Raw genomic sequence first — 71,383 nt, forward strand, 5'->3', positions numbered from 1 at the left:
AAAAAAAACCAAATAATTCATTGTGGTAATCCATTTTACATTAAAAAAATCTATATGAGTCTTTTCCAAAAGAGATTAGGATGCTCACTATTGAATCTTCTGATAGAAAATTACCTTATAGGTTTAAAATTTCAAGATAATAATGATTTTCCATGTAGTAGCAAACTCCACTTTTTTTCAAAGTTATCCATTAGCTTTAAAAAGCTCTCTCACTTTGCTAAAAGAATTAATCTTCTCTCTCTAACATTTACGAAATGATTTCACAGCTTGCATTAAAACAAATAAAAAAGAGTTGTCTACGCCATGAATAATCTATTTACTTACAAAGACAATAAATCTTGAGGGAATATTGTAGGAAATAAAATAAATTTAAAAACTGAATCTCAATAAAGAAGTCATGCTTATATCAAATTAAAGAAATGTAAAACTAAATCGGAAGCGTACCTGAATTCATAGTAGAAGAAAACTGCACATCATGCGGTAAATTTTTAAAATTATCTCGTAATCTTTTGGAGTTTTCTCACTCTCTCTATATCTAGTATGAGATGTCAGAATAGAAAACTTTACGTATGATTTGGTGGTTATAACCGCATATTTATAGGCACACATATCTATCAACTTTTTTTATTTTTAATTTGACCCATTAAAAATTTAAGAATTATAAATTTGGTCTCTACACATAAAAAATTCACACTTTACTTTGATGTATTAAACGTCAATATACATTTAACCATATCATATCAATTTTAACCAGGTTTAATTAATTTGATAATTTTTTATGCACAATAATTTACACATATAAGATTACATAATAAATTAGAACTCAACAAATATATGAAGAGATTTAACCTTAAGAACTCGTAAGTTAGTAATCTAGCACATCCACTATGTTAACTGTAATGGCCCTAAAAATTTAAAAAAGAAATATATATAAATAATATAAGTGCAGAAGCGAAATAAAAGGTTCTGGTTAATATTCTTTATACAATAACTTAAACGTACTAACAATACCGAAAATAAGTCCTCTAAAGGAAAATACTGAAAATGAAAGACTATAAGAGAAACTAATAAACATCTAGGTAACTACTCGTCGTCTTCTTGTAGATCAGGCTCGGGAACCGAGTCCTCCTAATTTGAAATGGATAAGTAAGGAGTGAACTACACTAATCTAGTAAAGATATCACACTATGTCACTGTTACAGAAGTAAATGTTAGGAGAAAACCAAAAACAACCAATGGAGCACAAGTTTCAAATAAATTTATTTATCAATAATCAAACCATTTACCGTCCACTTACCTTAGTGGAATTTATAAAAACGACCTAGGGAAATAATAACATCATAAATATAATGAATTCATACATAATCTGTATCATAGTACATGTCAGACTTTTATATTTCAATGATCAAACAACAGTTACCCCCTCTTTCATCAACCTATTAGTATCCATGGGGATCCATAAGGGTCTCCGCTACACGTGAACAATTCCCTTAACAAACTTAATTTCCAGGGTCGTCCCCATACCCCGTCCGGTATGGGCGCTAAACAATAAACCTCAATACCTCGTCCGGTATGAGGGTGATGCGGGCCGTCCTCATACCCCGTCCAGTATGAGTACCAAAATATTTAAAGTCTCCATACCCCGTCCGGTATGAGACAATGTTCCCGGTAGGGTTCTATGGACCCGGTCCGTCCACCATCTCCCAGGATATCTAATGAGGCTGTCAACTTATACATTTATTAATTCACACACTTTTTTTTATTTTTTTTTAGTTTTTTGTTTCTCACATAAACATGAATACTTTAAACAAGTAACGAGCATCTAACAAGGTAAGCATATCATCGAATTCACAAAATCAAACCATAATAAGGTAAACAGTGATTCATGCATTCAAAATCATAGAATAAATAAATCAGATACCATACTGCATTTAGACTGTAAAATAAATCAAACAGGAACTGACAGAGAAATATGTCCAGTTCGGCCTCCATTAGCAACTGTAATAATTATGTATATCTATTTAATTCATACAAACACAGTTTTATCATTTATTAGACTTTAATCCCGTGATAAGAAATAAGGTGAGGGGTCCTTACCTGATTCGAAGTCGAAACCAGGATTTTCACTGCGCTTACGGGCAGTCCCTAGATTCTCTGAATTTTTTTCTAGGAACTGAAACGCACTTACAGTACCTGCACATGTACCCAAATAACTCAAAATCAGACCCAGGGCCTACTCGGCCAATTTTGGAATTCCAGCACGGCGGCGATCCGCCTTGGGTTGGTTGTTTTCGGCTGAATTCAGCCAAACTTGCATTGTTTCTTGTGATAAAACACCCCTAGGGCCTTCGGTGGGCCGAAAAAATACCGAAAACCGAAACTTATCGGCGGCGGAGCTCTCTGGTGCGGCGGCTCCTCCGACTCGAGTCGCGATTTGGTGTTTTTCTCCAATCAACCTGTAGAGGAAGGAACGGTGATCACAATTGTATAAAAATTACATCGAACGGGAATTGGGAAGGGCCTCATCGGAGGCAAAAATTGAGAAAACCCACGGCGGCGCCGTTGGACTTCGGCAGTATTTTTCGGCCAATTGACCGGTGTTTTGGCTCCGATTTAGCCACAGGTGGGTTTAGAATCGAAATCTGAGCCAATGGGAGAATTTTTACCTCGTTTGGCGACCTAAAAGTGCTTCGGTGCAGCGGTGGGTGGTGACGGTCGATTCTCCGAAGGCTGGGCTGTCTTCTCCGGCGAGGGCTCTGGCAGCTAGGGTTAGGGTTTGGGTGTGGATAAGATTATTTATAACCTTCCGTTTTTAATATGAGCCGTCCATCGCGATTTAATCTGGGTCATCCGATCCTGATTAAATAGAAAATGAATCTGAACCGTTCATCGCGATGAAATCTAGGCCGTCCGTGCGCGATTCAATCTGGACCGTCTGTACGCGTGCAATCTGGGCCGTCCGTACGCGCTTTTGATCTAGGTCGTCCGTGCATGCGGGAACGGATCTCAGCCATTCAATCGCGCGCACGCGGATCGCCCACGTGGCTCCCTTCCGCGTGGCCTCCCATGTCAGCGTCTCTGCCACGCGGCATCTCATGGTTAGCCGAGGCAGCTGACCGGGATGCTGACGTGGCATAAGTTTTTTAAATTGCGTTTTGACCCCCGATTTTTTATTTTCTTTTCAAAAAATCCCCATAACCTAAATTTTTACCTCTTTTTCTCAAAATTATTTTCAATTAAATTTCAAAAATAATTTTATCCCTTTTTATTATTATTATTATTATTTCTATTTAATGAAATTAAACTAAATTAAAATCATGTATTATTACATAATAAATTATTATATTCCTCTAAAAATTACAAAAAAAATTAAAATACAATAAAATAATATTAATAAAAATAATAATGATTTGGGGTGTTACATTAACAACTTGCCCTAAAAGTCACTAACAGTCTATGTTAACAACATGGTTGAATTGCTGACCAAAACTGAGAAGTGTATAAATGTTGGATGAGTAAACTCAACTTAGGAAAAGAAGGAAAACAAAAAAGAGAAACACAAGTTGGAGGAAGGAAAAATATTTTAATAACATGAAAAAGTGAATAATAAAACCAGAGGAGAGAAGGGATTGAGTTTTGTTGTGGCCCCGTTGCTGGGTCGAGGGATTGATGCCCTGAATATCGTTGTTGGCATTGGAATAGATCGTTAAATTGTATATAAATACTAGCCCAATTATTGAGACGAGGGGTTGATGCCCCAAGTATTGTTGTCGTAATTTTATTTTCTTCTTCCAGATGTGTAAATTGATATGCAGGAAACAATGAGTATTTAAGCTTCCTGTTGCATATATATTGTAATTGTATGGAAGTAGTGGGGGTGTATGTGGTTGAATGCAGTGTGTGATTTGAGTTTTAGGTTAGTTGTTAAAAAGGCCCATAAAAAGGGGATTAGAAATGGAGAAGAAATAAAAAGAAAAAAAAATGGATCAAATAGAGTGGAATTGAGGAAAAATTGAGTAGAAACAGAGGGGAGTTTGGGAAGGGTACTGGGCAGAGGTTCTTTGAAGAAATGGTGAAATTATTGCAGGTTGGGAGTTTATGACAGAATGTAGTAGAGTTAAGTGTAGACAGTAGGCAGAGAGAGAGGGAAGGGGAAAATGGTAGGTTGGATAACGCCCAATACCGAAAATTTAGTTGTAAATATTTCTATTCACTTTGGTGTGCATTTCAAATTTTACTTATTTAACTTTATAACATGATATATTACAGAACAGGTGAAATAAAAGTAAGATCTAGACATACAAGAAATGTGCCTCCGACTCAGGGGCAAGCAGAAACATACCGTATTGTAATGTCGTTGTCTTAGAGCTTAAGATGACGTTGTATCGTTGGTGTTATATATGTATATCTCTCCCAAGAATTAGAGTTAAAACACTCTCAATTAATTACATTCGGTAATGTAGTATAGTGTGTTTTCTAAATGGTATAGATGAGAATTTAGATATATGTATACATATATATGTATATATATGAGTTTTATGTGGATTGGAATTTGTACAGATGGATGTCTTGAGACTTGATGATCTATACATTAAACAGGAAATGAATAAGCTTTATAGGTTGATTGATATGACAACTAGCTTAGAAGCTGGGGTTGTTATAGGTTTTGTTAACGCATCTGCCAGCTAATCGACATATGAAACATGAGAGACGCGAAGGCTGTCATTTTGTACTAGTTCCCGAACAAAGTGATAGTCTAGAGCAAGATGTTTCATGCAAGAATGTAAAACTGGGTTGGCACATAAGTATGTTGCACCAGTGTTGTCACAATAAAGAGTTGGTGGAGAGCTGATCGAGATGCCAAGTTCATCGAGAAGAGAGCATATCCACTGAAGTTCGGCAACAACAGAAGCAATTGTTCTATACTTAACTTTGGTGGATGAGCGGGCAACGAAACGTGCTTCTTGGAACTCCAGGAAATAGGGTTAGGGCTAAGGAAGACAACATAAGCCCCTATAAAAATGCGATCACCAGGATCACCCTTCCCAATATGCGTCACAAAAGGCTTGAAGGGATAGGGAACATGTTGTTGTAGTTGAATGTCATATGATCTTGTACCATTGAGATACCGAAGGAAACGTTTAACTACGCCCCAGTGTTAAGTTGTGGGGGCATGCATGAACTGAGATAGCTTGTTAATAGGGAAGGGCAATATTAGGGCGACTTAAAAAAAGTATTGCAAGTTATCTATGGTATGGCGGTAAAGCGTCGCATCAACAGGTGGAGAGCCATCAGTAAGCTGCAGTGACGAGGAGGTGACTAGTGGCGTGGGACTAGGCTTGGAATGTTCCATATTGTGTTTAGCAAGAATATCCAGGAGATATGTTTGCTAAGTGAAGCAGAGGCCCCCTACACAAAAATCAACCTCAATCCCAAGGAAATAGGATAAAGTACCTAGATCTTTAATAGAAAAACAAGACCCCAACTGATCAACAAATTTTTGAACAACCACATTATCATTGCCTGTAAGGATTAGATCATCTACATACATAAGAAGATACACAACAATTTCCTCATTACGATAAATGAAGAGTAAGGTATCCAGCTTGGAGTTAAGAAAGCCAACCTGAAGAAGAAAGCATCGCAGTTCATTGTACCAAGCCAGAAGAGCTTATTTAAGACCATAGATTGCTTTATTGAGTTTGCACACATAGTTGGCATGTTGAAAATCAATGAACCCTAGCAGTTGGGACATATAGACATCTTCATCCAACTGACCTTGAAGAAAAGCATTATTAACATCCAACTAATGAAGAAACCGACCATGGAGGACAGCTAAGGAAAAAAGGACACGAATGGTGGTAGGTTTTGCCACGTGGCTAAAAGTGTTATGGTAATCAAGTCTAGGGCATTGATGAAAGCCCTTCGCTACAAGTCTGGCCTTGTAGCGATCTATTATACCATTAGGTTTTCTTTTGAAACGAAATACCCACTTAGAGCCAATTATATTATGAGATTCATTAGGAGAAACTAAGTCTCAAGTACGATTACGAGGAAACGCATCAAACTCTTTGGACATTGTAGCATTCCAACGAGGGTGTTTAAGAGCTTGAGTGTGAAACTGGGGTTCAAAGTCATCCAGGGAGGTAGTGACATGAAGGCTGTACTTTTGATTTGGTATGAAGATGTCCTTCTTGGATCTAGTGACCATTGGGTGAATGGAGGTGGAAGGGTGTTGAGCAGGTGGATCACTACAAGAGATATTGCATTGGGTATCAGTAATTGATGAACAACCGAACGGTTGTCTAGTAGAATGGATGTTTGGTTGGGGTAGAGGAGACTCGAAAAAGTCGTGGTTAGTGGTGTGGATTCGCATACTTGGTGAGGTAGGTATCATGGGACTTGGTGGGGGAGGTATTGGCAAGAGATGACCAACACAGAGGCCTTCCTAGCCACTTCAGGTGGTACCATTTCCAGTGAGTTACTATTTGAGCCAATACCACCACTAGCTGAGGAAGAAGATTGAAATGGGAACTCAGACTCAGCAAATGCAACATGACGTAAAACATAGATCTTTTTAGATGAGCGATCATAACATAAGAAAGCACTTTGAGTAAATGAGTAGTTGAAAAATACACACGAATAAAAGTGAGACTCTAACTTGTGAGATGTATAAGGACGTAACCAGGGATAACAAAGGCAACCGAATACACGAAGTTTTGAGAAATTTGGAGGAGTTTAAAAGAGACATTCAAAGGATGATCTCATTGAGAGGTTTCGTTTAGGCATACGATTGATGAGATATACAAGTGTTACGAAGGCAAAGGGCCAAAATTGGGGGGGGGGGAGTGTAACATTAAGCCGATTTCAACAATGTGATCGTGTCAGCATTCTAAGAAACCATTATGCTCAGTTGTGTGAGGTGGGGTTTTTAGGTGGGAAATACCATGAGTTCGAAGAAAAGCTTTGAGAGCTAGATATTCCCCACCATTATCGGTGTAGAGTGTGATGATAGGTTGGGCAAAACATTTGAAGCATTTGAACACAAAAATGATATCATATTTATATTTAAGTAGGTAGAACCAGATATACTTGGAGTAATGACAAACAAAAATTGTATAATATTTATAGCCATCACATGATACAACTGAAAAGGTCCATACATATGAGAACACTAAGTCAATAAAGGAATGGGATGTAAGGGATGAATCATGAAAATGTAATATTTATGACTTTTATTGCATAGACAAGCATTACAATGAAAGGTAGTTGATTGACTAGTAGAAAAAGACAGATAAGGACGATGATAAATGACGCATAACTCTATTAGACGAATGACCTAAATGATTATGCCATAGAAAAAGGGATTCATGAGACATAGAAAAAGCTAGTGGTGATTCCGACACACCCAAAGATGATGACCAACTGTAAATGCCGCCCTTAAGTGGTCCTTGATGGAGGATGGCCCTTGTACGAGGGTCCTGCACCTAAAATTGTGTTGGAGTAAAAACAACAATAACATTGTTAGTTATACATAACTGAGAAACAGATAATAAATTTTTGTTCATTGAAAGTACACATAGGGCATAAAATTTTTTTAAGGTAAATGAGTGATAGGGAGGGGAGAGGGAGCTCGTGTGGGTAATTTTCAAACTTGTACCGTTGCCAATTACAACATCATCCGTTCTCTCATATGGAGAGTGCAGTGAGAAATTGACAAGATCTGTTGTCACATGATGGGTGACACCGGAGTCAAAAATCCATTTGGATAATGTCAGGGAAGAGGTGGCAGTGTTGGCTTGAGGAGAAGCATAGCCTAGTTTATTTTGCCTCCAAGGTGCTATGGAATTAGTCCAGGGAACATGTTTGAAGGCAAGGCACCGTTTAGAAGAATGGTTTTATTAGTCACATAGCTAGCAGCGCCTAAGATATGGACGAGAACCCTGATGATTAGGTGAATGTTGTGATCGTGGGGGCCATGCCCCGGAGGAGCAAAGAGAGTCAGATTATGGCAAACCCGTGGGACCATTATGCATTATATGAGATGATGTAGATTTTCCACCTGCATGAGCAGTGGCTGAGAAGGTTATTTAGGTTCCTTTTACAACAGCAAGGTGTGTTTCACGGTTGAGAAGTTTTTCGTACAATTTTTTAAAGGAGATTGATCTCTCTTGGGTGTGAATAGCATTAGCAAGTTCTTTATAATACTCATCAAGTCCATTGAGAATTTTTATGGTGAGATCCTCAATATCAATAGGAGCATTCATCATTGCAAGTTCATCAGCCTCGGTCTTGATGTTTTGTATAAGTTCGGTGATCGTTTGAAAGCATTTGACTGGGCAACTGAGTTGAGTTTTTGATTGGGTTATACGGCTACGGGTTGGTTTGCAATATGTGCGAGCAATGGTCAACCAAACATCTTGAGACATCTGAGCGATTGCAATAAATGGAATCAAGGTTAGAGACAATGAGCCGATGATAATGTTCAAAATGAGTTGATCTTGCCGGATCCATGTATGATGTGTGGGGTTGACAATGGCGACACCATTAATTGTGATGGTTTTCTCGGGGCATGATTTTGTTCTATCAACAAACCCAAATAGGTCATAACTGATAAGAAGAGTTGAGAACTGGAGGCACCATTACAGACAATTGGACGTAATAAGCTTAAATGGCACTTGCGCAACAACATTGAAGGAGATGATAGGATGCTGACTAGCTAGAGCGTCAGTGGCGGTGATTGGTTGAACCAGAATGGGAGCGTTTGTGGATGGAATGGAGGAGGAAACATGCACTGGGGAGGATTATGAGACCATGATGGCAGCAACACTAAGCCGACAGTGGATAAAAAGGAGAAAGAAGAAAAAAAATTACTTCTTTCTAGTGTGGGCGTGAGCTAGCGGCTCTAATACCATAACATGAATTAGTTTATGATGTTTATTGCTTGAATGAGTACAGAGATATATACACCATGAATTCACCAATAAGGAATGCATATAATTGAGGAAGTAGAATATTCAAATTAACTACGGTTTAATTTAAGAGATATTGATAATATTATCACAAAATATTAAGATGCTGCAAGATATAAGGCAATGTGTATCTGTTATGACACATGGTTGCATTTTTTACCAAAACTGAGAAGTACATAAATATTAAATACGTAAAATGAAATCAGGAAAAAAAAGGATAACAAATGAAAAAAAAAAACAAATTTGGAGGAACGGAGAATATTCTAATAAAAAAATCTTTTATATAAAGGTTAATAATAGAAGGTACAGAAGGTTGCACCATTTATAAACTTTGTCAAAACACAATATAATACAAATAAATGAATTACTAAGAGAGATAAAAACAAAGATTGGTGGTTCCAAAAAGATTATGCCTCAAAAAAAGAATGTTTCAAGCTTAAAAATGGGATCAGAATTTTAAGTGAGAATGGTTAGTAATATTATTCCAAAAAAGAAAAGAAAACACACAAAAAAAGAAAATAATCACTAAATGCACCACCATCTCAAAACAAGAGTAATTTATGATATCATAAATACAAATGTCAAAAAATATTCAAAAGGTAGACTACTCAGAAAAGAACATTGCTAAAGGGAATAAAGCGATAAATGATGAAGAAATAATCTATTTCTCATCAATAGACGTATGGTAACCACCTCCACTCAACACTTCCCCACGATGATGCACGAACCATCGTAGATAACGACAATTCAATCAAAAGCATCATCTAAGAGGTTTCGATTAGATGGACATTCTTACAGAATGATTATACACTACCCTTTAATATGATTTAACGAAACACAATAAGTAAACAGTTCCATATCCTTAACATTTACAATTGGGAACTATTCAAGGTGAGCCATGGTGCCACTTGAGGTTCTCGTAGTAAGAATTAGTTTGACCTATAATATTATTCTAGAATGATTATTATCTTGTATACTCTAAGCACAATTATTTCTATCTCTTATGAAATTTAATATCTCATCAAGTATATAAAAAGTTAAAAGAGATCAAAAGGTAGCCAAAATATATTGTTAAATCACCCTAATAATAAAAGCTAACCCTTTAAATCCACTCAAAAAAAGGACAAAAAAAGACGAGAATTTGTTAAACCGTCTATATGAATTATTTCATCAAATAATATTTATATAAAATGACAGTTAGTAAAATGTGAACAAATTCTTTAAAATAATAAAAAAAAAATTAACTCGATATAATTGCTTGAAATACTTCCAAAATAAGATAAATTTATCAAGATATGATCCGGTATAAACTATCAATTAATGCTTCAAATCCATCAAACAAAAGTGAAAAAACTCTGTCCTAGGTAGTCAAGAGGACTTAGAAGAAAAGGTAGAGAAATTTTCTTACAATTTAACTTGTCATGGCTAATTCTTACTTTTGTGGGGGAAAAAAAAAATGTTTTTTGTTGCCTGTAATTGATTTTCTAAACCTGATTTTTTTTTTTTTAAAAAAAAATTTTGAACAAGCCCAAGATCTATTAGGTGATTTAGTGTTCCATTTATTACGTCATGCACAACCGAACTTTTCTTTTCTTTCTTTATAGGTTTAAATATCAAATAATTATTTTGAGAATATAACAAAAATGTTACAAATTCATAAATTTTGTTCAAGAACAGCTTTGTAATGAGGAGAATATAACGAATATTCGGATTGCGCCGTGTAAACACCCTAGAGCTAGGGTTTTAACCCAGCCGACTCGCGCAAGTCGACACAACCGTTTGAACTATCGCAGAGACTGAGTGAGTGCCGACATGGAGAAATCAGTGGCGACTCTCGATAGAGGAGCAACATGCTCTTCGTGGAACTACTGTGGCCAACGCCTAGCCTCTGGCACCGTGGATGGAGACGTTGCTGTATTCGACACTCGGGACCCGGCCGCTTCTTCTTCCTTGACATGCATCTCAAAATTCAAGGTTCATTTTGATTTTTGTTTTTCTCTTTTGCTGCCTTTTCATTGATGTGCGAGGAACTTCAAAACTTCACTCAATTTGAATTGTATCTGGTCAAATTTGGATTATTTGTTCTCTCTGTCTAGAAATTGGAGATGTACTAGTGTTTACCTTTCTAAGCAATTTTTCCTTTGATTTTCGGATTTCTTTTTTAATCTTCGTTATTGAGTTATTGTTATTCAGGTAAATGAGGCCGCCATCTTGAAGATTGTTTGGGTGCCTCCAGAATATGGTGATGCCGTTGCCTGCATTTCTACGGATGGGAGTTTGTCCTTGTGGGAGGAGGTTGTAGAAGGTATTCATTTTGGTTTATGTGTTTCTGGTATTATAGAATCTGAAAATATTTTTGTAACTGCAGAATGTTGGATAGGATTTCATCATTAAATCTGATTACTTTTTCAGCTGTTTTGGTTGATAAACCCATTTATTTCACAGAAAAATCAAGGATCTGATTGTTATTATTGTTATCATCTTTTGATCGTAGATGCACAATCCCTTCAATGGAAGCTGCGGAACAGCTTCAAGAGCAATTCATCCCAAGTGCTTGATGTTCAATTTGGAGTATCAACTTTGGGTTCAAGGATGGTAAGAATTTGTTCCCTATCTGGTTATCTTCATTGCTATATGGTTGCTGAAACTATGGATTCATTTCTTTTCTTAGAAAAATGAAATCGCATGTGATGCTTGCAGGTAGTATATGCTAATTTCTCTTTTGTTGTTTGGTTTTGGATAATCTTTAGTTGCTTTCTCTCATTAATTTTTTGGTCTATCACTTCATAATAACTTACAATGGTTATAGTTTCTATTTTTATGACAGAACTAGCACATGTGCCTAATTTACTGCTTTACAGGTTGTTGCATGTTCAGATGGGCGTGTAAAAGTCTATGATCTTCTTGACCCCTTGGATTTGAGAAATTGGCAACTTCAGGTGACATACATATTGGAGACCTTATCTGCACCTATAGTTTTTTTCTTTTTTCTTTTTTTTTGCATTTTTTTAATCTTGAAGTGTGGATTCCATTTTATTTAGAATAATTTACGATTTTTCCCATGCAAAGAGTTCATTGTTAGGCTAAATTTTCTACTTTTCTTTGCATAAGTGGTTTGTTGTTTTTTTTTCGGTGTGTGCATGTGCCCATGTCTTTCCTATTTATATATTTATACTTTTTCTTATTCTTCCATTTTTCTATATTGGGCAGGCTGAATTTCACAATGTTATTGATTCTGTATCTACCTTTGGGAAGGCTTCATGTTTATCTGCATCTGTTTCTTGGAATCCAAAAAGGGGTGAAAGTCAGGAATCTAGTTTTGTTTTGGGCTTCAACTCAAACAAACCGCAGCTAAATTCTTCAAAGGTGTGATGGAATTTTTAAAGGAATCATGCTTAGATTTTTTATGCTAGGAACCAAAATATGAGTGTTGGCTCCTTTTTCTGAGGAAAGCCCTTTTTTATTTTTCTACTTTATTAAAAAGATATTTGCGTAGATAAAAAACTCATTAACTTTAGTTAATAATGTGACTCTGTACTAGCAAATTCAGTTCTTTTCAAATGCTAGGTTTGTGCATATCTGTTTATGGAAATAAGGAATTTGTTCTGACCCCCTTCTAAAGGAGTTAGTCTTGTTGTTCTGTATTGTTAAGCAATTCATTTATTGAAAAGGAAATTAGCGAATGAGCTGTCAATTTTATCTGATCTCATAATATACTTTTGCAGATATGGGAATTTGATCTGGCTCATCAGAGGTGGCTGCCAGTTGCAGAGTTGGCTTTGCCAGAGGACAAGGGAGATCAAGTTTATGCTGTTGCATGGGCGCCAAACATTGGTCGGTAAGGAATTTGTTGACCTTATGATTTCACATTTATATGCTTTATGGAGTTCCTTTTTTGGCTTGAATCTCATATGTATCCACTGGTTATCCCATTATTTTCTTTTCAATTAAATGGACTTCTTCAGGGTGTCATTTATTTATCTTGTTATCTTGTGTGGCAAGGGAATGAATAATTTAATTTGGCATGATATTGGATTTGCTTGATTCTTCTCTTAACAGGCCATATGAGGTTATAGCTGTTGCAACTCACAAAGGGATTGGAATATGGCACGTTGGATTAGCCCCTGACTTGAATGGGTGGCTTTCTGTAGAGAAGGTTGCATCGCTGTCTGGCCATGAAGGCGAGGTATCAATACCAAACTTCTTGTGAATGATACAAACGCAGAGACGCATAGGCATGCACACACGCGTGCATACACACTCAAACACATAAAAAAGTCATATACAAGCTCCTGATTCACAAATAGAAAAAAATGCTTGAGAATAATGGCATTGTTTTCCCTTCCCCCCTTGGTCCAATCGAGGAGCTGAATTCTTAATTTGAGTAGACTATGAATGCTGTAGGGACAAATGGGATCATTCACTTGAATAATTGAAAAGTTAAGATGAGAAGATGGTTGACAATTCAATTTCGGGTGTTAATTTTTGTTAGGTGTGGCAGATTGAGTGGGACACCAGTGGAATGACCTTGGCAAGTACAGGGACGGATGGGATGGTGAAACTGTGGCAATCTAACTTAAATGGTGTATGGCATGATCAAGCTGCATTCAAACTTACTCCCTAGCTGCAAATTGTTTCCTATTACCTGATCTTGGTGGCCTGGTTTAGTTCTTTACTTATGATGAAAACAGCACGGTTCTGTAGTTCAAATGTATCAGTTTTCAAAGATTGGATTTCAAACCCATCCTCGAGGTGCATAGTTATACATCTTGGTCGATCTTTTGTCAGCTAAAAGAGAATTGTGCTAGTTAGTGAAGTGAAACTCTTCTTGAATATATGTTACAGTCACGAGCAGCTGCCTTGTCAAATTTTAAGATGCGCCAATGGACCTACCTCACATAACTAACCGGGAATCATCCCCCGACTTTCTTTTCTTTAGTAAATTTTGGGTTAGGGCAGACATAGGTCTGAATGATTTCTGTATTTTTACAAGATAAAAATATATTTCTTTTGTAGAATTGTATACCATTTTATAATTAAAATAGTAAATTTGGCTTTATACTATTTTAAATATTTAAAATTGACTGTTTTTTATTTTTTGCTATTTTGGTTTCTTTATTTAAAAAAAAAAATATTTCTATCTTTGACTAATAATGTTCGCTAACACCGTCTGTGGATGTATCATATAAAGTGCATGTAACATTCTTATTTTATCATGTATGATTGTGATACGAACATAAAGCGATCTTGGTAAATAAGAAAACAACATTAGATCAAAATTTAATCTTGTCTTCTCAAATTCACAAGGCTTATGAAGTCAAGTTCGGAGTATGATAACTCTCGGTTCTCACTCAACAACTTCCTTAACAACAAGTAGGAAGACAACTTCAAAAGTGAAAATAGAATCTGAGATCCTACCGAAATCAAAAGTGAATAAAGGATAAGGATTAAATATGATTTCATTATTGTAAAAGGTCTCGTTGGAAGAAGAATCAGGTATCCTACAAACAAATGCAAATTCAAAGTCTGTCATCCTCATCATTATTGTCTTCATCAAGAATATCATCATTTAGGTCATGGTAATGGAAACAATCATATTAAAGTTGTAGCCAACATTCAAAATCGAAATCATAATCTTATAAGTGGAACTTTTCAACAATTCCTATTGCAATCTCACAGAAATTGATGAAAGAGTAGTTGTTGAAGTTGGAGAAGAGACAGGAGAGCAAGAGTAAATAACTGGCCTGGACCCAAATCATTAGTTATGGTGGTGTTTGTATATCTTTTTGCTTTTGGATACATGAAATTCAGAGAGAAGAGCTGGTTGAAATAAAAAGACATGCAGAGGGAGTGAGATTTATAATAAATTAAATATTGGTCTAGTCTGATTTTTTTTTCATGAATTAATTTTTATGTTAGAATAATTAAAAAAAATCACATCATCGTATATATATATGACATCTGATACGAATAATAATTTAATTGGAATGTGTCACTATTCAATATAAGTTACACGTAATATGTTAATAAAAGATAACATCGAAAACTAAAATATAATTTTTTGCAGTGTCGGAAATTAAAATGGCAAAAACTAAAAAATCATTTTGAATATTTTGACATTGACAATTTCAATCTTCACATTTTTACTGCTATTTATTTATCATCATACAATTTTCCAATTACATAATTTACTAAGAATTACAGAAATAAATAAATCTAGAATTTTATTTATTTTGCATCTTGAACCATGAGAAATATTTAGCAAGCGAATTTATTCTCGGTATTGAGACCAGAATTATGTATAACATTTAATATTTTTATTATTTACATCATTATCATTCTCTTTAATTTCTTCTACCCAACACTTTTTTTTTATATTCTTCTTCTTCTTTTCAAAATATTATATATATATATATATTTAATTATATATATTTTTGTATATAAACATGTATTTATATATTTAATTAAATTAATGTATTTATATTTTTAATTATATATACATATATATATATATAATATATTTAATTATATCAATTATATATATATTTATATATTTAATTATCTATATATTTATATATTTAATTATATATTTTATTTTATATCTACATAAATTTATATATATATATACACGTGTTTATATATTTAATTATATATAAATACATATATATATATAATATTTAATTATATATATATATTTATATTTAATATTATATATATTTTTATTTTTTTCTATTTTTTATTTATTATTATATATAATAAAATATATATAAAATAAAAAATTTATTTAAATATATAATTACACTATTTTATCAATTTAAATAAAAATAACTATTATTATTAAAATATATCATCATCTAAATATAATTAAATTTAAATATTAATAAATTTTCCTTATATTCAACCGTATTTAACATTAATTGACCCTAATGTAAGTCTATCCTCCAAATGTTTTGAGTCAGACCTCGAACACGCGAGCATCTTCTAATCATTACATGTACGCTCCACCCCTGGCGAGGCGCGAGACGGGGAAAAACCCTCTTCTTAGGAGCCATGATGTCAATGTCAAGTTGCTTGCACTGCAAAGTGCCTGGCTTTACTCCTACTGGGAGACATCTGGCTTCTTCTTCATCATTCTTGTTACGTCCACAAGCAATTTCATATGGAATAGTCAGAGATATCAAGCCTTACAAAGATGGTAGTAGAAGACGAGGTATTGTATGCAGAGGGTTACTGCCAGTGGATCCATGGGCACCCACCATTGATTCAGAGAGTATAGCTTCGCAGCTTTTTGCTGCTTCATTGTTTCCTTATCTTGGTTTCTTGTACTACATCACTAAATCCAAGACCGCTCCTAACCTAACCCTCTTCGGCTTCTACTTCTTGCTTGCTTTCGTGGGTGCCACAAGTAAGTTCCTTTCCTTCTCTGTTATTATTGCTTGCCTATCTTTTATTGCTTTCTGTTGTTTCCCAATTTCGGAAATATGGTGAACCTCTGTCGGGAATGTTCAAACTTCATTCCTTAGTATAGTTCATAAATATGCTTTTTGACCTATACTTTACTGGTTTCCCTATTTATTATGCCGTCATCAACAATTGCCACCGACTATCTTATATTGAGAATTTAAGGCACAAGACGCAACCATAATAGTTCAATCTTCTCAGGCTATTTCACGATAAATTGTTGTATCCATGTGCTAGTGCTCCTAGCTTGACTTTTAATGCTCCTAAGCTGGCTATTATTATCAGTCGTATGAACAAAATAGAATCAATCAAGTAGGGGAAGTTTAGGCTGAAAAAGTAATATCATGATAAAAAAAACTGCTTCTGAAACAAGGGCATGTCAACATGAAAGAGTTCTTATTTTTGTTATAGCATTTTCTATGCAACTGTTACCAAAGTCACTATTCGCATTTCTTATAGCATTTTCTATGCAACTATTAAGTTTTTTTATTGTTGTTAGGAGCTTTCTTTCAGTTGTACTGACTTCTTTCACATTGGTTTCTGCTCCACTTTGTCAATTGAACAGTTCCAGCTGGAATTTATGGTAATCTCTCAAACTGGGAAGTATTAGTTTAATTCTTAATTGCATTTGGTTCAATTCCTGTTCCATATTTAAATTCTATGCCTAATCTTTATCTTAGTTTTGATGTGTAGGATTAAAACATAATTTATATATTTAATTTCGCCGTTCTCCGAACTTAAAGTTCCTTGGGAGCAAGGGTCAATCCGTATGAATTAAGGTGGGAACTCAATTGCCACTCCTATAGGAATTCAAGATGAAGGGGTGAGGTCAAACATTATAAAACATACAAAAAATAACAGAATTATTCTTGTTAACATTAATATGAAAATCAGAATTAGGAATTAACTAGAATGTTATAAGATATGAGCCAAATGGTATCTCAGCTTTAGTGTGCATATCGAAGTGTAACTGCCTCTCATGACTATGTTTAATTGGTTGAGGCAGCTAAGGTGCAATATGGTACTTCTTTGTCTAATGTGGACTGGCTACATGGTGGGGCTGAGTTGCTTCTCACATTAACCAACTTATTCATTGTGTTGGGTTTGAGACAAGCTCTTCGGCGAGCTAGAGATTCTAAACAAAGCACATCAGATACTGTTTCACAGACTAAAGGCCAAAAGAAGCCTTCCATCTAGGCAGAGAGCATATGGGGGTGAATTTTCCACAACCTGTTGAATTTCACATGTTCTCATGTTCAGTTGTATGCTTCAGTGAGAGCTATATTACTTGTATTTTCTGCAGTTACTCTCTCCGTTGAATTTCACATTTTATGTTCAATTTTATGCTTAATGGCAGCTAGATTACATGCATTTTCTGCAGTTAGTCTCTCTGTTTTACTCTTTGGAGCAATGTCACTTTGCTCAGATGCAGGCTTGTGGAACTAGTCTTCCTATTTTCTGGAAAGAGCTTCAGATAGTAGCTATTTATTCTTATAATATTGGTATCGAAGAACTTATTCTGACCATGTTGGTGAGTATAAATATTCTTCATAATGTACTCGAAACCAGAGACCTATGCGCTGTGTTGATTTTTTTGTTCGCTGTCAAAGTGGTCATGGCCTTGTGCAAACTATTGAGTTTGTACAAACTTTTGTTTGTGCTCATGGGCATGTCTTAACGGGCAAGTGTAATCTGGACATAGTTACAGTGCAATTAGAGAGAAAATGGAAGGCTTTGTTACGACTAGATAAACTCTAACTCAACAGCTTGCATCACAGAATTTCTAGTCTACAAGCACCATTACCTACAACACAATACGAGTGGAATATAGAACTTTTAAAAGTAAATTTACATGCTCCCTGAATGCTGGTTTCTCTTTGTTCTTATTTTTAAGTGCAGAGAGGAAATCAGGGGAAAAATTCCGGAGTATTAAATGGGAACTCTGGATCAAGTTCAATTGGATCAAGAGAGAAATCGACGTCCAAAATGGGTGAATTGCTAGCTGAAGTATTTGCTGAAATTAACCCAGTAAAATCAGATTCAGAACACACGTCATGAAGCCTTCCAAGGTTGTTCATTTGGAATGGCAAAGCTGAGCGGTAGTTTGATTCAGGTGTTGCTGGAGATATAAATGAGGGAGAAAAGTAACATGACACAATGTTATTCTCAAATGTAGGTGGTGAGAAATTATGGTTTTCTCTATTTCTGCAGCTAAATGATGTCGATGGGAAAGAGAAAGAAGGTGGCATGTCATTTTTGTTCAAGCCCTCAGTTTTGACTGTTAGGTCTTGTCGAAGATTTAAGAGAATTTCTTGTGATTCTTTCTGTTGATGATTATGGTTGTGTAGCTTGTGTTCATCTTTGTCGGGGGATGCTGGTGGTTGAACTAATTGTGTTCCATGGGAACAGGCATGCACTCCTCTGTATGTAACTTCAAATATGGTGGGATCCTTGTCTGACCGTTGAACTTGCTTTGTAGCCCAACAGTTCTGTGTGTTGCGGTAAGTGCATCTGTAATAGCTCCTGCACATGCAACAATCTCTGTCAGATTCTTTTTACCGTAAAAAGGCAGGTACCAATTTTCCTTTATAAAAAACTTTTATATCTTTCTTTTTCTGCTGATGTTTATATTAATGTAAGTTATGAAAGACACGTCACCTAGGATATTTAGCTCCTAATATATCTTTCTGTCCATATTTTCTCCAGCTATAGCCATCATCAACTGGTCCTTCAAATCCTGTCTCAGTGCTAACTCTCATGTGTTCTGTCCATTTTGGCAACATCTTTCTGCAATGCAATGTCAGAAAACCTGTTAATGTTGCTGCAACATGACAGGAAACTTAACGTATATGGGTATGTATTACTTCACCTCTTCTTTGAATACCCTTTGGTGTCTTGACTGTCCTTAAGAGACACATCAAAATAGTCACTCCCTGGACTGCCGTTGATGGACAGAGGGGACTCAGGTTCAACAGTTTGAGGATGAGTGATTGATCCACCCCATTTCAAGATCGAAAGAGCCTTCTCATAAGAAGATAATATATTCTGCACAAGCACTTGTCTGGTTTGGGCAGTGGATTTCGTACCCAGTTGAACCTTCAACTGTTTGGCTTGTTCCATCCCTTGAATTAGCTCATTGATTAACATCTTCTGCTCCCAGCTCCACTCACCCGCCATTTTTCAATATTCAATCTCAGAAAATCAATTCAATGTCAGTATCAATGAGTGTTGAAACTGATTAGTTATCTGCTACTTAATGTGTCAAACAGTAGAAGCTTTACGGTAAGGAGCAGAAAAAGGAGGCCAGAGAATTGGAAAGACGAGAATGGTAAAGCAAAAAGAAGCTACAATCATGGAATATGTCCCAAAATAGGAGAGTTTAAAAGATGAGATGAGAGTGAAATTGGTAAGAGTGATGTGAAGCTTTTGCTGTGTGTTAAAGAAGAAAATGGAAGGTTTGGGTTATAAATGGAGAAGGTAGTGGAGAAATTTCTCAAAGTTTGACCAACAGAAAACGAGTTTTTCAGCATTGACTGGTCTTCGGTCAGAGGAGATGGAGCAATGGAGGTCCAAGTGCTGACCAATTCTTGCTACTTAAAAACTTTCTTCTACAACTGAAATAATTGAAGAAAGTCAAAAGTGACGAGAAGAAATTTCAAAACACGTTGTCGTTTTGGCACTTTTAGCTACTCGCTGAGCTAAGATTAAGTGCATCCAAATCCATTTTATTTTTTATTTTTATTGATTAGAATCAACCTCCTCAGATGGTTTATTTAGATTCTTCGCGTGGCTAAACATGTTTAATTTAAATCATTAATCTTGTTTACTTTTTTAAGAAATTAAAAATAAAGTCTGACCAAATAAACAAACAGCCATGTGCGTTAAACTGCACGTTTAACTGTTTATTATAATAAAAATTTTCATAAAAAAAGCAAAGTGGAACAATACGTTTTTTTTTTTTTTTTTTGAAGGAATAAAATACATAGATCACACAATAAATTCTTTTGTACACAAAAAGTAAAACCCAATTTCAAAATGTATGTATAAGAGGCTGTGAGCTTGATTTGACTGTGTATTTTTTGTGTTATAAAATTTTGTTATAATCAATGTGTAGGTATCAACTAGTTGTAATATATGTTTTCGTGTCTTTTCTTTACAAAATTTTACTATGATGAATGTGTATGTGGTTAAGTGATTGGAAAATGTATGCATTTTCTATTAGTAATTTGTCTTCTAAATGAAATAATTAGAGCTTGAGTTTAGCTCACTATAAATTTTATGTCATAGAATGCATAACATTAGCCATACCACTTAAAATTTATGTATGTATGTATATATATATGTATATTGTTTAAACACTTTAATGATATGTTAGTAAGAGAAGACAATATTTAATGGGAGATCAAGGAAATATATGTTACTTTTGAAATAAATGTTATTAAAAAGTTTGTCTCATGGCTAAAATGAATTTTTGACATTTGAACTTTCACATAATTTTTAGTACTATACTTAAGCTTCATATCTTATTATTTGAGTCTTTTTATTAACTTGGTCTATTCTCGAAACAACAGAATAGTTTTTAAAAGATTTATTGAATATTTATAAGTGGTGAGAGCATAAAATAAAATACTTATTTTTTTGTGTGGATAAAAGCGCTCTTCCTCTAGCACCCTTTTAGTTGATAATTCAAACTAAATTAATTGTTCGTTTCTTAAAGTATTTTATTTTTTAATTAAAAATTTTTATTTATTTAAAATTAAACGAGACTCTGTCAGAATTTTTCTATATGTTAATTATAGATTAAAAAAATCGACCAAAATTTATTTGTTTAGGACCAGACGGAATATAATTAGATTTTTAATTAGCTTTTTCATTAACAATAATTAATAAAATCAATAAAAATTAAAATCAAATAATAAATTCATAACTGATAAAATTAATAAACAAATAGTAATAATTTATTATCTATTTTTAATTTTTGAATATAAAAATAAAATTTAAATAATAATTTTTTGATTCCAGTCGATCACAGTATGCAAAAGTAGCTGGCGGCGCACGTACTGGAATTTTTAAAGAAGACCAGCTCTCAGTGTCAAAGAAGGATAACAAATACTAATCCTTTTTATCTTTCCCTTATTTCCTCTTCTTTTGTTGAGACTCACCTGCTAGCTGGGCACGAAGATCATTTATGGGAGTAACATTCCTTCGCTCGTGCTCCTAACAAGTGAAAAAAATTGGAATATATATAAATGTTTTCTTTTGATAATATTATTTTATATTTTTATTGAGCTTTAATTATGTTAAAATATTATTTTATTAATATTTAACATTTTTAATTAAACTTTAATTATTATTCAATATTTTATAAATTTTATGATTCTGGGATGGATAAATAACAAAACGAATAAATACACGGTACTTAATATGATATAAATTACTCTTTGATGATTTATGATAACTTCACACTTGTTAAGGTATACGAGGCTGTCTGTGTGTTTTAAGCTTCACATATACGCACGCACGCACTCATGGCTCAAGAGTGCATCTCTTACCTTTCCCAAACTTTTGTTACTGACTTGAGCATCGAAAACACCATGCTATACAAACCCCTTAACCTATAAAGCTCATATTTTGCTAGATAGGGTTAAAAGGAAAATTTTCTAGTTCTGAAGTCATCTTTTTAACACTTCAGTATCCACAGTTGGGGCTAAAATTTATTTTGTCATCACCTAAATCATCATATTACTGCAAGCTCAAGCTCAAGTGTACAAGATTGATTTCCAAAAGCCCATCAACAATACTAGAATTTGGGCTGACCCTCCATCCCATAAGATATTAAAATCTCAGCAAAAAAAAAAAAAAAAAAGAAAAGATATTTCTTAAGAAAAATATCCATTTGATTATATTAATAAGACAATTAATTTACATGAGATGTATTTATTAGAAATGTTGTTATGAGAATTTGTTTTTTTAAATCATTGATAAATTTCTATTAAACTACTGAGAATAAATAAGACGACAATAAAATTAAAAAGGCTCAGCATTTGACTTTTTGGAGTAGGCTAATGCAGTTAAAAAGGTCAGCAGCAACTTCCTCTACTTAAGTACTTGGCCCAACCTCTTCTTTTCAGGCCATTTTAAAACCCCAAAATTGTTAACAGCCGTTTGCTCCTTTCAAACCAAATCACTTTATAAAATCTTCACCAAGAAACATACATGTATGTATATGTGGAATATATTCTCGATCACAAATTAATTAATTTGAATCAATTTTGTTCTACACCCATCTAATATTCCACAAAGCAGATTCAAAGTGTACGTGATGGTCAAAAAAAGAAAATTCCATTCAGTCACTCCATTCCTATATATTTCCTCCAAACAACCAAGCAATTTGCAAAGCTCGGAACAAATATCCTTCACCCTCTCAATTAATAAGAAGTTTTCTGCTCGCCATCATCCATGGCTTCAATGCAATGCCAGAAGCCTGCGGGAGGGGCTTGCCACGGCCATGAACATTCATCTCTTGGCAAGAAAGTGTCAGAGTTGGTTAGCGGCTTGGGTTTCAAGTCTAGTCATGATGAAAACAAACACAAGGAGTCAGGGCAGCAGGGATATACAACAGTGGGTACCCAATGCTACAGCAAAACTCAGTATTATGACAATGGAACCACCAAGACTCAGAGCTGCTACTCTGAGAAACTGGTGGCGCCTGTCCCCCTAGGTGGTCACGAGAAAGAACAGAAGTTCGATGGACAGCAGCACCATGGTGTCAGATGCCATGGAGAAAAGAGAGGTGAACGCAAGAAGAAGGGTCTGTTCGAGAGGATCAAAGATCGCATCTCTGGTGATAGTAGTAGCAGTGAGAGTGAAAGTGATGATGATCACTGTGGGGAGAAGAAGGTCAGTATCTACTGACTAATTTTTTTCTTAGCTATACGTATATATTTGTTAGAACAGAAATTCTTACATTTATTTATAATTAAGTGATATATAAATATTAATTATAATATAATAAAAAATAATTTTCAAAAAGTAATACATGAAAATATAACTTGACTCAAAACTAAAAATTTTTATAAAAAAATAAGTATATCAATTATTTAATCAAATAACAATTGATCTTTAATATATATAAATGCATACATGTATATTTGCATAAACCTATCATTTAAGCAGCAAATATTGCAGATGCTGATTAGTTAATTATCGATCTATTTGGTGTTTTTCCTGATCTTGCAGAACTAAACTGAGTTGATATGCTGTACGTGATGTACGAGACAAATAAAATGAAGGGTTACTTGCAATGCACTAATGAAGTTACTACAAAGAAAGAAGAATAAATGATATATATATATATATAAGCAGCCATGATATTATACTATAGATATATGTAACTTTGGCACGCTAATGGAGCAATCTATGTACCTTCGCTTGAATATGGTACTCAGACTGTGTCCTAAATAAAAATAAATATTTTCTGGATACATGACATGTATGATTTTATACCAATGGAGTTTTTACGGGTTTCACATGACTAACCTGAGTTCAAGCCTATCTGGAATATTTCCCTTAAAAGAAAAGACATCTTTGATTATACACAAGGATGTCTCCTACAGTGATCTGTAAATTGCAGTTCTCTCATCAGTAAATGCCTCTCTCTAAAGCTTCACCTAAAACTTGCATAAAACAACATGGAGAAATTATAGAAACAAAAAGTTAATGATAATTATTAGGGTTTATCGACGTTTCATAATTCATCCGAAGATTAGGGAAAAGAAAATCTAGGGTTAATTAACCCGAATTAGATTGCTATTATTGAAACAAGTACATAATTGCCGATAAAATTATTTAAAAAAATACCAAGTTGATTATTGTAGAAAAATAACTTGCATAAAACAAGAACTAATCATATATTATGGATAAACTATAAAAACAAAAAGTTAATAGTTAGGGTTTATTATGAAAGACTTTATTATGAAAATAGCCTAAGTTCCAAAAAGAAAGCAGCACCCTAATAGCAAATATGTACAACCAGTTGCTTATCCGAAGGCAAGGCCCAATTGGACGGCTTTCATATCCACTAATTCAACCCTTTATATATGTGTATATATATATATATATATATATATATGTATGTATATATACATATACATCCGCGATGCTTATCAGTGACAACCATCAAATTACTTTACATATGTAACGATCGTCGTGTATTTTTAATATATTCATTAGAAATTTAATTGAAATTATACATATACTTAATCATTCTAAGTATAAATATTAATGGAAATATACTGAATGCTACAATTAATTTTATATGTGTATATTATTTTTTTAACTGAAGATGAACAGGACCAAACAATACAGAAGCATAAGAGTATGTAGTCCAGATAAAATACATAATATTCTTGCATAAGGGTAGACAACTCAAATTTGAGTTATGCTCTGATCTCCATCATAATTGTCAAGAAGCTGTGCTATTTTGCAGTAATTTCTCAAAATAAAGAAAAGAAAAAAACACTAATGTAACGACCCCGGAAATTAAAAGGAAATGAATATAAAAATTTTAAGTGCGGAAGCGAAATAAAATAGATTATGGTTAACATCTCTTACACAATAACCAAAACGTATTAAAGATATAAAAGAATAAACTAATTAAATGAAATATTACAAATGAATGCTATAAAGAAAACTATAAAATCTTTGGGCTTCTACTCGCCGTCTTCTTGCGGAACGGTCTCGGAAACCAAGTCCTCTTGATTTGAAATGGTTAAGTAAGGAATGAGCTACACTACCATAGTAAGGACATCACACTATCTCACTATCAAAGAAGTAAAAGTTGGTAGAAAACAAAAACAATAAATGGAGCATAATTTGTAACAAATTCATTTATCCATAATAATACCCTTTACTGTCCACTTACCTCGGTGAGATTCATGAAAACAACTTATGAAAATAATAACATTATAAATATCATGAAATCATATTACCTCGGTGAGATTCATGAAAATAACTTATGAAAACAATAATATTATAAATATCATGAAATCATACTCACTCTATAACATAACATGTGTCATACTTTCATATTTCAATCATCAAGCAATAAATTTCTTCTTTTATCAGCCTATCAGTATCCATGGGGATCCATAGGTGTCCCCACTACATGTGAAGCATTCACTTTAACAACTTAATTCTAGGGCCGTCCCCATACCTCGTCTGGTATGAGCGCCAAAACAACAAACCTCAATACCCTATCTGGTATGAGGGTGAAGTAGGTCATCCCCATACCCCGTCCGGTATGAGCGCCAAAATATTTAAAGTCTCCATACCCCGTCCGGTATAAGACAACGTTCCCGGTAGGGTTCCTTATGAACCCGGTCCGTCCACCATCTATCAGGATATTTAGTGAGGCTGTCAACTTACCCAATTATCAATTCAATCCCATTCCTATTTATCCTTAGTCTTCGTTACCCATTCAAACATAACTATTTAAGCAGCAACGTGCATACACAAGGCAAGCATATATTAAATTTACAAAATCAAGCAACAGTGAAGCAAATAGTGATTCATGCATTCAAAATCATAGAATAAATAAGCTACATACCGTAACACATTTAAAACTGTAAAATAAATAAAATAGGAACTACCAGAAAAATATATCAGATTCGGGCTCCATTAGCAACCTTAATTAATTATACATATCTATTAATTCATAAAATACCGTTTTATCATTTATTAAACTTTAATGCCGTGATAGAAAATATGGTGAGAGATCCTTACTTGATTTGGAGTCTAAAACCAGTTTTTCACTGCGCTTACGGGCAGTTCCTAAATTACTTGAATTTCTCCCCGGGAACTGAAACACACTTGCAGTACCTATACATGTCCCCAAATAACTCAAAATCAGACCCAAGGCCTATTCGGCCAATTTTAGAATTTCGGCAGGGCGGCTCCGCCGTGCAAGCGGCGGCGATCCGCCTCCGGTTGGCCGTTTCCGGCTGTATTTGGCCAAACTTGCATTGATTTCTGTGATAAAACACCCCTAGGGCCATCGGTGAGCCAAAAAAATACCAAAAAACTAAACTTACTGGTGGCGGGGCTCTCCGATACGGTGGCTCCTCTGGCTCAAGTCGCGATTTGGTGTTTTACTCCGGTCAACTTGTAGAGGAAGGAACGGTGGTCACAATGGTATAAAAGTTACATCGAACGAGAATCGGAAAGGGCCTCATCGGAGGCAAAAATTGAAAAAACCCGCGGCGGCGCCGCTGGGCTTCGGGGGCATTTTTCGGCAAATTGGCCGGTAGTTTGGCTCTGATTTGGCCACAGGTGGGTTTAGAATCGAAATCCGAGCCAAGGAAAATTTTTTTACCTCGTTTGGCGGCTGGAAAGTGCTTCGGTGCGGCGGCGGTCGGTTCCCCCGGTGGTTAGGCGGTCTTTTCTGGCTAGAGCTCTGGCGGCTAAGGTTAGGATTTGGGTGTGGATGATATTATTTATAACCTTTCGCTTTTACCTGAGCCATCCATCGCGATTTAATCTAGGCTGTCCGATCGCGATTAAAAAAAAATGAATCTGGGCCGTTCATCACGATGCAATCTAAACCATCTGTACGCGATTTAATATGAGCTGTCCGTACGTGTGCGATCTGGGCCGTCTGTGCGCGCTTTTAATCTGGGCTGTCCGTGTGCGCGGGAACAGATCTCAGCCGTTTGATCGCGCGCACGCGGATCGCCCACGTGGCTCCCTTCCGCGTGGCCTCCCGCGTCAGCGTCTCTACCACGCGGCGTGTCCTGGTTGGCTGGGACTGCTGACCGGGCTGCAGACGTGACGCAATTTTTCTAAATTGTGGTTTGACCCCCGTTTTTCAATTTTCTTTTCAAAAACACTCCAAGAACCTAAATTTTCACCATTTTTTTTCAAAATTATTTTTAATTAAATCCTAAAAATAATTTTATCCAATTTTATTATTATTATTATTTTTATTTCTATTTAATTAAATTAAACCAATTTAAAAACAAATATTATTACACAATAAAATTTAAAATATAATAATAATATAAAAAAAAAATAATAATAAAATATATATAAAAAATAATAATAATAATAATTTGGGGTTTTACAATATATGTGCTTCTCGTTTTGTTCTCTAATAATTGAAGAGAATGTTGGTGGATCATGATTGACTGTATTTTCTCAATTGTCAATTAATACAACAAGCCAGGATCCACAATATAAATATAAGAGAACAAGAACTGAAGAACAAAAAAGCCACTTGGTCTGGATAAAAAAGAAAAGGAATTTATACTTGAAGATGACTCGCCGATTGATTAATGCACTTGTTTTAAGAGAGAATTTCTTGGCCCATCTGGCTATCAAAAATAAAGTAGATTCAAAGATGAATGTAACGCAAAGACAATGCTATAGCATCCCACTAACTTAATTCGCATGTCCTATTCTACATATATATATGTATATATATATATAAGTTGTTGCATTGCCATATTCAGCATTAAAGAAATTAGAGAGAAATTAATATCAGAAAGGAAAAACTCAGTTTAGGTTAATTTGCTTGAGTTAAGATGGCATCCTTGCAATGCGAGAAGCCTGTTGAACAAAACCTTAGCGAAAGCCAAAGCCACCTTGTAAGTGAGAAGATGGTGGCTTCCCTCGATCAGTGTTTGCCCCTAGCGAATGATAGCCATGAAAAGGCCAAGGCGCATGATAACCAGAAGGCTCCTGCATCAGTTGGCTGCGCTTGCCATGCCAAGTCAACAGACAAGAAATTGAAAGATAAGAAGGAAAAGAAAGAGAAGAAGGAGAAGAAAGAGAAGAAGGAAGTGAAAGAGAAGAAGGAAAAGAAGGAGAAGAGCAAGAAGAAAGAGAAGAAGAAGGGGAAGGATGACAGCGACAGTAACTAAATAAACAAAAGAATTTTATAACTAAGGCAAGTCTTTTTGTTTTTTTGCCCCCGTAGAATCAATAAAGTTAATTACTAAATATCTAACTTCTGCAACATGGGTATATATTTCTCAATATTTTTATTTTCTAAAAACAGTTTCTGAATTTAAACACCATATGATAAAAGGTTTAATTTTAAAAAACTGAAGATATAAAATATATACTGAGTTTATTTTTATAACTAATGATTTTAAAATAAAATTTATACAGTAAAATATTCTTTTCGTATTTAATTTAGAATTCCTAATATTTTGATGTTTACTTATGAGCTAATTTCCTGGTGTCTGGTGTTTGCAGGATCTGAGTGCAGCTCTTCGAAGATATATTAAAATGAACCTCATGCATATATTAATATATAAATCCTTAATGAAGAAATAAAGGGTTAAAATCCCATGTGTTATTATCTTGATGCAGTGATCCGAGAGCTTATAGCTGCCGTGATACAGTTGGTATATTAATTGTTATCATATGATCAGTTCTATAATAACATAGTTAATTAACTAATTAGCAAACTCGTGCACATGAACATGTGTAATCCCTCTTCATAATTACATATCATCCAAATGACCTCAAACAAAAGGGCATATAAGATCATTTTCGCAAGAAAAAAGAGAAACTTCAGTCGAAGGAGGGTAACAAAATGCCAACGCCATGAAATACCAAGAGAAAGCTCAGTCCAGATTTTCGAAAACAAAATAGTAGCCATAATAAATGTCATACAAAAAAAGCTATAAAATATTACATAAGCTTTAATCGGATTTGCCTAATGTTTACCATCTCTTTTTACAATGCCAGTAGACTTGAAAAATATGGTGCTATTATTTGAATTCAGTACAAGACAAAAAGATTTATAGTAACAGAAACAAAGGATTACTATAAATCCTATATCCGGTGGTATTTGATGATGAGATTCTTCTGAACCACACCGAATGACTATCAGACTACATATTTGGAGCTACACAAATAGAAATACCTGCTTCTTCCTTTTTATACCAATAGTCCGTCAATTGGGTCCAAGTACTTAAATCTTCTTTTCATAAATATTCTTTTCATACATGGTGACAATTATATTTATAGCAATAACTTAATTATATATATAATTAATTACTTTAAGTATTGAAAGTAACTATGAATACAAAATTACACTTACAACTAAAAGAATATATAGATTTTATAAAATTTATACATTTATTTACAATATTCCTTAGTTGAACTCAACATATCAAATAAATATATTTTTATTAAAAACTAAAATTATCATGCAATTCAAAATATAAAGTGTATGTATTTTTATAATTAACTACATAAATTTAGAAATACATAAGTTTCTCTAAGATCTCCTGTTTCTTCAAAGATTCCCCTCTCCCTCTATAAGCTCTTTAGTTTCGGTAAACTGATGCCTTTTGTCAAGTTTCTTCAGCCGCATCAGTATCAACAAACTACTCCAACAATTCTATCTTGTACTAGTGATAGAAATTAGAACCTGATTGACAATACTCACTTGTAGAAATAGAGCAATCATCATTTCCTGCTCACAACCTCTCAAAGATCTCACGTTGAATTTGTCCTACATTGATGTGATAGATGTTCCAGATTAGGAATATGTTTATATTTATATCCATACAATTAAATATATGATGACAAAGCAAGGAGTGATATATCATGCTGTGAAGAAATCTGTATCATGCATTGCCTAGAAGAATACGAGAGTCATTGACGTCAAGTAGCATCCAAAAACAACTCCAATAGCAAAAGTGTCTTTACAAAATATATGCAAACAATATGAAATGCAATCAAGTTTCAACAATTAATCTACCCTAATTTCTTTTACTTTTTCCCTGGAAAAGGAAAAAAGCAAGATTTTTTTTTTTGTGTAAATTCAAAAATTCAATGATCAAATTACCCTGTGTAAGCATAAATTTGTGTCTCCAACTTGAACAAAAATATCATTCCATATAGATAGGCATCAAACTCTGTGATTGAAACAAAATCCAATAACTAAATTTGATATAAACAACAGGGAACTAAAGAATTCTAAGTCTAGCCAAGAAGGACAAGTTGCTTGCGAAACACTTATTACAAGAAATCACTCACATAGAGTCTTAAAATCAAACCCATACTAGTAAGCTAAACCATTGATGCGGAACCCTAAGACCCTTGCTTGAACCTTAGAACTTTTCAATCAGTTTAGAACATAATTTAGATCATAAGTAAAAAAAGAATCAAATTTATTTAATCACCCAAATGGTAGAAGTTAAAGAGAACCCAAAAAAGATAAATGATATCCCTTGAACTCAATCCAAACAAGCACCAAGAACAATTGAAGTAGGAAATCAAAATTGAAATACAAGTGATAACAATTGTATTCCAAATCAATACATTGTGAATAAAGTGAAAAGAAAGCCAAAATGCTCTCAACTCAATTCTGAAATGTTTGATTACAACTCTTGATGTCCACAAAGAAGAGTTCCTTTGGTATTTATAGCCAAAGAAATCAATGATAAGTTACAATACAATAACTACAATTGTAACTCCCACAATAACTAGGTTAATTATGTGATAATTACAATTGTAACTCCAACAATAACTAGGCTAATTATAGGTATGTAATTGTTATGTAACTCCTTGTAACTCCAATCTTCTTAACAAAGACCACTAATTGTTTGTGGCACCATATAGTTATGAGTTCATTCTTGTAATAATATTAAGACAAGACTTAAGCCCAAAATGAGTTATACTAAACTATATGAGCTTAATTAACTCAAACTAAAATAAAACAATGCAAAATACTTAAAACAACTCAACTAATCCAGCCCATACACAAGGCTTATTCATCCATTATCAATAAGACTCAAACAAGCCCAAATTATCCCAAATCACTAAAATCCAATTAAAGTTACGAATTTGGGCTGTTCAAAAAGCTCATATTTAAACTTTCCACAATTGGCCAGCCCATCATCCACATGTTTTTGAGTAAAAACTTGGAGCAACTCTTTAAGCTTCTTTGACTTTGAAACTTTCTAGGTTTGAAACTGTATTTGTGTTTACATAATTTGAAATTTACTCCAAGTCACCTTCTGATGCTCTTTGAGTATCTTGAGTGTTTTTATTCTTGTTTGCATCATTCCCCCTCCCCTCAAAAGGATTCGTTCTCGAATCAATTCCTTCTTAAAAGCGCATCAGCTACCATATTTTCTTTTCCTTACTTATATTGGATCACATATGGGAAGGATTCTATGATTTCTATCCATTTTGCATGTCGTTTATTAAGTTTGCCTTGCCCTTTCAAATACCTCAAAGATTTATGATCGGTGTGAACACAAATTCTTTTAGTAACAAACAATGTTGCCATGTCTCTAATGTTCTTACCAAAGCATAAAACTCTTTGGGTACTAATAATACAGGCACTGTGCATGGACTTAAATTTTCTCGAATGTGCCCCTTTTGTAAGAGCTCATCCACTTGCCTTTGAAGCTCTTTGGTCTCCTTGGGATTGTTCCTATAGGCTGGTTTATTTGGTATGGCAGCCCTGGAAATGAAGTTAATTTGATGCTCAATCCTTCTCAAATGTGGTAAACCTTGAGGTAGATCATCGGGAAAAACATCACTAAATTCCTGCAAAACTTCAACCACAACACTTGGCAAAGAAGGGTCAAGTTCGTTAGTTGAGAAACAAGCTTTCTTGTACATGGTACAATAATTGGCTTGTTAGAAAATAAAGCTTTCCTCACATCTCTCCTTTTAGCATAAAAGCTTATTTTCTTTCCCTCATTCTTTTCTATGGTCGAATGCATCTCTCTTTCTTTTTCCTTTTGATCTTCATTTTTCCACTCTAATTTTCTCTCACTCTCTTTTTTTTTCTCTTTTTCTTTTTCTTTTCTTTTTCTCTCAGTCTCTCTTTGTGCGAATTCATCATGAGACTTTTCATGTTGCATTTGGTCTTCAAAAACTTGTTTAGGAGTTAAAGGAAGAAGAGTATACTTTTTGCCCTCTTTTCCTACCATGTACCTATTGAGATACCCATCATGCATCACTCTCCTATCCCATTGCCATGGTCTACCCAGCAAAATATGACTAGCTTGCATAGGAACTACATCATATATCACCTCATCACTATACTTCCCAATAGTAAAAGGCACCCTCACTTGCTTATTAACTCTCACCTCCCCACTATTGTTAAGCCATTGCAGCTTATAAGGTTTAGGATGTTTTGTAGTTTCCAAACCCAATTTATCAACAAATAAGGTACTAGCCACGTTTACACAACTACCCCCATCAATAATCATGCTACACAATTTTTCATTCACTAGACATCTAGAATGAAAAATATTCTCTCTTTGCAACTTAATCCCTTCATCATCATTACTTGCATATTCAAAGCACGTCTAGAAACCAACAATCTCCCTTCCATAGGCGTTTCCCCATCACTACAATCCTCCAAAGGAGGCATTTCATCCTTCACATCATTCTCATCATCCGTTTCAACACCATCACCACGCATCACCATTACCCTTTTATTTGGGCATTAAGATGCAATATGACTAAAACTCAAGTATCTGAAACACTTGATATCTCTATTTCTAGGAGTTTGGGAGTTAGAAATACATTTATTTTTATTATCATTAGCATCTTTTGACTTGGTTTTGTCATCTCTTTTAAATTGGACAACCTTGTTATCTCCCCTCCAATTCGGTCTCCAATTGAAATTTTGGGCCGAGTAAGTGTTGGCTTGCCTTGTGTTCCCCTTTCTCCTTAATTGTCTTTCAATCTTTATAGCCATGTGCACCATATCATCAATCTCCACATAATGTTGAAGCTCTACAATGTTGGCTATGTCTTTGTTAAGGCCATTTAAGAACCTTGCTATAGTAGCTTCCCTATCCTCTTCAATATTAGCCATTATCATGGCTATCTCCATCTCTTTGTAGTAGTTTTCTACACTCTTGTTTCCTTGTATAAGGCATTGCAATTTTTGATATAAGTCCTTATAGTAGTGAATAGGAACAAAACGCCTTCTCATGATAGCCTTCATTTCGGCCCAAGTGGAAATAGATCTCTCTCCATTTTTCCTTTTACTTGTGATGAGTTAATCCCACCACAAAATGGCATACTCTCCAAACTCCACGGCCGCAAGCTTTATCTTTTTCTCCTCCAAATAATTGTAGCACTCAAAAATAAGCTCCACCTTACGCTCCCATTCAAGATAAGCATTCAGATCATTATTGCTTAGAAACGATGGGATTTTCATTTTGATGCTCCCAATGTTTTTATCAAGATCGTTTTGACTCCTACCATAATTTCGACCTTCATTGATCAAAGTAGCTTGGTCATCAAATTTTTCCTCCAGTTCCTCATCAAAAGGTGGTGCTGGAAGTCTTTTTGCCCCTGGATTAGTTTGGGAAGCTTCCCCTCTCATGGAATTTAACTCACGTTGTTGTTTCTCTAGTTTCTCATTCATGATGCCAATAGCTAGTTAAATCCTCTCAAATTGTTGTTGCATTACTTTGAGGATGAATTCTTGATCTTTTGATGTTCTTCCACTACCTTGTGGCTCCATATTCAAATTTAAAATTTTAATGACAAATAAAATAGATTGCAACCTTACAAATCACTCCCTCACATGTTTACTCTCGTAGTATGGGCACTCGTGTTTCACTCAATTTTGGCTTTTATCCTCTTTTGAGCTCACACTCTCCTGCTTTTGAACACTCAAGCAATCTTTTATAACTTTATACAAAATGGCCAATTCAAACAACAATTAATTATCACTATGTACTTAATTTTAATTAGAGATAACAAAGAATTCCTAAAGAAACAAGATACACAAATTCAACTCTAAAGCAAACTAGAATAATATAAACAATGAAGAGCACACATTTGATATAGAAATAAGTGTATGATGATTTTTATGTTAATTAGGCAACAACGAATCAATATTATTACTTCAAGATGTAATAAGAAGCAAATGGGCAGAAATATTAAATGAAAACTAAAGATGCAAGAAAAAAATGGTGAATATGGAATTTAATGCACGAAACTTATAATTCTCTAATAGAACAACAAATTATCACCCAAAATACTCAAATTAAGTGAAACAAACAGTTTTGGATTAAAACAAACTCAATTGAGGTGAGTTGTTTCCAACAGCCCCACAAATTACACAAACAATCTTAACCAAACAAACAGTCTTGAAACGAATTTTTCTTTTAAAATTTAAATGTATTTGAATGTTATATGAGATAAATAAAAGGAAAATAACAACAGCTGTGTCAATTACACAAAGTAGAATATGTGGAAATGTGTTTTGCACAATTAAGCAAATTAGGCTAATCTGATTTTCTTTTATGCTAAATGCAAATTTCTCTTTTTTTTTTGTAAGAAATAATGAAAATAAAGACAACAAAATAAGGATAGACTAATTTACTTGGTGAACCAATGCTCTGATACTAAATGATGCGGAACCCCAAGACCCTTGCTTGAACTTTAGAACTCTTCAATCGGTTCAGAACGGAATTTAGATCACAAGTAAAAAAAGAATCAAATTTGTTCAATCACCCAAATGGTAGAAGTTAAAGAGAACCCAAGAAAGATAAATAATATCCCTTGAACCCAATCCAAACAAGCACCAAGAACAATTGAAATAGGAAATTAAAATTGAAATACAAGTGATAACAATTGGATTTCAAATCAACACCTTGTGCATAAAGTGAAAAGAAAGCCAAAACGCTCTCAACTCAATTCTGAAATGTTTGATTATAACTCTTGATGTCCACAAAGAAGAGTTCCTTTGGTATTTATAGCCAAAGAAATCAATGATAAGTTACAATACAATAACTACAATTGTAACTCCCACAATAACTAGGTTAATTATGTGGTAATTACAATTGTAACTCTAACAATAACTAGGCTAATTATAGGTATGTAATTGTTATATAACTCCTTGTAACTCCAATCTTCTTAACCAAGACCACTAATTGTTTGTGGCACCATATAGTTATGAGCTCATTCTTGTAATAACATTAAGACATGACTTAAGCCCAAAATGTTATACTTAACTATATGGGCTTAATTAATTTAAACTAAAATAAAATAATCCAAAATACTTAAAACAACTCAACTAATCCAACTCATACACAAGGCTTATTCATCCATTATCAATAAGATTCAAACAAGCCCAAATTATCCCAAATCCCTTAAATCCAATTAAAGTTACGAATTTGGGCTGTTCAAAAAGCTCATATTTGAACTTTTCACAATTGGTCAGCCCATCATCCACATGTTTTTGAGTAAAAACTTGGAACAACTCTTTAAACTTATTTGCCTTTGATTTTGTTACTGGTCCGCTGAAACTTTTCAGGTTTGGAACTGTATTTGTGTTTACATAATTTAAAATTTACTCCAAGTCACCTTCTGATGCTCTTTAAGTATCTTGAGTGTTTTTAGCCTTGTTTGCATCAACCATGGATCATCTTCTCAAGAGCCTCAATTGATAATGTATATAAAGTGACAAAACAAAATTTGGTTTTTATTATATTTGACCCTATTTTTGCTCTCGTTCAATCCTTTTGCGATTATCCCTGTGACAATATCCTACAAACAATATAAACGTACAAGTAAAAGTCTGTAAATGCTCCCCCCTCCCCCAAGAAAACATTAACCAATAATAACTCTCACAATAACAAAAACTTGTCAATAATAATTCGTGAAAGTAAAGACCCTTGCTCATTCACATTCGAGAATAAATAGTTAAAAAAAGTTAATGGTTTCTGTGATAAGATTGGCTATGTGTGGCATGTTGCAATAAGTTCCATTTTTTCATTTGATGCTATTTCGTTTTAAAGTATTTTAATTTCTTCCATTCACATAGTTTATAAACATTTTAATTAATAAATTATGCACACATTAACCGTAGATAGGTTTTTTAATTAATTATGCACGTAAATTGTTCCTAATGTAGTCTACAGGTTTTAATAAGAAAACGTTATAAAATTAAGTATTTTTGTTACGGCTTTAATTAGGAAAACATTATAAAATAAAATTATTCATTAATTGTACATAATGTTTTTGATGGAAAAACATTTATAAATAGAAGCAACATTATTGGGTCCCTAAGCATAGAGAATCTCCATCACTACATTGCTCCATCGTGTGAGATTTTTGAGTGTTTAGAAGAATCCAACATAAGAGGAAAAGAAAGTCAACTATTCAACTAAATAATGACGAGAGATACTTATCGATCTTTTGCTTTCGCTAATTTTCATTTATTTTAAAGCTTGAATATGTTATAATGTTTAGATAACTTACACAATGACGCCAGGATTTATTATGTGAGTAGCATCTGTAATAACTTGTACATGAAGAACACTTTCCTCAATGGAGAATTGTTTTTGCACCTATAGACCTAAGCAAAGTGAGCCCCATATGGGCAACTATGATATCAACACCAACTTTTGCCATTTTTGTAGCTTCATTTTGGTTGAAAGCATATGGGGTTGTCAAGAAACTCATTCTATATAATTTTTTAATCATCTGAACCTTTAGGCTAACCATTATGAAACAAAACATTAGCTATCGACAACATTCATTGCAAAAAACAGATATATGAAGAATTTGATATACACTTTAAAAAGGCCTACCTGTATCCCATTTCGGTCTCCTCTAGATTTTACCTAAATTTTCCATTCCTGTCTCCTTTAGAATGTGTGGATCTAAGATCTATTAAAACATTTATCATATGTTTATAGATAAAATACATACCTTAAATCACATCCGAAGTAACCTGAGTGTCCTATGCTATAATGGTATAGACTCTGCCTTGTACTGCTGACTTGGTTTGCCCTTGGGTCAATAGGCAACCTTGTATCATATGTTAAGTACTCCCAAACTTGAAACATCTATTGTTGAGACGATAACAATGTATGGTGTCATGGTTCTTACTATAGTGCTGACATGCCTGGATCTGTTATGTGGGTAGAACATTTTGTATGATCCTAGGACTTGTATCTTGTTGACCATGATCGGGTGCTAACCTTTTATAAGAAAAAAGAGGTCTATTACTACTTGCTTATGATGTCAAGCCTTTATCTAAACCTTCAATAATTTGCACTTTGGCTAAAACCTCCTAGTATGTAGAGAGCTGGAGTACTACTATCTTATGTTTGATCTTTGGGCGAAGGCCCCACTGATATTTCTTAGCATTCCTACTCTCGTTTGCCATAACTTCTGGAACATATCGACTCAGCTCAATAAATCTCTGAGCGTATTCAGCCACTGATAAGTTCTCCTGATTTAGTTGAATGAAATCCATCTCCTTCTTATGATGGATGTGTTCAGGGAAATATTGGGCCTGAAATGCTTCCAAGAATCATTCCCAAATGATAGGAGTATCTAGAGTAGCCTGCATGAACTCCCACCAACGATCTGTTTCACCTTTAAGCATATAGGTAACAAGGATTACCTTTTGCTCGGAGGTCACTCTCAAAACTCTAAGGGTTTTCTCTGTTGCCTTCAACCAATTTTCTGCCTCTATGAAATCAATTGCACTAGGAAAAACATGTGGGTTTAGACTTATAAATCTCTCAATACAACTTGGTTCTATGACTGGGGGTTTTGGATCATGCCAAAGAGTTATTCAGAGAGGATCCAAAAAATTCTTCTATCTTCTTTAGGTTGAGTGGCAGTAACAGTACCCTAAACCATACAAAGGATACAATTAAGCTTCTCCAGTGTAGGGACATCTATAGGAAGATTTCTCATCAGAGCCCTCCCACATCTTTTTTTCTTTTCCTACATCATAAGATAAACTTTTTTAGGAAAGAAATTGACTCTTTAACTTCTATACTTCTTTCATTTTTTGTTATTCTAAATATTTACTACAAGAAATGGTCCTAAAAGCGTGTGCTCTGACCCAGAAGTACAGACTCTCTAACTCTGACTCAGGTTTTATACTTATCTCTCACGGATATAGAACTTGCTTTAAATTATCTTGATCTAAAAATACCATGATGAGGGACAAGTATAAGACTTGAGTTAGAGTTAGAGAGTTTATATTTTTAGGTCTATCACATTTTGTTAAGTTTTGCCTTTTAAACCTCATGATGTTGTAAATATTATCACAATGTACTGTAAGGGATGATTAGTTATCTTATATAATACCGCTATATATTTTTATGAAATTGTCAATTCCAATAGTTAAAAATCGTGCGCATACATTCATGCCTAGTTAGTAAGGGCGGGTGGTTACATATATAATTTTAATTAATATATTATTTAGCGTATGATCTTACTTTTAATAAGATTAGTGGTGACATTTACTTAGTTTTAAAGTTTTAAATATTTTTTCAAGAAGTCTTTCCCATCAGCATCCCTTTTGTTATGACTATGAGGACTAAGCCAAGGATCTAATGGCATATTTTTGAGGAGATTTGGTTGGTTAGCAATGTGCGATTGTAGCTGGAATAGAGCACTAAAAACTAATGGTTTTGATATAAATTTTATAAAAGATAATTAAGCAATGTTGAAGGATGATTTTCTTACTTTTTAGAGGGACCTTTATGAGAATAAAAGATTCATGTAGTCATTAAACTCATCATTCATTTTGCTTATTCCTAAATATGAAACCTAAGAGATTGAGGGATTTTTGACCAATTTTATTGGTGAGAAGTTTATAAGGTACTTATATTAATCTACCTGTCATGTAGGACTCCTCTCACTTCTCCCTATAAAAAGCTGAGTTGTGTGAATAGAGAGAAAAATAGAGAGAGAGAGAGAGAGAGAAAGAGAGAGAGAGAGGAGATTGTGATGATGCAGTCGACAGCCAGGAGAAGGAAAGAAAAAGAAAAAGAAGGAGAAGCTGGTGCTACACGCGGTAGTGGGAACAGAGAAGAAGAAATTTAGCAACGGCTAAGCACAACTTTGCATTCCCAAGTGTGTTTCTACGTGATACCACCAGATCTATACCGAATCTAGGGGAACGAAGCATTCCGTAATGAATTCCTACCAATCCGCAGTAGGGATTGGTGGTGGCACGTGATGGTCCAATGGCAGCACGAGCGGAGACGCGTGAACTTTCGACGATTGTGCGCAATGAGTCTTAAAAATCAGTTCGGGTAGGTGAGTTCAAAAATCCTGATGGTTTACCGTTTTAGATTTAAGGTTAATTAATCCTATTTAATTTTAATACAGTAAATTATTTACCCGTTTTAGAATTAGAAATAAGCCTTGACCTGGGTGTTTGAAATTAAGAGATGCTTAATTCACTAGTGACCTAAAATAGATATCACTGTAATAGAATGATCTAATATCTTGGGGATAATGTTGAGAATAAATTCAAGAAAGAAAATCAGGTAAGTGTGTAAGTACTTACAAATGTAGTTTATTTTTTTTAAGAAATTATAATTATGACATCGAATAATTAATAAATATATTTTTAAATTATAAATAGGTGTAGGATTCCGACGAAATTTTATTATTGGTTTTTGTATTCTTATTTATGTTTATTACTGAAATTACTGATAAATTGTTCTGCTATGTTTTGTAATTGAATTCGTATATGTACTTGTTACTATGTAATTATGAATACATTAAGGGTATATAGAAGAGTTCAGAGTGATGGATATTTGCAATATGTATGTTGCAGGTGTAGAAAATACTAAATAATAAAATTAAAGAATTTATTTATGAGTTGAAATAAATAAACAAATATTAAAAGACGTGTAAAACCCATTTAATCGGTATCAGCGAGGGGTGGATACGTGTGTAGTATTTAGAGTGTGACTGTAGTGAATCCTACTCATGGATACTACTTTAGTCAGACCTAGTGAAGCAATAAATACTTTAAATTGTAAACTATATACTGTGTATTGTGAACTATGAACTGTGAACTGTTAACTATGACATATCTATATGATAGATATGATTCTTCCTGCCCTCGTTGATACCGATGGAAATGGAATCGCATGATGAAACTATTTTTAATAAGATATAAACTGATAAAAATGAATAGGAAGTCATGTGTAACATTTATGATACTGAAACATTGAATTAATATTTACTGCATTGCTTACTGTTTAAATTACAATACCGAATACTGAATTCTGATATTTATTTAACTGTGTATGCATTGAGTTATGATACTAAAATAATCATTTTTGAATGTTTAATGAACAAACTGATTTAGAAGGTTTGGTGAATGAATTAAGGTGTAGATACCATGTATTTTTTGAATTAAATAGAAAAATATTTTGAACCCTATCCATCCGTAGTTTTATGTTTTCTACTAACTTGAATAAATTACCCTATTATTTATTAATATTTACACACTTACTGAGCATATTAAACTCCCCTTATTTATTATTCACTTTTTTTCCATATCAGGATAATTAGAATCTCGCTCCTGAACAGTAAGAGACTTGATAAGAGATCGTTTAATTTTTATTTTAATTCGAACAGTACTTAAGGTAAGCTATTTCTTTTGTAATAAGTATTTATTTTAAAGTTTAGACATGCTTAATGAATACTGAATATTTTAAGCTAACTATGAAAATGATGTACTTTTATTATTTTAAGATTTGTTGCACAAAGTATTCCTACAAACTATTTTATCATAATATAGTGTGCATATGGTCATGACTCTAGATGAGATTTCGACCTGTTATAATTGGTATCAGAGTCCACGTTTTTCGGAAGCATCCCTTGCACATGAGCCTTAGGATAGAACTATAGTTAATAGTAGAACCTTAAAAGAATAAGCTTTAGAATTTTGTTTGGTAATGTAAGAACATGAAAATGAGATGAGGAAGACCTCATGGGAACAAATCTTCTTAGGTGGAATTCTTATAAGAAAATGTTGATTGTCTTTACAACTTGATGGAGAGGCTCATTGCTGATCAGCATCAATAGAAGAAAGGAGGGACCTTCCCGATATTCCCTCGATTCCTTCAAGAAGAGACTTGCTAGATCCTCCACCTCCACCTTAGCAAGACCCAGCTCCACTATCAATGAACCCAAGTTATATCGAGAGATACAATAGGCTTAATCTAGTCCCATTTGTAGGAGCATTTACTCTCAACGATGCTGAAAAATGGCTAAAGGCAACTGAAAAGTCCTTTAGAGTTCTGGGGTGACCAGTGAGCAAAAGGTATTTCTCGCCACCTATATTCTTGAGAGAGAGACAGAGTATTGATGGGAAATTAAGTAGACTACCATACCCATGCCCATCACTTGGAAATAATTTTTAGAGGTGTGTAACGCCGAATATTTTGCTGAGCACATCCATCATCATAGAGAGATAGAGTTCGCTCAGCTCACCAAGGGGAATCTCTCTGCTGCTAATTATGCTAGAAGCTTCACAGAGCTTAGTCGTTACTTTTTCGAGAGCATGTCTGATGAAGGGATGAGAGCCGGAAGGTTTTAGTGGAGTCTTTGTCCAAAGATTAGGAACCCACCAATAGTACTTGAGCTCTGTACCTATCAACAGGTTCTGGTCAAGACACAACTAATGAGATTACTATTCAAAGCACCATACCAGTAGTAGGTAGTTCCAGGCATCTAATATCTTACGAGAAGCCAGTCCTAGGTCAGGAGCACCAGAATAAGAGATTTAAAGTAGCTCACCCTGCCTCACTACAAACTTTACCTGCCAGACAAGGTCAGAGTTATAATTATTATGGTAAAAAATCATGGAGACATCTCGTGCTACCGAATCAACAATGCTTGTTTCAGATGTGGAAGTGTCAATCATGAGGTCTGTGATTATCCCCAGCCTCAACCGTAAACCAAACCAGCAATTCCAAGTCGAGTTTATGCCATCACAGCTAAAGATGTTGAAGCTGCTACTGATTTGATTTAGGTACGTATTTTATCTGCAAGCACATATCACATGTTTTAATTGGTCCTAGATCTACACATTCTTTTATTTCATATGCATTTTCATAAAATTTAAGTATTGTTCCTGTGCCCCTTGATTTCACTTTAGTAGTATCCACCTTTGCAAATGGTAATATGGTGACCAATATAGTCTACAAGTCATGTATTATAGAAATTGTAGGTAAAGAATTTGAGGTAGATTTAATATTATTATATATTAGGAATTTTGATGTAATATTAGAGATGAATTGATTAGCAACCTATCATGTTAATGTGGATTACTACCACAAGAAACTTATATTCAATATTCTTAATGAAATGCATTTTCATGTTAATGAACATTCTTTTTTTTCCTCCCTATTAATTGTGCATGAAGAAAACCATGTGCTAATTTTGATTTATGAAATGGGATTTAATGTCTTAATACCTGTGAGGAAAGATAAGTCAGAGAATGGATGACCACGGGATTCTAGTGGTCAAAGAATTCCTGCATGTCTTTCCTAATGATTTTTTAGGGTTCTCTGTAGATTGAGAAGAGGAATTTGGCATTGATCTTCAGCCAAATGCCCAATATATTTAATGTATTATAATCTAAATTAACATTATGTAATGTTAGAAGATAATTAAAGTAGATATTTACTATTACTTTACCTAACTTTTAGCTTTGGTGCTAGACCAACATTAATCTAAACTTGGAAGCTTGTGATAAAGGAGGTTGAAGACAAATTAGTGGGATGAAAAAACAGGTTTTCTATCCAACATTACAAGGATAACTTGATCCAATGTAAAATTGGATCATTCTTTTGCTTTTAGTAATCTAATTCTAAAAGAATCCTAATTTTAGATATGTTCTATACATCTTAGTTATCAATAATAACAATAACATTATATTTTTCATACTACATGTTAGTTTTTTTAAATTAAAAACCTTCTTTATCTATGTAGATATCTTTCTCTAAATTTCTATGGAACGCAAGTGTTTTCACATCTACTTAATTGATTTTAAAATTAAGAGTAGTTGTAACTAGAATGAAACTCAAGTATATGACATCTTATTCACTAGAGAAAAAATAGATAGGTTTGTGTCCTATTTTTGATTAAAATATTTGGCTACAACTTTATTTTTATACTCGCGGATGGCATTTTGTTTCTTTATTTTTTTCCAAGTAATCATTTTGAGAATAAATTTTGGTCGGTATCCTAAGTCTTGGTAACCACAATACTATTAAGCTCAAATCTTTTTAAGAATACAAAATTACGTAGCAAGCTAAATGTTGAAATAATAATGGAGTCTCCAAGGATAAAAGTTGTATTCATGATAATTGCATGACTTTACATTACATGGTGCCCAACCAAGTACCTCAAGCTAGGTATAGTCTAAAAAAAGATGTTTGAAACCCTAGTTAGCTTAGTTTAAATACCAACCTCTTACTCAGTCATAGTGAACTGGTTAGTTTTTGTTTAAAAATAATAATTTTTTGAATCATATTAAATTATAAAATTTTAATTTAGAAAATAAGTATATTCATATGTCTACTATAATATTTATATTTAATTGGAATGTCAAAGGGAAATAAAATAAAGAGGAATACCAAATACTTCAATAAGTGATTGCCATATACTTGATTTCATCTTTAGGCTCTATGCTTAATCAGGGAGAATCTTTGTTAATGTGCAACAATTTCTCTTAACATGTTTCGCCTATGGAGATGAATCTCACAACCTAGATCTTGCCCATGCTAGAACATCAGTAATTTACTTCATGATGCTCTTTTGGTGTTTTTGCTGTCATTAGGCAAATTACTAATTTTTTTACTAGTTTGATGACATGTATTCTTGTGTTGTTGGCTCTTTTGGGTGCTGGGAACACCATAATATGCCTAATTTTAGAGCTACTACTATTGGTTGGGAGGGACAACCTTTGTTGTTGTTATCGTAAGCTTTTTATATTATTTCTAGGTTATTTCTTTGGTCTATCTAACTATCAATGATTGTAATTTATTACTTTATATCAGTTAAATTTCTTTTTACTTTTTTTTTTTGAAAAAAATTTAAGTGAAGCATAAGACATTCTCGTAAAGCAATAATTATGTATCTCAAACTAGAGTTAATCGTTGCAAGACAAGGATTAGAGGTAAGGATATTTCATATTTATAAGCCTTCATTTCAAAAGAAAAAAAAAAGCTCCTTGGAGATCTCCTGTGACAATATGGTAGACTCGTAAATTTTTTACTAATAAAGTAACTGACACTCAGATTTTTTTTTTACATGACAGTTCTACAAAACTCTTTTTTCCTTAAAAATTAATTGCAAAGTATGTTGCCAAGTGAGTTTCTTGCCTTCCAGATGTTCTTAGATGCAAGGGTTTGTTCCATAATATGGGAGAAAAATCTTTCTAGCTTTGAGTTTGGGCTTCTAAGTGCTTTAAGAGTATTTGGAGTAAGAGAGACTTAGGGACTCTTGTTTTTTCTAAAATTTATCCAAGGGTGGATAAATTAGAGTAGGCTTTCTCCCGATTGTTTTTGACAATTCACAAATTTGTAATTTTTGAACGAAATTAATTTGTTAAACATAAGGTGTATTATCAATTTGAATAGGAATACTAAACTAAAAGAATAAAAAATAATTAACAAGCATTAATCTTGTTAGCAAAAATGTATACTCTTTAATCAACCAATTAGATTCGATTCTTGTTAAAACACTTTGATTATAAAAGTTTAAATGCATCTGAGTAATAAAAGAGAAACTTCTTTTAAGATTAATCCTGGTAAAACTATAGTTTTAATGTGTAGAAAGTAATTTAAAAAATTAAATAATAATAATAATAATAACAACAACAACAACAATAACAAAAATGAAGGTTAATCAATTAACTGGTGTTGGATTTGAATGGTCCAAATTTACAAGCTTTTGATGGCATCACATATCGAGGCATGCTGAAATACATATATGAAGATTATAGGAAATGAATTGGTCATTTCCCAATCTAATGTTAATTGTATTGACACGACCGGAGCTCCACCTGCTTGTTAGTGGTAGTCCCACCAAGTATACGTACTTAGTGCAGGAAGATCATGTCAGATTGTTGTCAACTTAATTGGAGGCTCACCTAACCTAATCATCCATTGGTAAACAAAAACGCTCATGGATTGGTTTTCCACCACTAGGACGCTATGAATACTGGGATTCAATCTGGATTGGGAGGGCGTTTATATGAATATATAGATGTACCAGCCATTGGCTGAGGTGATATACCCACCTCTCGGATATGTGGCCTTATTAGAACTTGGATTCAAGTCATAAGGCCTATAATTCTATTACCAAAAGAAAAACAAAGTAGAAGAAATCCTACTCGTAAGAGAGAGAAGAAATTCCAGTCCAATCAGATATAATGGTCTGTTAAGATAAGATTATATACATGTAAGATAAGAAATTCGTACTTGTCTAGTTTTAAGCTTAAAAGTTGAATGTAATTGAATGTTATTTGTATTTTTTTAACGAATTTTAGAAAAAAATTAATTGTTTAATTACATCATTTTCTATATTAAAATTAAAATTATTCAAAAAAAATTGTACATGTTATATTAATTATGATAGGCATACTACCTCCGAACCTCATGCAATGAACACCAAACTCGAAAGATTGTCAATTCATTTTCTTACACTACAAGAAAATTGACCTATAATAATAATAATTAAAAGCTATCACTCTAGTTATATTTATGTTCATACAGCACATTGGAGCTATACCGACGGCAGTTTCATTAGTTCTCTTCATATACCTTATATCGATGGCTATTTAAATCGTGAAAGTAAGTATTTGTATTTATACAAATTGAAAATCTCTATTTATAAAAAGTATTAACCTATACCTGTGTTTTTTTGTTCGTATAGGTTGTATTTATACCAACAACTTAACTGTTAGAAAAAATATTTTTCGATTTGTATAAATATTTTCTTCATAACTAATGTCTACTTACTGCATAAAATTTAAATATTACATTTACATTGTTAATTAAATTACGGGTATCAATACTTTAATCATCCAAACAAAGTGGATATGAATATAAAATAGTAAATATATGTAAAATGCTTACATTTTATAATATTAAATTATATATTCATTCAAAATATTATGAAATTGAATAAAAAAATATCCAATATATTTTTTTTTACTAAAAGCTAAAATTATCGTTGTAATTATATAAAAAATTTCAACTCATAACTTGAAACCTACAATTTGAACTCCATCATAGACAACCGTATTATATTATTTAAAAAATCTAAACAAACCCAAAAATTAAAATTAATGTTGTGAGATATAAGAAATAGAGATTTAAAATGTATTATATTAAATATCAAATCTATGATAAACGAAATCAAAAGTAGTAAAATACAACTTGAAAATAATCATTAATATTAGAAATGGATGAAAGTAACAACTCATGAATGGGCAACTTAGAAATAAAATACTAAATAAAATACAAGGCACATCCAGCATTCTTAGAGTCACAGAGATAAAAATAAAAGATTGCCTTGCTTAGTGCAAGCTTGAGGCAATTCTTTGCTAAAAGTAAATCTCCCTTCTTACAGATGATTCAAGTGCAAATAATATCATCTAATTTTTTTAAAAATGTTACCTATTACAATATATTCACATCTTAATTTCAGCTTCTCATTCATTTGTACATGAGGATGCTGTTAGAGATTTTTTCAAGGATGAAGAAAACTTAAATCTTCATTGATTTTATTTATTCTCTTTATATTTAACAACTTAAAGTGTTTTTAAATAGTTTTACATCGAATTCAAATTTTTTTAAAATAATATATCATAATCTAAAAGATAAATATAAATCAAATCTCCTCAAAGATAAACTTCAACTAATAACATAATTTTTTTAAAATAAATATATTTTAAATGTAAGTAAGGATAAATCTTATTTGAATTCAGACTAATAAATAAAATAAATTATAATTTCTACAGTTATAATCACTAAATTTATTTTGTTGGAGCATTTCTCTTCAATTATTGATACATTTTTCACAAACCTTCGATTATTGATGTTGTAACGACTCTTGAAATCCAAAAAGAAATATATAATAAAAGATTAAGGTTTACATCCCCTACACAATAACTTAAAAGTACTAAACAAATATTACGAAATGAATTCTCTAAAAGAAACACGGAAAATGAGGAAAGTAAAGGAAAATATAAAATATCTAGCATCTACTCGCAATCTTCTTGCGGATCAGGCTTGGAAACCAGGTTATCTTGATCTGAAATAGTTAAATAAAGGATGAGCTACACTAACCCAGTAAGAATATCACACTATATCATCGGCACAGAAGTAAATGTTGGTAGAAAATCAAAACAACTAATGGAGTACTAAATTTAGCAAATTTGTTTATCAATCATAAAATCATTTACCCTTCACTTACCATTGTGAAATTTATGAAAACAAACTATAGAAGCAAAATATCATACAGATCATAATTTTATGCACGATTAGCAACATAAAACATATCATAAATTCACATTCATTAACAATAAACTAAATCATAACCGTTTCTCATTTCACCAACCTACTAGTATCCATGGGGATTCATAGGGATGTCCCTACTATACGTGAACCATTTTCATTAACAATTTTAATTATATAACCGTCCCCATACCCCGTCCGGTATGAGTACCAAGACATTAAAACTCAATACCCCGTCCGGTATGAGACAACATTCATGGTAGGATTCCCTATGAACCCGGTCTGTCCATCATCTCCCAGGATATCTAGTGAGGTTGTTGTCTTATCTGTTTATTTGATCACACCCCTTTCCTGTTTTTCCTTAGTCCCCGTTACCAAATAAAACATAATCACATAAACAAATGAATATGCATCAAGTAATGCAATCATATCTTAAATTCCAAAATCAAGCAGTGGTAAAGTAAGACAGTAATACATGCATTTAAACCATAAAATATATAAACAAGGTACCATTATACTTTTAGAATATAAAATAAATCAATAAAAATCAACAGAGAACAATGTCTTATTCTGGCTCCATTAGCAATCCGTAATTAATTATGTACATCTATTTAATTAGTATAAAAGACCATATTATTATTTATTTAAACTTCAAATCTATGATAGGAAATAGAGTGAGAGGTCCTTACTTGATTTGACGCCGAAAAACTAAATAGTTTAATGTGTTTACGGGTGGTCCCTAGGTTCCTTGAATTTTTCTTCGGGGACTGAAACGTGTTTACGGTATCTACATATGTCCCAAATAAACCCAAAAATCAGTCCCAGAGCCTACTCGGCCAATTTCAAAAACTTGGCACGACAGCTCCGTGTGCTCCATCGACGGTGCCATAGCCCGTGTCGGCGGTCCACCTTTGTTCGATTGTTTTTGACCAAATTCGGTCGATTTTACATCGATTCCTGTGAGCACACACGCTAAAGGACCTCGGTGGACCGAAAAAATATGAAAAATTAAAATTCACCGATGGCGGGGCTCTCCGGTGCAGTGGCTCCTCCGTCTCACATTGCGATTGCGTGTTTTGCTTTGGTCAAACTGTAGAGAGGAAAACGGTGATCACAACGGTAGAAAAATTACACGAAACGGGAATCGAAAAGGGCCTCATCGGAGGCGATTTGTGAAATTTTCCGCGGCGGCACTGCTGGGCTTCGACAAAATTTTTCGACCAATTAGCTAGTTCTTTCACTCCGATTGGGTCATGGGTGGGTTTAAATTTGAATTTCGTGTAAAAGATAAAATTTTTATTTTTTTTGGAGGTCAAAAAAGGTTTCGGTGCGGTGGCGGGTAGCAGCGGTCGGCTCCCCGGTGGCTGGGTTGTCTTTTCTGACGAGGGGTTCTAACAGCTAGGGTTAGGGTTTGGGTGCAGATGGAGTTGTTTATACCCATCTAATTTTGATCTGAGCCGACCATCGCTTTTAATCTGAACCGTCCGATTGCGATTAAATAGGGAGTGAATCTGGACCGTTCATCACGATTCAATCTGGGCCATCCGTGCACGATTCAATCAGGGCTGTCTGTGCATGCGGAAACGGACATCAGCCGTTCGATTGCGCACATGCGGATCGCCCACGCGGCTCCCCCCACGTGGCCTCCCGCATCAGCGCCTCTGCCACTTGGCGTGTCCTGGTTGGTCAGGGCTGCAGATCAGGCGTCTGACGTGATACAATTTTTTTAAATTGCATTTTGACATTCGGTTTCTAATTTTTCTTTCAAAAATATACCCAGAACCCAAATTTTCACCCATTTTTCCCAAAATTATTTTCAATTTAATCATTAACAAATTTTTACCCCTTTTTTCATTAAATTAAAATAAAATAAATTAAAATAAATTAATAAATAAATAATTATATTTATAAAAATAAAAATAAAAATAAAAATAATGTTGGGTGTTACAACTCTCCCCCTCTTAAAAGAAATTTGGTCCTTCAAATTTGTCTCTCACTCTCAATCGAACAGCTGAGGATACTGGGCTCTAAAGTCTGATTCTAGCTCCCATGTAGCCTCCCTCGGTGTGTGGTTTTGGCATACGACCTTTATAAAGAAAATTTTTTGGTTGCGGAGTAATCTACTCTTTCGATTCACAATGCCGACTGGTACTTTCTCGTAGGATAAATCTTCCTGGAGTAGAAGAGGCTCGTGGGCCAAGACATGAGAGTGGTTCGGGTTGTACTTGCATAGTATAGACACATGAAACACATTGTGGACCTTAGAAAGTTCTGGAGGCAGTGCTAGTCTGTAGACGGTGGTACCAATCCTGTCTAAAACTTCAAATGGTCCAATAGATTAGAGGTTCAGTTTCTCCCTCCTACCGAACCTACTGATTCCCTTAAAAGGAGTAACCTTAAGGAATACCCGGTCGCCTTCCTCAAATTCTAAATCTCTCATCCGGGTGTCCGCATAACTCTTCTGCTCGCTTTGAGCCGTCTGAATGTTCTTCCTGATCTTAACTATTTTGGATGTAGTCTCCTCTACCAGATCTGAGCCGAACAATTTTTTATCACCAACTTCTTCCCAAGAAAATCGGCGATCTGCATGGGCGCCCATATAACACCTCATACGGAGCCATGCCAATACTTGCTTGGTAGCTGTTATTGTAGGCGAACTCTATAAGGGGTAAATGGTCATCTCAATGGCCCTCTGAGTTAAGGATATAAGCTCGGAGCATATCCTCAAGTGTACGAATTGTCCTTTCTTACAGTCAATCAGTATGAGGGTGGAATGCAATACTGAGGGACAGCTTCATTCCCATGGCTTGCTAGAAGCTACTCCAAAACTGAGAAGTGAACCTGGGGTCCCTGTTGGACACCACTGTCACTAGCACTCTATGCAATCTGACTATTTTCTGGATATATATTCTTGCTAATTTGTCTAAGGGATTAGTCATCTTGATGGCCAAGAAGGGGGAAGACTTGGTAAGTCGGTCGATAATTACCCAGATGGCATCATGTCTTGAGCGTGCCTTAGGTAATCCTGTCACGAAGTCCATGGTGATATGTTCCCACTTCCATTCTGGGATTAGTAATGGCTGAAGTAGCCCGCCTGGGCGCTGATGCTCTGCCTTGACCTACTGACATACCAAACACTTAGAAGCAAAGTCAGCTATATCTCTTTTCATCCCGTTCTACCAAAATCGGGGTCGCATACTTTGGTATATTTTAGTACTTTCAGGATGCATGGCAAACTTTGAGCTATAAGTCTCTATTATTATGTCTCTCTAACTCACTGTCACTTGGAACACACACCTTGTCCTAGAACCTAAGTAACCCATCGGTGGAGACTCAGAATTCTGAGCTAACTCCCTATTCTGCATCTTTCTTGAGGGCCACTATGGCGGGATCGACGAACTGAGCTTCTCTTATTCTCTGGACTAACTCAAGCTGAACGATCAGATGACCCAAACACGTGACTCTCCTCAAGTCCTGAAGCCGAACCTATTGTGTGGCCTCAATTTGCCTGCATTCTGAAACCATCAAATGAGCTAATGTACCAGCACTTTTTCTACTGAGTGTATTGGCTACCACGTTGCTTTTCCCTGGATGATACAAGATGTCACAATCATAGTCTTTAAGAAGTTCTATCCACCTTCTCTGATGCATGTTGAGATCCTTTTAAGTGAATATATATTTCAAACTCTTGTGATCAGTATAGATCTGAAAGGTCTCTCCATATAAATAATGGCGCCAAGTCTTCAAGGCGTATATGATTGCGGCAAGCTCTAAGTCATGGTTGGGATAATGTTTCTCATGACTCTTCAACTGTTTGGACCCATAGGCTATGACCTTCTTATGCTGCATTAAAACACAACCCAGACCTAGATAGGAGGCATCACTGTAAATTGTATATCCCTTCGATCCACTCGATAAGGTTAGCACAGGTGCAGTAGTCAGCCGCTTCTTTAATTCTGAAAAATTTCGTTCACAGTGCTCATTCCACTCAAACTTGACATTCTTCTTTGTGAGCTGGGTCAGGGGAGCAGCTAGACTAGAAAATTATTCAACAAACCTGCGGTAATAGCCCACCATTCCCAGAAAGCTACTGATCTTTTTAACTGATGTTAATTTCTCCCAATCGAGCACTACTTCAACCTTTTCAAGGTTCATTGATACTCCATCCTTTGATATGATGTGTCTTAGGAAGGTGATTTGCATAAGACAAAATTCACACTTACTCAACTTTGCATACAGCTTCTTTCCTCTGAGAACCTGAAAAACCTGAGCTAGATGGTGAGCATGTTCCTCTCTGCTTTTTGAATAAACCAGGATGTCATCGATGAACACGATAACAAATTTATCTAAGAATTTTCTGAAGACCCTGTTCATCAGATCCATGAAGATGGCTGGGGCGTTAGTTAGCCCAAATGGCATGATGAGGAACTCATAGTGTCCGTACCTGGTTCAAAAAGCTATCTTGGGGATGTCTTCTGTCCTAATTTTCACCTGATAGTAACTTGAACGCAGGTATATTTTGGAGAAGACTTGTGCACCTTGCAACTGATCGAAGAGGTCATCAATCCTAGGAAGGGGATACTTGTTCTTAATTGTGACTCTGTTCAATCATCTGTAATCAATACATAGCCTCAACGTTCCATCTTCATTTCTGGAAAAAGTGACTCCGGCACCCCAAGGGGACACACTATGTCTGATAAAACCACTGTCCTGCAATTCAGTGATCTGTTTCCTCAGTTCCTCCATCTCAACGCGGCTCATGCGGTAGGGAGCAACCGAAATAGACTGGGTGTCTGGCTGTAGGTCTATGGTGAATTCAATTTCTCTGTCCACTAGCAGTCTGGGTAATTCATCCGAAAATACATCTGGAAAGTCTCGGACTACCGGAATCTCTTAAATATAATTCTCTTTCTTGGGTTTGCCTAATTAGAGCAAACAGTAGGGTTAAAGTACTCGACGAATAAGAAAACTTGTCATCAAGGAATAGGTACTAAATGATCTTATTAATTTATAAATGACTCCTCATTAGGAGGATTGAATACAACCTTCTTGCTAAAATAATCTATGGTGGCGTGATATGCCGCTAGCCAATTCATTTCTAAAATTACATTAGAATCCCCTGTGTCTAATTCTATTAGGTCCACATTCATTTTTCTATCTATTATCTCTACGACACAAACCCTGTAGACAACTTCTTCCAATAGTGTTATACTCCCAGCAGTAGACACAAACAACATAGAATCAAGTTTATTAGGTAATACATTAAATTTTGATGCAAAAATATGTGAAATAAATAAATGCGATGCACCAGTGTCAATCAAAACATGAGCAAGATAGTTACAGATAGTGTACATACTCTGTATCACGTCCGGGTTGGCTTCAGCATCCTGCTAGGTGAGATTGTAAGCCCTGTTCTAAATAGGGGGTCTGCTCTTATTCTGGTTCCTTGGGCACTCTCTCGCATAATCTTGGGCACTACCACATATGCGACAAGTGTTGTTAAGGCGGTAGTAGGAACGGTCCCCATGATCCCTGTCGTAAGGCTGACAGATCTTACCACGTCCTGCCACTAGAGCCTGAGGGGAAGCCTGGATCACCGGCCTAGGCCTCTTGTTCTGTTGGACAGGCGCAGTAGGTGCTAGTTTGTAAGGTGGAGCTGAGGGTTTGAGGTTTCCTACTACCTGAGAGAGGGTGCGGAAGCTTCTCTCCACCAACTGTGCCTTGGCCAGAACAGCCGAATAAGTTCAGAGCTCCAGGATAAATAAATGCTTATTAATCTCTGGGCGGAGGCCCCACTGGAACCTCCTAGCCTTCCTGCCCTCATCCAACAACGTCTCAGGGGATTATCGACCCAACTCCAGAAACTTACGAGCATATTTTGATACAGTTATGTTCCCCTGGACTAACTGGACAAACTCCATCTCCTTTAAATGTCGGAGATGTTTTGAGAGGTAATCTGCATGAAAGGCTGCTAGGAACTATTCCCAAGTAACTGGAACCCACAGGGTGGTCTGTTTGAGTTCCCACCAGCAGTCTGTTTCTCCCACTAGCATGTATGTAGCAAGGGTGACCTTCTGCTCAGAAGTCACCCCTAGGGTCTTGAAGGCCTTCTCTATCTCTGCCAACCAGTACTCGGCATCTTCAAAAGAGGATCCCCCTGCAAAAATAGATGAGTTTAGTCTTTTTACCTCTCTATATAGCCTGGGTCAATCGTGGGAGGAACTGGGTCCTATGGAAGAGGGACTGGGCCATGCTGAGAATAGACTGGGGGGCCCTGTGGTGGTACTGTGGAGGAGCAGGGCAATACTGGGGTGGCTCGGGATCCTCTTGCTGCAGTGGTGGCTCAACCTGTGGCAGTGGGGGAGGGCAAGTAGCTCCCTCATCTTCTCTCAGCCTACTGAGCAGCAATGAGTCTCTCCAGCATCTCAAATAGCGAACCATCCTGGGCTGCTCAGTTTAGTGGGGGTCTTCCTTTCCTCATCTCTCTGTACCTGCATTTTACAAGGAAGGGTTGAGTGATAATTCTTCACCTCATTGTGTAAGGAACGGGTCCGAGGAACACGACTCTGATACCAATTGTAACGATCCCGGAAATCCAAAAGAACATATATAATAATTTAAGTGTGGAAGCGAAATAAAAAGTTAAGGTTTACATACCTTACACAATAACTTAAAAGTATGAAACAAACATTACGGAATGAATTCTTTGAAAGAAACATGGGAAATGAGGAAAGTAAAGGAAAATATAAAGTATCTAGCATCTACTCGTAATCTTCTTACGAATCGAACTCGAGAACCAGGTACTCTTGATCTGAAATGGTTAAATAAAGGATGAGCTACACTACCCCAGTAAGGACATCACACTATATCACTGGTATAGAAGTAAATGTTAGTAGAAAATCAAAACAACTAATGGAGCACTAAATTTAGCAAATTCGTTTATCAATCATAAAATCATTTACCCTTCACTTACCATTGTAAAATTTATGAAAATAAACTATGGAAGCAATAATATCATAAAGATCATAATTTCGTACACGATCAGCAATATAGAACATATCATAAATTCACATTCATTAACAATAACTTAAATCATAACCATTTCTTGTTTCACCAGCCTACTAGTATCCATGGGATCCATAAGGGTGTCTCTGCTACACGTAAACCATTTTTCTTAACAATCTTAATTACAGAGCCATCCCCATACCCCGTCCGGTATGAGCACCAAGACATTAAACCTCAATACCCCGCCCGGTATGAGGGTGAAGCGGGTCGTCCCCATACTCCGTCCAGTATGAGCGCCAAATGACCAAGTCTCCATACCCCATCTGGTATGAGACAACATTCACGGTAGGGTTTCCTATGAACCCGGTCCGTCCTCCATCTCCTAGGATATCTAGTGAGGTTTTCGTCTTATCTATTTATTTGATCACACCCATTTTCTGTTTTCCCTTAGTCCCCATTACCAAATAAAACATAATCACATAAACAAATGAACATGTATCCGGTAATGCAATCATATCTTAAATCCCAAAATCAAGCAATGGTCAAGTAAGGTAGTAATACATATATTTAAACCATAAAATATATAAACTAGATACCATTGTATTTTTAGACTGTAAAATAAATCAACAGAGAACAATGTCCGATTCGAGCTCTATTAACAATCTGTAATTAATTATGCACATCTATTTAATTAGTACAAAAGACTATATTATTATTTATTCAAACTTCAAATCTATGATAGAAAAAAGGTGAGGGGTCCTTACTTGATTTGACGCCAAAAAGCTAAATAGTTTATTGCACCTACGGGCGGTATCTGGGTTCTCTAAATTTTTCTTCAAAAACTGAAATGCACTTACGGTACCTACAAATGTCCCAAATAAACCCAAAAATCAGTCCTAGGGCCTATTCGAACAATTTCGAAAATTCGACATGGCTGCTCCGCCGTGCTCCGGCGACGGCGGCAATCCACCTCGGGTCGACCATTTTCGACCAAATTTGGTCAATTTTACGTCGATTCCTGTGAGCACACACGCTAAAGAGCCTCGGTGGACCGAAAAAACACAAAAAACTGAAACTCACCAGCGGCGGGGCTCTCTGGTGCGGCAGCTTCTCCGGCTGACGTTGCAGTTGGGTATTTAGCTTCGATCAACCTGTAGAGAGGAAAACAGTGATCACAACGGTGGAAAAATTATACGAAATGGAAATCGGGTAGGGCCTCATCGGTGCCAGTTTGTGAAATTCCTTGCATCAGCGCCGCTGGACTTCGGCAGTGTTTTTCAGCCAATTGGCCAGTTCTTTCACTCAGATTTGGTAATGGGTGGGTTTAAAATTTAATTTCGTGCAAAAAAATTTTTTTTATCTTTTTTGGCAGTCGAAAAAGGTTATGGTGCGGCGGTGAGTGCCGGCGGTCGGCTCCCCGGCGGCTGGGTTGTCTTCTCTAGCGAGGGGTTCTGACGGCTAGGGTTAGGGTTTGGGTGCAGATAGGGTTATTTATACCTATCTGCTTTTGATCTGTACCGTCCATCACTTTTAATCTGGACTGTCCGATCGCGATTAAATAGGGAGTGAATCTAGGCTATTCATCGCAATTCAATCTGGACCATCTGTGCACGCGGGAATGGACCTCAGCCGTTCGATCGCGCGCACGCGGATCGCCCACGTGGCTCCCCCCCCCCCCCCCGCATGGCCTCCCACGTCAGTGCCTCTGCCACTTGGCGCATCCTAGTTGGTCAGGGCTGCTGACCGAGCGTTTGACGTGGTGAAATTTTTTTAAATTGCGTTTTGACCCCTTATTTTCGATTTTGTTTTCAAAAATACCCTCAGAACCTAAATTTTTACCATTTTTTTCAAAATTATTTTTAATTTAATCCTTAAAAAATTTTTACCTATTTTTTCATTAAATTAAAATAAAATAAATAAATAATTATATTTATAAAAAAATAAAAATAAAAATAATGTTGGGTGTTACAGATGCACTTCTCATCAATGTTTAATTATTTGATACACTTTTCATTAAAATTTTTTGAAGCACTTCTCTCTAATTTTCAAAAAAGATTATTATTTTCTGAGCAAAATTTGTTTGTTCATTCTTTAACTTGTAATTTCTATTTTATATATACCCAAATCTTTTACAATAAAAATATTGTGATTTACCTTTACGCCAACAATCTTTTTTATCATGATTGTTTTTCTTGCATACTCCGCATGGTGGAAATTGTTCATTTTTTATGTTGATGAAGGTTTGACATCTTTGCAATCAAGACTCTCTCCATGGTTTTTTTTTTTCCTTTTCCTCATTGCTCTTCTATCTATATTATTTTTTCACATACTAATAACTAATAAAGGCTCTGATACCACTTGTTGAGATTTTTTAAAGGATGAAGAAAATTAAATCTTCATTGACTTCACTTACCCTCTCTATATTTAACAACTTAAAGTGGTTTTAAATAAGTTTACATCGAATTCAATTTTTTTAAAAATAATATATCATAATCTAAAAGATAAATATAAAGCAAATCTTCTAAAAGAAAAACTTTAACTAATAATATGATTTCTTTTCAAAAAAATAAATATATATTAAATCTAATTAAAGATAAATCCTATTTGAATTCAAATTAATAAATAAAATAAATTATAATTTCTATATTTATCTTTAACAATCTCCCTTAATGTAGAAATTATAATCACTAAATTTATTTTGTTGGAGCACTTCTCTCCAATATTTTTTTTGTTTGATCTTTATATTTTGAAGTACTTCTCTTCAATTGTTGATGCACTTCTCACTAATCTCTGGTTATTGATGCACTTCTTATTAATTTTTAATTATTTAATGTACTTCTCATCAAAATTTCTTCTAGCACTTCTCTCTAATTTTTTTAAAAAGATTCTTCTTTCCTGAGCAAAATTTGTTTGTTCATTTTTTAACATGTAATTTCTGTTTTATATATATCTAAATCTTTTACAATAAAAATATTGTAATTTACCTTTGCGCCAACAATCTTTTTCATTATGATTGTTTTTCTTGCATACGCCGCGTGGTGGAAATTTTTCCTTTTTAATGTTAATGAAGGTTTGATATCTTTGCAAGGAAGACTCTCTCCATGGTTTTTTTTTTTTTCTTTTTCTTATTGCTCTTCTCTCTATATTATTTTTTCACATACTAATAACTAATAAAGGTTTTGATACTACTTGTTGGGATTTTTTAAAAGATGAAGAACTTAAATCTTCATTGACTTCATTTACCTTCTCTACATTTAACAACTTAAAGTATCTTTAAATATATTTACATCGAATTCAAATTTTTTAAAAATAATCTATCATAATATAAAAGATAAATATAAATCAAATATCCTAAAAGATAAATTTTAACTAACAACATGATTTTTTTAAAAAATAAATATATTTTAAATCTAACTAAAGATAAATCATATTTGAATTTAAACTAATAATAAAATAAACTATAATTTCTACATTTATTTTCAACAGATACATCATCATTAACAGATGTGTAACGACCCTGAAAAATATTCAAAGGAAATAAATGATAGTTAAAGTGCGGAAGTGAATTAAATGTTCAAGATTTACATTCCTTATACAATAACTTAAAGTACCAATTAGTGATCCAGAATTCACCATTTTGAAAGAAATAAGGGAATGAACAGAAAATAAAGAAAACTAGCATTCTACTCATAACCCTCTTGCGGATCGGGTTCTGGATCCTGCTCCTCTTGATCTGAAATGGTTAAATAAGGGATGAGGTACAGTAGCCCAGTAAGAATATCATACTACATCACCGACACAGAAATAAAAGTTGGTAGAAAATCAAAATAACTAATGGAGCACTTAATTTAAACCCATACATTTATTAAAATAAAACCGTTTACCATCCACTTACCACAGCGAGATTTATAAAATCAACCTATAGAGACAATAATATAGCACTTATCATAATTGCATATGCAATTGGTGATAGGCACACATTATAAATTCTTATTCAATAAATCAAACAACAATCTTTTCTTCTATCAACCTGCTAGTATCTATTGGGGTTCATAGGAATGTCTCCGCTACGCGTGAACCCTTTCCTTCAACATTCTCAATTAAAGGGTCGTCCCTATACTCTATCCGGTATGAGTGCCAAACCATTAAATCTCAATACTCCGTCTGGTATGAGGGTGAAATGGGCCGTTCCTATACCCCATCCGGTATGAGTACCAAATTACCAAGTCTCGATATCCTGTCCAGTATAAGACAACGTTCACGGTAGAGTTCTCTATTCTACCCGATCCGTCCACCATCTTCCAAGATATACAGTAAGGCTGTCGTTTCATCCATTCACTTAATCAAATAATTTTTTCATTTTTCTTTAGTCTCCATTTTCCGAATCAAACATAATCACATAAACAAATAAACATACATCAGGGAATGCAATCATATCTCAGTTTTTTAATTTAACACTAGTCACGTAAGGCAACAATACATACATTCAAATCATAAAATTGATAAATCAGATACTATCATTTATTTAGACTGTAACATAAATTAACAGAAATCAATAGAGAATAAATTTTGGTTCTGCCTCTATTAGTAACACGTAATTAATTATAAATATTTTCTAAGTTTCACAAAATAGCGTATTATTTAAAATTAAACTTCAATTTTATAATAGAGGATAGAGTGAGAGATTCTTACTCAATTTAGTGCCCAAAAAGCTAAGTTATTTATTGCACCTACATGCGATTTTTGGGTTCCCTGAATTTTCTTTCGGGAATCAAAACGCGCTATAAGTACCTACAAATATCCCAAACAAATCCAAAATCAGTCTCAGGGCCCACTTTGACCAATTTTGAAATTCTGGCATGGCGGCAACACCGTGCTCCGGCGATGGTGCCGCCACCCGCAGTGGCAATCCGTCTCAGGTTGGCTATTTTTGGCCGATTTCGCATCAATCCCTACGAGAAAACATGTTAAGGGGTCTCGGTTGGCCGAAAAAATACAAAAAATCAAAACTCACCGGAGGCGGGGCTCTCTGGTGCGGCGGCTCCTCTGGCTCACATTGTAGTTGGGTGTTTTACTCTACTCAACCTGTAGAGAATGAAACAGTGATCATAACGGTGGTAAAATTACGTAGAACGAGAATCGAAAAAGGCTTCATCGGAGGCGATTTGTAGAATTTCACGCAGCGGTGCCGTCGGGCTTTACCCATATTTTTCGGTCAATTGGCCAGTCTTTTTGCTCCGATTTGACCATGGGTGTGTTAAAAATTAAATTCTGAGCAAGGGAGAAAATTTTCACCTATTTTAGCAGTCGAAAAGGGCTCCGGCGCGGCGGCAAGTGGCAGCGGTCTCTTTTTCGGCGGCTGGGTCTTCTTCTCCGGCGAAGGGGTCTGGCGGCTAGGGTTAGGATTTGGTGTAGATGGGGGTTATTTATATCCGTTTGCTTTTGATCTGGGCCGTCCATCGCGTTTGATTTGAACCATCCGATCTCGATTAAATAGGGAGTGAATATGTCTGTTCATCGCGATCCAATCTGGACTGTTCATCGCAATCTAATCTGCACTGTCCAATCGCGTTCAAATCTGATCGTTCGATTGCGTTTGGGGAGGGAACGCATCTGGGCCATTTATGCGTGCGGGAACGGATCTGAGCCGTTCGATCACGGGCACACGAATCGCCCGCGTGGCACTGTGTTAACATCCACTGCCACGCGACGCGTCCTGATTTGTCGGGACTGCTGACTAGGCATCCTACATGGCGAAACTTCTCTAAATTATATTTTGACCATCGGTTTTCGATTTTTCTTTCAAAAATACCCCCAAAAACTCAAAATTTCACCCATTTTCCCAAAATTATTTTCAATTTAATCTTCCATCAATTTTACTTCATTTTTACTCTAAATTAAAATTAAAAAATTAAAAAATTAAGAAATTATATTTATAATTAAATCCTAAATTTAAAAAAAATTAATTTAGGGTGTTAGAGGATGTCTTTTAAAGTAAAATCACCAAACATGTTGTTGAGTCAAAATCTAGGACAATCCAAAAAGGATAGTGAATTGAGTTAATTAAATTTTAAGGCCTTCAAGCACATTTTAAAATTTTCTCTTCTATATGATATTCAAACTATGCTAGAAAAACTCGGTTATATGATTGTGTTCACTATTTAAAATTTTAAGTATTACAACAAGCTAATTTTTCTCGTGTACAGCTCAACAATGACTCATATCCTTCCGAATACTACAACCTATTTATTCATGGTCCCAAATTCACCTATAACTCATGTTTCTCTAAATTTTATAGTGTATGAATCAATGTATTAAACTTAATAGTTATTTGAGTTCCCTAAATATTACAACTTGTCCATCAACTTGTCAAACTCACATATTAATCGCGTTCTTCTAAATATTATAACTCGTATATCAAAGTGTCAAACTCCCTTTGTATTCTTTTAGCATAAAGTTTCCCAAAGGCTTTCATAAACCTTTCTTCCAATGACCTAAAAATTAAGATGAACAACTTACATCGTTCTCCTTTAAAAAGCATATTTACAAATGAAAAGCTCGATTTACAATTCAATGAAGGCTTGAATTCACTACTTTGAAATTTGTCATATGCATGTATTTATATGTAGAAAGATAAAAAAACCTTCACACACGATTTCAATTCGGTTTGGTCTCTAAAAAATGGTCTAGAAATTTATCCAAAATACACAGGAGATATTGTTTGCATACTCTGAAACACTAATAGCGTAATCTTAAAATGATAATCTAACTCTAAAAAATTTGTTTTGTCAAAACATTATTTTTCTGACAACACACATTATTTTGACTGAAAATTCTAAAAATATTTTTTTAGGCTTTTAATATTTAAAAAGATATTTTCACTTAAAATCCGATATAGTTCATACTGAAATATAGAACAAATACAGTGTCAATTATACATAATGTTAAAAGTTCACTTTTTTATTTGTTCTATATAGTGTTCTACTAAATCACTTCTCAAAGTTATATCAATCATTTAGGGTAATATCCTTTAGGTAAATAGAGGTGATATATCGAATCAAAACTACTGACATATAGACAGATATTTTCATAAGTTTTTTTACTTTTGTGATTTCTCTAATTTATAAATCTCATTTCAAATGCAACTTTAAGAATTATTTTTCAAAAAATTTATCTCTTTAAAAATATTACGAAATTAGTTAATTTTAAAAATAATTGAGCATTATGGTAAGTGTTCTCACTTAAATAATGGAAGAAAATCAAATATTAGTTAATTCTAAAAATATTTGTTTTTATGGATAGGTAGATACTTGTTTACATTGAAAGTTACATAATGTTGACTATGAATCTCAAATGACTCGGGCCTCAATTAGGCAATGACTAGCTTAATGAAGGCATAAGGCTCTTAGTCTAGCCAAAGGCTAAGATCGATAATGTAAATCCAAGGCTATGGTGTTAACGTGACTTCTACTGATGTCTTTAATGGGAGAGAATGAGGTTAGGAATATGGTAATGATCGAGAGATTTAAGAGTTACAACACCAATTTAATGTTTATAAACTTTAATAAGTAGATGTATGAGATAAGATGGTTTATTTTACGCAAGTCCATACAATTGATATGATTGAGGAGCTTTAAGGCGATCAACCATTGGTATTATGGTCAAATAATATACTTCTGGCAAAGTACCCTTGATTTAAAACTAGGTTGTAGGTGTTTATTTTGATATTTCTATCTCCCCTTCAATTCTCTTCTTTATTACAGTGAATGTTTTCTTCCAATTCTAGAGTTCATCAAAAGAATGATGAGCACGACCCTACAAACCCTACCAACCCATTAGATTCTTAAACATGAATGAACAGTTTTTGCAGATATTTTATATTAATCTTGTATATGTTTCTAGAGGTATTTTTTTTAAAAAAATAGCTACTACTAATTATATTTATAATATATATATATATAAAATAAAGAGATTTTGATGGTTCAAGTTGGGTAAAATAGTACCCATGCATGCAATTGCCGTCCGAGTGATTATTAATGTTTTGCGTTCACACACACATATGTATATTCATTTTCTTATTCAGATGCAACTTCGTACCGGTGAGTAAATTTCTTTGTCGTTACACGAATTTCAAGGCAATATATATATATATATGGGGGGATATGTAGATATAATACATATTGCGGGTGGTTGGTGGTGTAATTGATTTGGTTCGACTTCCATTACACGTAAAAGAGAAGGTGTATCGTGTGTGGAGCCAGTGGAGGCAGCATTTTGAGCTGTACGCGGTTTATTTTATTATCCAAATCCTTTTTGACTTGATAGTCTACCACCTCCCCCCCTCTCACAAAGTCAACTTCCAATAAATCAAATCTCAATATTAAAAAATTTACACACACCTAATTTTTATAATTGATATATATATATATATATATATAGAATTTTGCATGTTAGTTTTACTTGAAATTTCTGCTTTACCTAATCTCCTCTGACAAATCTGATCTGTTAATAAATTTATTTTTTTCACTTTAATAATCATTTTAAACTCGTATTGAAATAATTAAATTTTTAAGAAATGGCCTGCCTAAATTTTGGAATCTGGATTTATTGTTTTTGTTAGCAATTAACATATCCACATAAATTACATATGCTTCATACTTTATTAATTATAAATTGTTACATGGGTAACCTATTATATTATCAGTACACAAATATTATATGATTAATAAAATATATGAATTGTTATTTAGAATAAACTATAATATTTTCTTGAATTTTAGATCAAATTAGTAACTTTGGAACATACATATTCAATAAAAATGAAAGAAACATTTATTGGTCAAAGGAACTTTAGGTACGTAATTGCTGTAACTTTGTCAAAAAAGAATAATTATATAGTATAATTTAATTTCGAGCAAGTATATATGTTTTATATAAGAAAAAAATGGAAGGTTCAGTGCAGACTATTAGAAGAAAATGGTTTCTGTGTTTATATATAACTTTCTAGGTTATTATTTTGTCAAAACAATTGGCATTTACATGGAAAGGTCAACAAAAGCTTTAACAAGTTTGGTTTACCAAACAATACCAGAAAAGAAACTTAAAATTTAAGTTGTCTGACATGTACTATTTGAGCTCAAGTACTCTGGCTCGTACAAGCTCCAGCCCCTTCTCCTTTAAATGGACTCCTTCCCTTCTCATTATGGGCGTTAACTCTTGCTTCTTCATCTCTCTCTCTCTCTCTATATATATATATATATTTCTGTATTCTGTTGCTTTCGGAAGGTTTGCAAAACATCATAAGTTGACATCACAAAATCAACTTGATTAAGAGGTAAAATCTCCATCTTCTCATACATCTTATTCAATGGTGATATATATATATATATTTTTCATTTTTGAATCATATGCAAAGTTTCTATTCTGTCCTATATTCTTCTTCTTCCATACGCTTGAGTCTACATACATACATACATAGATTCGCTTTCTGTTTTCTTAGGAACATCTCACCTTGCATATACATATATGTAAATATGTATGCTTTCTCTTTTCTCCAAAAAAAAAATGATTCTCCTATTAATGGAATAAAAAGTTTTTAATTGATGCTTGTCAACTCCATGTTCATCAAGTTTGGAAGTTTAAGACAAAATCTTTTGTTTTTTTTTATTAGTTGCTCTATGATAAGATGTCTTACAGTTCAGAATTTGATCTCATATTCTTAAATAGAAGAATAAATGCGAGGGGTGCTAAACTTATCTCCCAATTGCTATTTTAAATAGCTTTGCTTCTGTTATAATGTCACACTCCTACCAGTTATAAATATATATATATATATATATGCATATAAATATTTCTAGTGAAACTAATTCATTATTCATGAAACAAAATCATTTATTTGTCGTACTTCACTTGCACTTGAAGTTAACCCCCACTTGACATATATTTCCAACAACATTATTTCAATTGAAAAACAGGTTACACTTGTCAAAGTTTATTAATAAAATGACATAGGCTAAACAAAACAGAACAAACATCCATAATCCCAAAAAAAAAATGGAGACTAAGTAAGCGACTCAAAGAAAGAGATATACATATAATATATATGCCTGCAACTATATATCATGACCTAGCCTGTGATAATTAAGGATCAAGGCCATTTACGATAAAGATGGAGACTAAGTAAGCGACTCAAAGAAAGAGATATACATATAATATATATGCCTGCAACTAATTATGATAATCCTTTAAGTCAAATTAATTGTGGGTATCACGTAGTTATAGCTTGCGCGCCAACGTCTTGAGACCTATAAATACTGGTACGCTCGGTCTGTGTGCAGTCATGGCAGGACAATGAGATTATTATGTATAGATCAAGATATAGCCATTTAATTTCTCTGTTTTTCTTGTTTTAAAATTCTTTTTTTTGCCAGAATTCTCATCAATTTCTTTCTTTTCAAAATTCTAAATCCATCTTGCAGTACTTTTCAAGTTTGAAGGAGAAAGCAAGAGGAAGACATCAATATGGAGGTTCGTATTGTGTCTAGCAAGTTTGTGAAACCCTCATCTCCTACCCCACAACATCTTAAGAAGAAGAAGCTTTCATTCGTAGACCAGGCTGCTCCACCAGCTTATGTCCCTCTCATTTTCTACTATTCCTCCCATAATACCTATGACAATTACAAATCTATGCTCCACAGATTGGAGACATCCTTATCACAGACCTTAACTAAGTTCTATCCCCTGGCGGGTAGACTAGATGTTGATCATCTGTCGATCAATTGCACTGACGAAGGAGTGGAGTTTTTGGAAGCTGAAGTTAATTTTCCCCTCTCGCAAATCCTCCACGGACAAATTGATTATACCAAGCTTAGTCAATTTGTTCCATGGCCAACTCCCGGCTCATCCACGGCTCCACTGCTTGTTATACAAATCAACAAGTTCAGCTGCGGTGGTGTGGGCGTTGGCATGAATATGACACATGAGGTAGCTGATGGCTTCTCAGCAACCACTTTTATCAAAGCCTGGGCAAGCTCCTGCCAAGCAGGGACCAACTATATTATTCCTGCTCCCACTTTCGAATTGGGTAACTTATTCCCAGCAATAACAGATCATGTAAGAATACCCAAGTATCCATTTGCTTTTAAAAACAAACTCGATCTTGTCACAAGAAGGTTTGTGTTTGAAGGAACTGCAATATCAAAGCTTAAAGCGCAGGTAGTGTCCGGTGATGGAGGACTCAAGGGCCAGGCATCAAGAGTGAAGGTGGTATCAGCACTTATTTGGAAGGCGCTCATGGGTGTTTCTCGAGCCAAACATGGTTACTTGAGGCCATCCTTATTAGTTCATTCAATGAACTTGCGAGATAAGGTAGTTAACCCAACAGTTTCACCCACTTCCTTTGGCAACATGTACAAGTTAGCCTATGCAAGATTCAAGCCAGATGATGACCAGAATAGAACACCAGAGCTTCATAACTTAGTGAGTCTACAAAGAGATGCACTAAGTTCTGCAAAATCAATTCCTGGCGAGGAGCTGTTCTCAGCGATTACAAGTCCAGTTGAAGAAATTATAGAAGAGAAGGCCTTGCAGGAAATAGATGCATACAGGATTACTAGCTTATGTGGGTTTCCTCAGTATGGAATAGATTTTGGATGGGGAAAGCCTGTCTGGGTAGGAGGTACGCAAATCAGCGTTGAATTACTGGTTGTTTTGATGAATAACGCTAGTGGAGATGGAGTTGAAGTAGAGGTGAGCTTAGATGAAGAAGACATGCTTCATTTTCAAAAAGATCCAGACATCATTGCCTTCACTAATTCATCACCTATTTTGTATTAATTTCACTTGGAACTAATGGTTGCCTGAAGCTTTACTATATGTCATTACTCTCTGTTGTAATAAAGAACTCTCCGAGTTTATACAATTGTATGTGTGCCCTTAATGGCTATATATAATGAATATCATTAACATCACAATCTCTCTATCCTATACTATGTTATCAGTAAGTTAATTGCAAAGGACATTCAGAATTCAAGTGCAGAAAATTATCGAGAGCTTTTTATGTCTTTGGGAGCTTCATACCACTTACCAACAATCTACAGTCTGAAGATTGAGCATTTCTGGAAACAGTTCACTTCAGAAATGTCAGACACTTCTAATGTGAACAAAAAAGGGGCTAATTCAGAAGAACATACACAGAAAATTAGCCCGACATTTCTGAAGTGAACTGTAAAAGGGGCTAATTCAGAAGAACATACACAGAAAATTAGCCCTTCAATCTTTATGTTACATTAAAAACGTTCCTATTAATCCAGGTTCACCCGAGACCTCAAAACAAAGGCTGCTATTGCCTGAACAGCAAGATCTTCAGCTTTCTCTTGAGTGTTCCCTGTTGTTTGTTGGTGCTTCTTTGAGATCTTGAAGGAATGGTCCCCACCATCAACCACATGTAGCTCACTTGTAGATTTCATCTTCTTGCGAACAGCTTCCAGCTTCTCAAGGGGACAAAGTGCATCTTTGGTACCCTTTAACCCACAGAAAATTTAGAAACGAAATTGCAAAGCTATATTGTCACAAGCAAAGACTAGGTAAAAGTTTAATAAATCTGGGCTAAGATTTGAAGTTACTGGTAATAAGACAACTAGATAAATACAAATTGCTCATCCCTTAACAGCCTGCTAAAAGAAGCTTGAACAGGGAAGTTAATATTTTAACAAGGCCAATATGAACCCTAAGGATACCTATGACACAGCCACCTCAGATCATGAAGGAGAAATTTGATTGTTGCTAGATGAATTCCTAGTTCCGCTAAAAACAAAGTAAAATAAAGAAAAGGTAGAATGTATACCTGAACAAACATTACAGGGACTGTGAGTTGCAATAGTGTCTCATCTCGTACTGCCCCATTCATGCCCTATAGAATAGTAGGGAAGCAGAATAAAAGACTTTCTGAAATAACAAAAGTGATGCAAACCCAAGCAAATAGAAGACAACCTTAAGTGGATAACCCAAGCAAACAACAGCTGAAGCAGTGATGTCTTCTTTGCCAGCCACCATGCAACTGACCCTACAAACAAAAAGAATACTAAACATAAGCAGCCACCAAAATATGAATTATCCATAGAGAAATTTCTCATCATTTAATTTGCACTATCCAATCCAGTGCACTGAAGCATTGAACAAAAGATTTTGACTCCTGGCCTTAGCTCGCTCATGACCTTGTCCTACCATTTACATTGATGAGCCTTGTATTGCAGGTTCAACTCCTGCAAATTTATGGCGGTAGTATACCTCTCACCATAAATACATGTTCATGCCTGTAACCATGCATTACTGATGGCATTTCCTATTAACTGACATGGAGATAAATAAATAAATATCATATTCCCTAAGCCAAAACAAGAATCCTAGGATATGATTGAAATATTCTGTAAATGCAACAGAACTGTTACCTAAAATTAGTTAAACAATAACTTATGATATGAAAGCAAAATGCATTTCTTGTTCTACCCTAAGTAGATTGAATAACAGTATTATCTCCTATCATTTGCAGAGGAAAGAAACTGGGTGAAAACATAGAACATGCAACTGAATAAGTAAAAACAAGCCCCAATCTGATGGAATACATTTTTCGACCAAAAAGAGATCTGTTTAAATACCTTGAACCCATAGATTTCCCAGCCAAAATCAAAGGATGTCCAGGAAACCTGGCAGCAGTGTTTCTGACAATATCTGAGTGAAACTCAACCAGTTTTTCTGCTTTAGGAGGAGCCTTCCTTTTTCCATCAGAAATATCTGCCAGTTCTCAAATCACTTAAATTTGCTCTAAAATGGACATTATAGGAACCAATTAACTAAATGATTCATACTGGTCACTACTAACATCCTCCAAATGCTGGTACACATAACAAGATATGATAAGATTATTAATGCTGTTAGCTATAATTTAAATAATTTTCAATGTCAATATTCCAACATGTTTAGATACAAGGGTATCAGCTAAAAGAGATAATTGAAAACCTAAAAACAAACAAAGCTAACAGTTTAAATGAGAAAAAATAGGAAGAGAAGATTAAAGACTCACAGGGGTAGTCAAATGTGACAACTTCAACAGCATGTAATGCCTTCCCTAACATATCCTTCCATCTGCAGAAAATTAAGAAACTCTTTTTTATGGGTAACCAGCTTATTTTTCCACAAGTTGACATGATAATATAGTGTGCAAAATCTAGTATTAACCACAGATAACCTACGATTAAGACCCTCGATGCTAATTCAAGAATTTGCAGAATACTAAAAATCCATTCTACCGTCTACAGGTAATTATCGAGCAACCCAATCAGACATAGCATAATAACAGAACCAATCACAGCAAGTAAAAGTGAAAAAGGAGAAGAAACCGAATCATCCAATCGGAAGATGAAGGAGCACCGGCGCCATGAGCGAGGACGACGACAGGGGATAACTTCTCCAGATTATTTGCCTCTGACGGTGATGACGTGTCCCTCGAATCGCTTCCTTGCTCCGTCTCGTTCCTTCGTCTTCGCTTGGATGGGGGTGAAGGAGGAGACGTTTTTTTTTTTCCTACCCCTTTGTTTGAACTTTCATTCGAGAAGACTAACCAAAAATGAGACCTTACTGGTTTTACGCGCCATGCCCGAACAAAGATGCAGATTTTCGCGCCACTTCTGGGGACGAGAGAACCCAAAACTTCTTGGGCTGTTGTAGATTAAACACACTTTATGGTTTGAAGCAGCATTTTGAGGGCTTCCCATGTAAAATATTATGTTGTGTTTTGCTTTGCAAATTTTCTGCAATATGATTGAAATTTTTTATGATCTGAGTATAACTAAATTTACACAATTAATATTATCCGATGTATAGGAATTATAACAATTGTATAATCATTTGCTTAATATTTTGAACTTTTTATACTGGGATTTTTCATATAATTTATTTACACACATTTCTAAGCGGCGAGGTTCATCACATTCTCAAACTTTCTATAACTACAATTCCAAGTAGGCTTGAACCACTGATGATAAGGGATGGATCCATGAACTAACCTCGAGGAGTCTAAAAAGGAGTTACTGTACAGTTAAAAGTCAAGAAAATTGAGATGATATAACTCACAAACCAACTAAAGATTTAATAGTTGACGACGGTATAGGGAAGGTGTTAGGCATGGTAGACTACGAGACCCCCTAGAATTTGTTGATTATATACATTTAGTAGGCAGGTTAAAAATGAAAATCTAGATTCCCCTCTAAATTCTAAACAAATTTAAAATATTTTAAATTTTTTGAACTATTTTGAGTTTTATATGTTATTCCATCTTATTTTTTTATTATATTAATATAAATATAATTATATTTATTAATACAAATATATTTACAAATTTAAAATATTTTTAAACCTTTTAAACCATATTAAGTTTTATGTTATTCCATCTTGTTATTTTATTATATTAATATAAACATAATTATATTTATTAATACAAACATAAATATATTTATATTAATAAAAATTAAAATACTTATATAAAAATAAGCTCAAGCTCAAGTTCAAATAAATTTTGGTAAGCTAAACCCGGAAATGTTATTTGTCACACCCGCTTTTCTGCTAATTTGAACTCGATCCATTGTGAATTCTGTTCGTTTTCAACATGCTATTTAGTGAAAATGGTTACCAATTAGGATTCAAACAAATCAAATTTGATGGATTAGGGTCAAATTGTCATCCCTATTTATTAGTTTTTTTATTATTTTAAATGATATTTTTTTAATTATGCAATTTTTTTTTTTAATTATAACATATACATTTTATTAATTAGGTAGGACTCGCAAACTAATGATAAAATAATTTTTAAAAGAAACATAAATAATACAACTCACAACTCAAATTCTCACTTCATAAAAAGAAGCGAAAGTATATCCAAAAATGGTTGATTTCAATTATCAATTTGAGTTCACACGTTTAGCCATAATTGTATAAAAATAATTAGAAGTAAAATACAAAAAACAAATTGTATCTCAAAATTTTAAAAGAATAATCATAACAAGCATGGTAGAATATGAAGAAATAACAATCAACATAGTAAAAATTACATCTCCAAACTACATCACATCTCATGCATATAAATGATGGATATTAAATCAGATTATTAGAAAAACTAAATAAACAAATTAACTTCGATTAATCTGACATGTGTTCAAGAATATTTTTTTTATGCTTCTAGGTTTTAAATTAGCATTTTGAACCATTTGTTCATTAGAGAAACAACACATACGATAATAATAAGAGTTTGGTGCAAAAATAAAACAATTATAACTTTATATCTACAATTACTAGTGTTTGGCGGAGAAAAGTTTTCTCTGCTCAGAAAGACTATATATAATCTTTGTGCCGAATATATTTTTTTGTAAATATATATATATATATATAGATTATGATAAGATATCATAAAAAAATATTATACATTCATTGAATCATATTTGATTAAATACATGATCTAAAAAAAAAATTAAATTTATTTGACGTTGTGGAGAAAGGGATTGAGCAATTTGTACATATAGAAGATATGTCAGTAGGTAGAGAAATTGACGTTAAAAAGCAAGTGGGTGTTTAGGGGAATGTCAACAAGGA

General features: G+C 34.3%; 7 protein-coding genes and 1 long non-coding RNA gene across 17 annotated transcripts; 5 read left to right on the forward strand and 3 right to left on the reverse strand.

Moving 5' to 3' along the window:
* Positions 1-10,647: 10,647 nt before the first annotated feature.
* SEH1H (Transducin/WD40 repeat-like superfamily protein) lies at positions 10,648-13,840 on the forward strand. Of its 3 annotated transcripts, none has more exons than XR_015818424.1 (8): positions 10,648-10,946; positions 11,166-11,277; positions 11,467-11,567; positions 11,834-11,911; positions 12,183-12,338; positions 12,698-12,806; positions 13,032-13,158; positions 13,465-13,660. XR_015818424.1 is itself a non-coding variant. In XM_022039158.2 (8 exons), exons 1-7 carry the CDS (start codon positions 10,785-10,787, stop codon positions 13,180-13,182), a joined length of 873 nt encoding a protein of 290 aa, XP_021894850.1. In that variant the 5' UTR covers positions 10,649-10,784; the 3' UTR covers positions 13,183-13,207; positions 13,465-13,660. The 3 variants fall into 3 exon arrangements, 2 of the variants coding, with proteins under 2 accessions (XP_021894850.1, XP_021894849.1); XM_022039158.2 differs by having other exon boundaries at positions 10,649-10,946; positions 12,698-12,810; positions 13,032-13,207; XM_022039157.2 differs by having other exon boundaries at positions 10,650-10,946; positions 12,698-12,810; positions 13,465-13,840.
* A 2,056-nt stretch (positions 13,841-15,896) lies between these two features.
* LOC110812355 (1-acyl-sn-glycerol-3-phosphate acyltransferase) lies at positions 15,897-20,243 on the forward strand. Of its 5 annotated transcripts, none has more exons than XM_088217874.1 (5): positions 15,897-16,377; positions 16,999-17,016; positions 17,440-19,005; positions 19,140-19,286; positions 19,389-20,243. In XM_088217874.1, the coding sequence occupies exons 1-3, from the start codon at positions 16,023-16,025 to the stop codon at positions 17,628-17,630; spliced, it is 564 nt and encodes a 187-aa protein (XP_088074000.1). In that variant the 5' UTR covers positions 15,897-16,022; the 3' UTR covers positions 17,631-19,005; positions 19,140-19,286; positions 19,389-20,243. The 5 variants fall into 5 exon arrangements, with proteins under 5 accessions (XP_088074000.1, XP_021894803.1, XP_088074001.1 ...); XM_022039111.2 differs by having other exon boundaries at positions 17,440-17,964; positions 18,333-19,005; positions 19,140-20,243; XM_088217875.1 differs by having other exon boundaries at positions 17,440-17,647; positions 18,333-19,005; positions 19,140-20,243.
* On the reverse strand, positions 18,147-19,610 carry LOC110812354 (putative WRKY transcription factor 41). The gene is made up of 3 exons (XM_022039110.2): positions 19,303-19,610; positions 19,092-19,220; positions 18,147-18,956 (listed from the first exon to the last, which is right to left on the reverse strand). Exons 1-3 carry the CDS (start codon positions 19,608-19,610, stop codon positions 18,341-18,343), a joined length of 1,053 nt encoding a protein of 350 aa, XP_021894802.2. The 3' UTR covers positions 18,147-18,340.
* A 2,574-nt stretch (positions 20,244-22,817) lies between the features above and the next one.
* LOC110812377 (uncharacterized) lies at positions 22,818-23,917 on the forward strand. Its single transcript, XM_022039144.2, has 2 exons — positions 22,818-23,333; positions 23,673-23,917. Exons 1-2 carry the CDS (start codon positions 22,893-22,895, stop codon positions 23,676-23,678), a joined length of 447 nt encoding a protein of 148 aa, XP_021894836.1. The 5' UTR covers positions 22,818-22,892; the 3' UTR covers positions 23,679-23,917.
* Positions 23,918-27,812: 3,895 nt separating this feature from the next.
* LOC148266282 (uncharacterized) lies at positions 27,813-28,895 on the forward strand. Its single transcript, XR_015818425.1, has 2 exons — positions 27,813-28,377; positions 28,689-28,895. It is a non-coding gene; the product is annotated as an uncharacterized LOC148266282 (long non-coding RNA).
* Positions 28,896-29,739: 844 nt separating this feature from the next.
* On the reverse strand, positions 29,740-32,081 carry LOC148266283 (uncharacterized). Its single transcript, XM_088219070.1, has 3 exons — positions 31,761-32,081; positions 29,893-29,958; positions 29,740-29,805 (listed from the first exon to the last, which is right to left on the reverse strand). The coding sequence occupies exons 1-3, from the start codon at positions 32,079-32,081 to the stop codon at positions 29,740-29,742; spliced, it is 453 nt and encodes a 150-aa protein (XP_088075196.1).
* Positions 32,082-63,910: 31,829 nt separating this feature from the next.
* Positions 63,911-66,714, forward strand: LOC110812373 (akuammiline synthase 1-like). 3 transcript variants are annotated; one of them, XM_022039137.2, is made up of 2 exons: positions 63,911-64,076; positions 65,221-66,714. In XM_022039137.2, exon 2 carries the CDS (start codon positions 65,264-65,266, stop codon positions 66,575-66,577), a length of 1,314 nt encoding a protein of 437 aa, XP_021894829.1. In that variant the 5' UTR covers positions 63,911-64,076; positions 65,221-65,263; the 3' UTR covers positions 66,578-66,714. The 3 variants fall into 3 exon arrangements, with proteins under 3 accessions (XP_021894829.1, XP_021894831.1, XP_021894830.1); XM_022039139.2 differs by lacking the exon at positions 63,911-64,076 and adding an exon at positions 64,149-65,058; XM_022039138.2 differs by lacking the exon at positions 63,911-64,076 and adding an exon at positions 65,088-65,105.
* Positions 66,715-66,768: 54 nt separating this feature from the next.
* On the reverse strand, positions 66,769-69,602 carry LOC110812374 (alpha/beta-Hydrolases superfamily protein). Of its 2 annotated transcripts, XM_022039140.2 has the most exons (6): positions 69,139-69,602; positions 68,823-68,884; positions 68,398-68,533; positions 67,733-67,805; positions 67,587-67,652; positions 66,769-67,263 (listed from the first exon to the last, which is right to left on the reverse strand). In XM_022039140.2, the coding sequence occupies exons 1-6, from the start codon at positions 69,144-69,146 to the stop codon at positions 67,045-67,047; spliced, it is 564 nt and encodes a 187-aa protein (XP_021894832.2). In that variant the 5' UTR covers positions 69,147-69,602; the 3' UTR covers positions 66,769-67,044. The 2 variants fall into 2 exon arrangements, with proteins under 2 accessions (XP_021894832.2, XP_088074002.1); XM_088217876.1 differs by having other exon boundaries at positions 68,823-69,278.
* Positions 69,603-71,383: the final 1,781 nt, after the last annotated feature.

This window comes from Carica papaya, chromosome 4 (genome assembly GCF_054855325.1).
Source record: "Carica papaya isolate Zhongbai chromosome 4, ASM5485532v1, whole genome shotgun sequence".
Classification (NCBI taxonomy): Eukaryota; Viridiplantae; Streptophyta; class Magnoliopsida; order Brassicales; family Caricaceae; genus Carica; species Carica papaya.

Excerpts from the sequence above, each read along its gene's own strand:
- SEH1H (XM_022039157.2), top strand. The coding sequence starts at position 10,785 with ATGGAGAAATCAGTGGCGACTCTCGATAGAGGAGCAACATGCTCTTCG. Across the intron at positions 10,947-11,165 it reads CATGCATCTCAAAATTCAAG|GTAAATGAGGCCGCCATCTT; the intron begins GTTCATTTTGAT and ends ATTGTTATTCAG. Across the intron at positions 13,159-13,464 it reads TGTCTGGCCATGAAGGCGAG|GTGTGGCAGATTGAGTGGGA; the intron begins GTATCAATACCA and ends AATTTTTGTTAG.
- LOC110812355 (XM_088217872.1), top strand. The coding sequence starts at position 16,023 with ATGATGTCAATGTCAAGTTGCTTGCACTGCAAAGTGCCTGGCTTTACT.
- LOC110812354 (XM_022039110.2), bottom strand. The coding sequence starts at position 19,610 with ATGGCGGGTGAGTGGAGCTGGGAGCAGAAGATGTTAATCAATGAGCTA. Across the intron at positions 19,221-19,302 it reads AAAGGGTATTCAAAGAAGAG|AAAGATGTTGCCAAAATGGA; the intron begins GTGAAGTAATAC and ends ATTGCATTGCAG. Across the intron at positions 18,957-19,091 it reads TTAGGAGCTAAATATCCTAG|GAGCTATTACAGATGCACTT; the intron begins GTGACGTGTCTT and ends TTGCATGTGCAG.
- LOC110812377 (XM_022039144.2), top strand. The coding sequence starts at position 22,893 with ATGGCTTCAATGCAATGCCAGAAGCCTGCGGGAGGGGCTTGCCACGGC.
- LOC148266283 (XM_088219070.1), bottom strand. The coding sequence starts at position 32,081 with ATGTACAAGAAAGCTTGTTTCTCAACTAACGAACTTGACCCTTCTTTG. Across the intron at positions 29,959-31,760 it reads CCAAAGAGTTTTATGCTTTG|GACAAATTCAACGTGAGATC; the intron begins GTAAGAACATTA and ends ACATCAATGTAG. Across the intron at positions 29,806-29,892 it reads TGATTGCTCTATTTCTACAA|AAACTTGACAAAAGGCATCA; the intron begins GTGAGTATTGTC and ends ATGCGGCTGAAG.
- LOC110812373 (XM_022039137.2), top strand. The coding sequence starts at position 65,264 with ATGGAGGTTCGTATTGTGTCTAGCAAGTTTGTGAAACCCTCATCTCCT.
- LOC110812374 (XM_088217876.1), bottom strand. The coding sequence starts at position 68,946 with ATGTCAACTTGTGGAAAAATAAGCTGGTTACCCATAAAAAAGAGTTTC. Across the intron at positions 67,653-67,732 it reads GCTTGGGTTATCCACTTAAG|GGCATGAATGGGGCAGTACG; the intron begins GTTGTCTTCTAT and ends ACTATTCTATAG. Across the intron at positions 67,264-67,586 it reads TCCCTGTAATGTTTGTTCAG|GGTACCAAAGATGCACTTTG; the intron begins GTATACATTCTA and ends TGTGGGTTAAAG.